The 62,619-nt window shown below is 42.7% G+C and overlaps 1 protein-coding gene across 1 annotated transcript; it reads left to right on the plus strand.

The window, feature by feature from the left end:
* The first annotated feature begins 2,119 nt into the window (after positions 1-2,119).
* Positions 2,120-53,348, plus strand: LOC109070154 (serine/threonine-protein kinase WNK2-like). Its single transcript, XM_042761462.1, is given in 36 exon segments — positions 2,120-2,369; positions 2,456-2,794; positions 6,423-6,603; positions 7,582-7,802; positions 8,052-8,250; positions 10,542-10,613; positions 11,077-11,296; positions 12,445-12,682; positions 13,813-13,865; positions 13,867-13,920; positions 14,650-15,285; positions 16,178-16,516; positions 16,623-16,733; positions 17,471-17,578; positions 17,745-17,880; positions 17,955-18,055; positions 19,691-20,032; positions 20,738-20,787; positions 20,878-20,968; positions 20,971-21,039; positions 21,547-21,612; positions 21,614-21,664; positions 22,213-22,316; positions 23,033-23,054; positions 27,675-28,376; positions 29,441-29,498; positions 29,638-29,711; positions 29,803-29,958; positions 31,768-32,150; positions 32,299-32,517; positions 34,948-35,174; positions 39,259-39,338; positions 39,340-39,358; positions 45,340-45,384; positions 46,117-46,415; positions 51,243-53,348. Coding segments are annotated over 36 exon segments (6,657 nt in total). The 3' UTR covers positions 51,585-53,348.
* Positions 53,349-62,619: the final 9,271 nt, after the last annotated feature.

A 62,619-nucleotide genomic window follows, 5' to 3' on the forward strand; every position in this document is an offset into this window, starting at 1 on the left:
TTTTTCGTTTGCCGTCAGTATTAAGCAAATATGCATTTGTATGATTTAAACAAATCTTTGATCAACTAATGAACATTTAATTTCACAGACCTTGTAAACTTAGTCGAATCCAGCTGTGAGATCTTGTGAAGTGTGCATTTTTTATCCAGCATGATTGTGTTCCCTATAAAAACTGCTCTTGATGCAGCACATTAAACGCTAGTGAGAACATTCTTTGTTCGACCGGGGTTGTGAAGAATTGGCTTAAATAACCTCGGCAGGTGACGTCATCTGATTATGTGCACCTGAGGGTTTTAAATAGATGTGAAATGGACACGTCTTCAGAGACCACATTGTGTGTGTGTGTGTGTTTGTGTGTCACGCTGCTGAAAGCATTATAGTTTAAAAGGAAGCATGTTGAGAGTAAAAAGTGAAAGTTTAAACGACTTACTATTCTTGTTGACTGAATCTGTAAGTGATGCATGCCTCACTCTTCATGGCCGATCTCTGAAGAGAAATTGCCTGTCTATTGTTTGGTGTGTTTGGGAGAAAAGCAAGCTGCTGTCGCAGTCTAGAGCAGCAGATGTGAGCACCACGGTTCACTTCCTATCCGCGTTAGGCTCTTTTCTCTCACGAGGAACGAGCTGCTTCCCGCTCATTAAGATTGCGCTTTGATGTGGCTGAAGATTAAGAACCGGGCATTCCCCTCTCTTGTGTTCTTGCCTGATCGGAAGGTTCTCGCGCTCACCTCCAAAGTGTGCCCGGGCACTTCTTTGGATCGGGCAGAGGTTGCTGCAGCTCTTGCTTCTGTTGAGATGGACATTGAGAGTGCTGCCTCCGAGCGCTCTTCTCGCGATTATAAGCATATGAGGAGTTACTAGGTGGTGACTCGTGTAGTGACCAGATGAAACTCTTAAAGTGATATATCTTGTAAATTATGATTTCCTAGGCGAAAGAGACGCTAGAGGTCTATCTCTCCCCAAGAGGAGCATCATCGTTTTTTTAAAAAAAAAAAAAAAAAAAAAAAAACCAACATCTACACTTGGAAAGAAAGCGTTTCACACTGTGGGTCAGAACTAGTGCTGTCCTGCACACATGGGGGTTCTGCAGGCATATCAGGCTGATCTTCTTAAAGATCTAAGTGCCAGGAGGAGGTCTTCAACAAGTTTCTCATTCACTGTGCTCAAGTGTCGGGGCTGTCGGGAAAGAGAAAGAACAAAAAAAAATGCAGTCCCGACTTAGTCCAGCTCCTCTGGGGCAAGAGGCTCAAAGAGAGAGTGTGGTGAGTCGTGCCCCCCCCCCCTCGTAAAGACTGGGGAGCAGCTTGTAGCACTTGACAGCCACAGATGAAGCTGGACCTAAGAATGGTCATTACGACCAAAGAAAGGGCCTGGAGCTGTGCCCAGGGAGGGCCACGGAAAATTCCAACAGAAGTGTAGGGCTCCTTCCTGGCACCCTTAGGGGATCACTGTATAACCTCTGCCACCACCGGTGTTTCGGGGGGCAGTGGTCTCCAGTGAAATGTTAAATGTTTGGTTGTGCCTTCCGTGTTTCAGGACACCAAACATTTACATTCCCCCCAGCAAAACCAGTGTCACGATTAGTGTGTCCCTTCAGAGAAGTTGGCAATGTGGATGTTACTGCCAAATATCTCACCGTGGGTAGAAGGGACTGTGGAGAAAGGCCTACAGGATTCAGTTTGCATATCGTCCTTCAACGTCCTCCGGTCTTCACTTCCGTGAAACTGGAACGAGACCATTTGTTAACACAGGAATTCCAAACTCTGCTGGACAAAGGGGCCATAGAACGTGTTCCACTGCCAGGCAGACAGTCAGGCTATTGCAGCCTGTATTTTCTCATTCCCAAGAAAGATTGGGGGTTGCGTCTGTTTTTGGATCTTCGTGGGTTGAACCGCTACCTCAGAACATACAAGTTCAAAATGCTGACAATCAAGATGATTGTGTCTCAGATCCAATCAGACGATTGGTTTGTGACTATCAATCTAGAGGACGCGTATTTTCACATCGAGATCTTGCCACAACACAGGAAGTTCCTGAGGTTCGCTTTCAGGGGTGGAGCTTACTAGTATTGGGTTCTTCCATTCAGCCTAGCTTTGTCACCCCACACGTACACGAAATACATGGATGCAGCTCTGGCTCCTCCACGACTCCAGGGCATCCGCATTTTAAATTGCATAGACAACTGGCTGATTCTAGCTCAGTCTCATGAGCTTGTGCTTCGACATTGGGATGTTGTCCTAGCTCATCTCGAATTTCTGGGGTTGAGTCTCAATGCCAAGAAAAACATTCTCTCATCCTCCTCCTTCTCAGAGGACAACATATTTGGGGGTTGTATGGGATTCGATCATGATGCAGGCACAACTGTTCCCTGTAAGCGTCGGATCCATTCTAAATGCCCTAAAGAACATCAAGCTAGGCCAAAGAATTACTGTTCATTACTTTCAGAACGGTTCTAGGTCTCATGGCAGCTTCATCCGCAGTGATACCTTTGGGGCCTTTTGCACATGAGATCGTTTCAGTGTTGTGGGCTCAGAGCCAGTGGATTTCATCCAAGGGCCAATCCCCAGAGGCGAATAAGGGTTACGCTCCAGGGGCTTCATACCCTATCAATGTGGTTCAGAGGTCGGTTTCTGACTTTGGGTCCAGCTCTAGCTCCGTGTTGTCATCGCAAGATGCTAACGACAGACGCTTCCCTCACGAGTTGGGGGTGTGGGCTTGGATGGCTATCCAGCCCAAGGGATCTGAAGAGGTCATCTTCTTGAATGGAAACATCAGTTTGCCTCGAAATGAAGGCTGTATTTTCTGGCCCTGAAATACTTCCTCCAGCAGTTTAAGAGGCTACCATGTCCTGGGCGGGTGGACAACACAGCGGGTATTGTCTTACATAAAATCAACAGGGCGGACTGCGTTCACACCACCTAAACATGGACACACCATGTAGACCCGGTCACTCCCAAATTGTTTTAGTGCTGGAGTTTTTTGCAAGAGAAATTGTACTCTTTTTTCGGCCTGCCATGTTTTGATAAACAGGGTTTCTGTGGGAAAGCACCCTCTAGTCACCCGCTTCATTCATGTAGCTAAGCGGTTGAGGCCGCCTACTAGAAGCTACAACTCCCTTCATGGGATTTAGCCGTAGTGCTCGAGGGGCTGGCTGGCACCCCTTTCGAACCATTAGAATCAGCGCCTGCCGGGCTTCTGACTCTAAAGATTTTTTTTCTTATGGCTGTTACTTCTCTAAAGAGAATTGGGGATTTGCAGGATCTGTCAGTCCTGCCATCCTGTTAGACTTTGCCCCTGGGCGAGTCAAAGTTACTTTGCATCCTCACCCTAATTATCTCTGAAAGTTCCTTTCTCGACCATACATCCGGTCATTCTCAAAGCCTTCTGTCATCCACGGTTTTACTACACCGGAGCAGGAAAGACTTCACTTACTGTGCCCAGTACGTGCTCTTCAGATTTACGTCCACCACACTAGCCAGTGGCGTAAGTCGGACCAGCTTTTAATATGCTGGGGAAAGAAAGAGCAAACTATGTAAACTTTGGGTGAGGGATGCTATTGCCCTAGCCTACGAGGCACGTGGTCATGGGCTACGCCTTTAGGAGTTAGGGCCATTTAACCAGGGGTTTACAACAACTATGGCTTTAGCAGTAGGTGTTTCCTTGCAGCAAGTGTGTGATGCGGCAGGCTGTCCTCTCCACACACATTTTGTCAGATTCTATAGTTTGGATATTCATGCTACTCCAGGCTCGCATGTCCTTGAGTCGACACCCCTGAGTCATGTCTGAGACCTCTTCGATGTTTGTCCAGTGCGCACACACTACACAACCTTGGGGGGTCTAGACGCTCCCAGTAAGGTGGCATTGGTGCGTCCCATTAGTGTTTGATAGGGAAGCATCATCGAGAGTAGCGTTTGATAGGGAACGTCTCAGGTTACTTGACTGTAGCCCTGTTGCCTGAAAAAGTGGGAACGAGATGCTGTGGGCTCAATGCCGCACTGTAGACGTGCCTGGACGTCTCTTCAGACAAAGGGGTAACCTTTAGACGTGTCCATTTCATGTCTATTTATAACCCTCAGGTTGCACATAATCAGATGACGTCACCTGCCAAGGTTTATTTAAGCCAATTCTTGGCATGTTTTAGTTTGACACACATGCTTCACAACCGGTCATCACTCAAATAAATTTTTTTTTTAGTTTTTGTTTCAGAATCTTGTTCCCGCTTTTCGGGGAACAGGGTTACAGTCAAGTAACTCGAGACGTTCTGTGTTACGGTCGGTCAGTGTTAATTGAATGCTTTAAACTTTAAACTCGTGATTTCAAATTATGCTGTGCTTTATGCATTTGCCCACTGTCATATTCATGTAATTTTTTCTCTGTGTGCTGTATGTAAAATGCGTGTTACCCTGGCTTTATTTGAAAAATATGGATTTCCAATGCACACAAACTTCCCAGAATACTCTGTGCCCTGTTGGTTACAGTTTTACTTCCCAGTTTACTTTTTTTTATTATATTTTTATTTATTTTTTTTTTATAAATACTTTGTCATCTAAAGTATAAGTATGTTTATTTTACACATGTATTTTAATACATTGTCAACTGATGTCAAATTTCTTAAATATGAATTAAATTTAAAAAATAAAATTCTATCTGCTTTATATCGGCTATCGGCCCCCTGCTTTCCAAGTATCAGCATCGGCTGTCAAAAAAACTACATCGATCGACCACTAGTTGGAAAGTATTTTTACAGTTAATACTACTTTTTTTTTCTGTTTTAAAATTTAATTTTAAATATGTGGATCATGTGAACTAAACTGAAGACTAGAGTAATGATGGTGAAAATTCAGCTTTGATCACAGCAGTAAATTACAAATTTAACAGATATTCACACAGAAAACTGTATCCCAATTTATATATACTGTTCTTATGCATCAGAGATAATCAGTTGTTTGGTACAGTGTACTTGTGTTCATGTTGTATTGCAAATCACATTTGCTGCTGTTAAGGTGGGATACGGGTTTGGGTTAGGTTAGGTTTTAGGGTGGATTAAGGGCTGGCTAGATACAACAGTGTAATTATACCTACAGATACAGGAAGGTATTTTTAAAATATTAGTGCAATGTAAAAACATACATCATAAGTACATAGTACCCAAATTTATTAGTTTAAATGAAAGTATATAGTAGTTAACAACACTTAACGTTAAGCGGATCCCACAGTGTTTTTAAATGATAATAATATTTGACTATTACTGTTTTACTTTGTTGTATGATCAAATAAATGTAGTGTTGGCTAACATACCTTCTTTCATAAACATGAAGTATTAGAAAGTCTTGACTAGTAGTGTGTTTTTGTTTGAGACGTTTGTTGGTGGTCATCTGCTGTAGAAATCCATGAAAATGAAATCTACAGAAATCCATGTAGGGACAGACTGAAGTGCTTCATAATGCATGAGGCTGCTGGAGCTGCAGAAGCCTCTCTTACACAAGAATCTTTCCTTGTGCACATTCATCAGGGCCTAAAAATAACACCCTACACACGTTTGATTTCTCTAATGAGATACATCTGTGACTGAAACAAGATATAAATGTGATGTGAGGAATTGAGTGAGTGGTGAAAAGTGTCACTGTATGATTATATGCTGCGGGAGGTATTGAAGAAAAGAGACACTTAATAGCTGAAGGTCTGTCTGTTCCTCACTGCAGCAACACTGAGCCTATTTATTTGCTGTGATTAATATCAATTGTATAATTGTAAAGGGGTGACAGAGAAGGGAGGCAAGCGGATCCAATTGCAAGGGTTTATTCAATGACATGGTAAATACAGGCAAGAGTCAGATAATGGCAAACAGATAAATCAAGGGTGAGACTGAAGAGTAATCGTGAAAACAGGCATGGGTCAAACGACGGTAAATATAATCCAGAGTACGAGGCAAACGTTAAATCCAATAATGGTTGATAATCCAAGCATGGCGTGAACAGAGTCCGAATGGCAAGACGAAAGGGGAATTCAAAATAAACAGGCAAGAATCAAAACACGAGTAAACAAGCAAGACAAGATTATGACTACGAACGAAAAACTAGACAGGCTCCATAGATTAGCTATTGCGTGGAGAGAGATAAACTCATACAATACTCGGCGACTAGAGCAAGATCAGAGTAAGTGTTATATAGTGTGTGTTATTGGATGCAGGTGAGTGTGTAATCAGTGCAGTGGAGCATGGGAGATGTAGTCCAGAGTGAGGTGTGACAGTCTGTGCGGAGTGAGGTTCAATATGGTGAGAGATTGACCTCTTGTGTTCACTGGATGAAAGTCCATAGACTGGATTCGTGACAATAATGATCCTGAATAAGTGGTTTTCATTTTGAGTTTTGTCCAACTCTCTACAGACACCTTGGTTGTTTTAATTGGTTGTATGTTTGTGTGTCTTTCAGGACCGTAAGCTGACGAAGGTGGAGAGGCAGCGCTTTAAAGAGGAGGCTGAGATGTTGAAGGGTCTCCAGCACCCAAACATCGTGCGCTTCTATGACTTCTGGGAGTCTCCGCTGAAGGGGAAGAAGTGCATCGTGCTGGTGACAGAACTCATGACGTCAGGCACGCTCAAAACGTGAGGAGCTCTCTGCTAAATGTCTCAGATGAACACATGATGTAAAACATTTAAAAAACATCATTTGGGTAAAGCTCAGGCAAATTAATTTAAGCATTTCTGAGACTAAACACAGGAGCGCTCTGCTAAATGTCTCAGATGAACACATAAGTGATGTCAACATTATGCCAGCTTCAGGACAGTAACAGATTAGACAATAACTTGAGGGACACACTAAAAATGTGTATTATTATTATTATTGTTAAATTAAATGTAATAATTGAAAAAATCTTTACATTAAAGAGAATATACTCAGCAGTGTGAGCAAATGACAAAAAAAAAATCTATATGAAATTGAAAAATTTTGATTTTGGTAGTTTAAAATGTTGTAAAAGGTTTGCTTTTTATCAAATTTTAACAATATGTTTAAATTGTATGATGACAGCTTCAAAATATATTGTTCAGCGTTTCAGGGCGGTCAGATCATGATCTTTTACTGGCGAAACAAAAGGCACCAAATGACCTACATAATAGTCAAAAGACACTTTAATGAAATGCTATATTTCAAGTCTTCTGAAGTTGTGTGATAGTTCTGTAGTTGTTTAGAGACATCGGGATAAATCTGATATCACTGAGACCATACGACACGGGTTCAGTTTGACAATGCGTGATGGAGGAAGGAGACTTTCACTGCGTAAGTCCTCACTCACATGATCTAGTGTGTGAACCATACTGACTATTCTTATGGTCATTTCATGCTGCCTTTGGGGTGCTTTTATGGTGCTCTGTTAAATTGTCAGTATGTGTAAGAGTTGGGATGTGTAAGTCTTTCCAAGAAAGAAAAAGTCACATGATTGTGTAATGACATGAGGCTGAGCATGTGTTTTTTGGGTAAATCACTGCTTTTCTTTGAGAGCGAGAGTTCTTGAGTCACCACTGTTACACACATATAAGTGTTGATGCAAATACAAGTAATGCTGATTGTGTTGTATCCTCCAGGTATCTGAAGCGCTTCAAGGTGATGAAACCCAAAGTGTTGCGCAGCTGGTGTCGTCAGATCCTCAAAGGCCTGCACTTCCTGCACACACGCACTCCTCCCATCATCCATCGGGACCTGAAGTGTGACAACATCTTCATCACGGGGCCCACGGGCAGCGTGAAGATCGGGGACCTGGGTCTGGCCACGCTCAAAAGAGCCTCCTTCGCCAAGAGTGTGATCGGTGAGACAGCCGTCCATTCATATCCATCTTTTGTGTTCTTTGTGTCGTACTCGTTTGACCACGTTCAAACCCATTTCACAGATCAGTGTAGATGCAAAAAACATCTTCTAGATTCCAAGACCACCTTCTGCATTTTGTCATTAATTTGAGATTAAGCTAAACTGAGCCCCATTAAAGCATAGTGTGTGTTTCTCCGTGGATCAGAACATCATTGCATGCTTTTATATGTTTTTGTGATCATATCTTCAGGTACGCCGGAGTTCATGGCTCCAGAGATGTACGAGGAGCACTACGACGAGTCCGTGGACGTCTACGCTTTTGGCATGTGCATGCTGGAGATGGCCACGTCTGAGTACCCATATTCAGAGTGCCAGAACGCCGCTCAGATCTATCGCAAGGTCACCAGCGTAAGTCACACCGCACTTGAGCCCTTTCTAGTGTTCTTACTGCAGTGATCATTTCATTTCAGGAAGAACGCTGTGATTGTGTGACTGATTTAGTCCTTGAGATCTGTTTATGAAGAGCTGCCTCAGCATGTACCTGCATGTTCATCCCAGCACAAACAAGGAAATATAAAGCATAAAAAGTCAGCATATTATTTCCTTGAATTGGAGTCTCTGCACAAACATGATTTTTTACACGGAAACCTGTGGATAAGCAACTGCATTAATACCACACTTATGTTGTAACATTTCTGGAATTGACCCTTCGCAAAGACCCACCCCCCAGTTACTGTTGCTATGTCCACTCTCATGTTCATGAAGAATACACTGTGGAGCAAAGGGGACACTGACAACATGCCAACAGACAAGACAGAACAGGTTACTTTAGGTATGAAACGAAGTCTCAGCTTTCAAATTTTGTCATTTTGTTTTAAATTAATAAATTAAATTTTGTAGCTCTTTAATGTGTGGTGACAGATCACTGTAGCTCTTTTTAAAGAAATTTCCTCTTTACTAGTTATAGCACCAAATAAACATGAATGAACATCAGAAGGAATCTTGTTTCAACCACAGAAAGACATCAATACAGGCTATTTTTCAAGTTGAGGTCTACCGTTGTTAATCTGCTCATCTGTCTGGATTGGTTGTCGGACAAAATGGAAGATTCTGCTTTTTTTTATGTACCCTTTCTTTAATATTAAAGGAATTGTTAACCCAAAAATGAATATCTGCTGAAAATGTGTTAACCTCAGTTCATCAGAGATCAGGATGAGTGTGTTTCTTCATCAGGTTTGTAGAAATGTAGCACTGCATCAGTGTCTCAGCAATGGATGCTTTGCAGTGAATGGGTGCCGTCAGAATGAGAGTCCAAACAGCTGATAAAAACATCACAATAATCCACAAGTAATCCATCTTCATCAGGTTTGTACGTGAACATCTGGAGAAGACAAAAGCTGTGTGTTTGTAAGAAACAAGTCCATCAATGGGAAGGACTTTTTCACTGGAGAAGTGTTATTATGGATTATGGACTCGTATTTTAGTTCAAAAAATCTTGATGGATTTGTTTCTTTTTTTGGGGGTGAACTATTTCTTTAAATGACAAATTATGAAGGTGAAATGTATTTCAAATGCTGCTTTGACTATAGCAGTGGTTCTCACCCCACTCTCCACAACATATATTCAAAGACCCTTTTTTACAGAAATTTGGAGTGTCTGTATATTAAAGTGCATATCTAAAATAATTACATATTGAAAAAAATAATAACTAAAATAATTAAAATAATGAAATTGTAGCATTCCAAAAGTTTGGGAGTGAAATGAATTCTTGCGGGTGAAATCAATATATTTTTCTTCTTACGTTTTTTTTTTTTTTTTTTTTTTTTTTTTAATTTAAAGCTTGTTTTTTCTTATTTTAATGCATGTATTCTTGGTGTTCTGTAGTTGAGAATCATTGATCTGGACTCTTCAGATTGTCAGTCATATGTTCTGTGTGTGATTTATCTTAAAGTATTAAAAGTGTTGGGTAATAGGTCTAATGAAATAGTGTGTGTTGTGTAGAGGGGGCTGATGGGTGTTGATTTCAGCAGCTAACTCGATCAGTGTTTCTCTGGGACTGAAGATCATTCATGTGTGTTGGCCTTCTCCAGCTCTCTGTGGGGTTTCCCTGCTGACTTCAGCACATAGGAATATGCTTCATGGAATTCAGATGAACATCACCTTGACGCATTTCATCTTTTTTTAATTAGAAAAAGTAGTATCAATGATTTCTTTCAGTGCTGCTGCTGCACAGAAGGCCAAGAAAGGAAAGATGGATAAGTCAGCGCTTTTATTGTTTTTGTTGGGTTGTTCTTTCTCAAGAACACATCCAGGCTATATTTCACCCCAAATTCACAATATTTAGATCTCCAGTTTTGCTTTTGACATTGACGATTAAAGACGATTATTAAAGAGATGGTTCAACCTAAAATTAAATTTAGGTCATTTACTAGTTTCTGTTTTTATGCAGAGCGCAAAAAAATATTTTGTCCATCCCAGTAAACTGAACAATTTGTGTATGAATGAGAGTTCAGCTCACTGACACGCCACTGCAGCAATTTTTTGAGCTCACTGGAGGGAAAGATTACCAGTGAACAAAACAACATCAGTTTTCGTCTGTTCCTCACTAACAAATATGAATGACCTAAATGTGCTGGTCCTCTTGAGTGACTGCTGCTTAATCTCTCTTCTCTCTCTGTCTCTCTCTCTCTCTCTCTCTCTCTCTCTCTTTTTTTTTTTCTCTTGAGTGACTGCTGCTTAGTTATAATAAGGTGATGGATCCTGAGGTGAAAGAGATCATTGGCGAGTGTATTTGTCAGAATAAGGAGGAGCGGTGAGTACTGAGAGCTGCTGAACGTCCATGAGAACAGTACAGACAGAGACGGACCTGAGCTGCCCTGCTCTCGTCTGAAACACACACTCATGAGTGCAGTCAATATCAGGGGTCCCAATCCAGACCACGAAGCCTTTTGACATGAAATACATTAAAGCCAAAAAATATTTTCTAATAAAATCTAATTTATATCAAGCACATCGCGGTCAGCTCAGCAGAGCTTGGGTTATGATTATGATTTCAGGAGGTCTTAAATTTGGGGAGGGAAAGACCATAACTGTGATGCGGCTGAATGTGACGATTAAACTTCTAAACGCTGTGATTTCATTGAATAAACACAAGCACTGCTGCTTCCTGAAAGTTACACGCCTATAACCTTTTGCTGAAGAAGAAAGAAAATGATTTTAATTGTACTTTGTGCCCTCTTACGTCCATTGACCGCTCCGCCAACCCTCTTCCACAGTTACTCCATCAAGGAGCTGCTGAATCACGCCTTCTTCGCGGAGGTCACCGGCGTGAGGGTGGAGCTGGCGGAGGAGGACGACGGCTTGAAGACGTGCATCGCGCTGAAGCTGTGGGTGGAGGACCCTCGCCGGCTGAAGGGCAAGTACAGGGACGCAGGAGCCATCGAGTTCAGCTTCGACCTGGAGAAGGAGGTCCCTGAAGCCGTGGCGCAGGAGATGGTGCGTGCTCCAGCCGTCTGATCACCGTAATGACGTTTCGGTCAGGTAGCACATGTGTGGACAACTTAAATCTGAATCCAGCTTCCAGTTTAAAAATAACCATGTAAATGTAGTAAACAAGATTCATCTGTGGTATTTGAACACCACAAAAACATGCGGTGTGTTTCATGGCCCGTGAAATCTGATGTTGGCTTCCTGTTTCAGTGGTATCTTATCTATCCACACTGATCTAGAGGTGTTTCCAGTCTCTGCTGTGAAACACTGAATTATTCTGATAGAGCGGTGGATGTAATGTTCATTAATGAACTCCTCACTGTCCTCTCATAACCTTTCAGACTTTATTTGGCCGCTTGTGTCCTGTGTTTGGTCACACTTGTTGAGACTTCATGAAAACCACCCTCGTTTCCCGGGAGCTCTGGATTGCCTGCTTCAGTTCGATCCGGTTTTGAGATTTGAATACAGGAAACACTACTTATGTTGAGCAGTCCAAGCTTGAACATTATATATGTGCAAACATGCACTTAAGGAGAGTATGTGACCTCCCGGACCCGTCTGGATTTGAAAATCTTGTTGCTGTAATCACGTTATGTAATCTGAGCACTTTAATGTGTGGGAGCATTTGCTAAAGGGAAAATGAGTCAACAGCTGCTATTTATACTGATCGCTGCAAACATGACAAAGGTTTTCTTGTTTCCCGTGTCAGCCGTTTGTTCACTAGACAGATATTGATCTTTCCGTTTTGCCATTCTACACAAAAACCTTCAGGGAAGAATCTCACAAAAGCACAAAATTAATGTTAGCACTGTTGACAGTTATCCTCTGTAATGTGAGAAGATCTGCAAAGTGTTGTGCATCCATAGTTTTAAAATCATAGTTTTTTTGCAGTGAAAATCAAATATTTTATATATATATATATATTATAAATTAGAGACAGCGCATCAAAAGCAACCACGATTTTTTCTTTTTTTGTTCTTTTTTTTTAATTGTTCTTGTTGTCATTGTGCGTCTAGTTTAAGCTTTCCTACAAAGACAGTTTTCCTTTTAATTCTGTGATCTACATTGCTCTGTTCCTTAAATAGAGCCCTGGCTTCTTTCTCTCTGCTCTAAAAATGTGTGTTCACACCAGCCTCCTCTTCTCCTTCCATCAGGTTGAGTCTGGTTTCTTCCATGAGAGCGATGCAAAGATAGTGGGTAAGTCTCTGCGTGACCGAGTGGCTCTGATCAAGTGGCGCAGGGAGAGGACGGTGCCGAGGGCCTCACAGGCCGTGCCCGGCGGGACGGTACCCATCCTCTGTGAACCGCCCGGTCTGCTGGAGCCTGAAGAGCCGGAGGTGGATCAGCATGTGCACGTGTGTCCACTCAGTGCCAGGACCGCCTCCACCACATGTAAGTGTGTGTGTGTGTGTGTGTGTGTGTGTGTGTGTGTGTGTGTGGTGTGTGTGTGTGTGTGTGTGTGTGTGTGTGTTAAATACAGCTTCAGCTCTATGGAGAGAGTCTTCCATGTGATGCTGTTTACCGAAGAATACAACACAAAGTGCTTAATTATGAACACTGAATCGTTGTTTATAAAGCGGATAGTTCCAGTCCTTGATTCTGATTGGTTGAGCCTCGTTCGAAGCTGTTGTAAATTACTCTACAAACACACACCTTTGTTTACTTCTGTGTGTTCCTCGGCAACCACTTTGTTGCAACCACAGCTGTTTCTGAGGAACTACATTGTTTGGTGGAAGAATACTGTTTATATTAATATCATTACACTTTATTTGCTCTGTTTATTCTGTGAAATCTTACTACGCATATGAAAGATAACCGTTTTATAAAAGAAATAAGCCACGTGAAGCCGAGGTTTACAGTAAATTTATAACAGCTAAGGGGGTTTTAGGCACTTTATTCCACATCGTACATTACAAACGCCCCTTAGCTGTTATAAATTCACTGTAAACCATGGCTTCTTGGGGCTTATTGCTTTTTTTGAATTGTTATTCCATATACGTAGTAAGATTTAGTTGAATTAGGAAGAGAAGATATAGTTTTATGTTATTTATTGAATATGTTTTTCTTCTTGGGGCTTATTGCTTTATTAATACCCAAATAATCACAGAAGTACACTAATGCATTTGTTCAAATATGAACCATTATTAATAATTAAGCAGCAAATCATCATATTAGAATGATTTCTGAAGATCATGTGACACTAAAGACCGGAATAATGATGCTGAAAATACAGCTGTGCATTTCGTCAAATAAATGCACCCTTGGTTAGAAAGAAACTTATTTTAAAAAACAGTAAACAAAATCAAACCTACCTTTGAAAAAACAAAAGGTTAAAAATATTCAAATATCAGACTGTTGTTAAAATATAAACATGAGTCACAGACTCCCTTACAAACCGTTTGTATAACAATCTCCATTCATTTTACTCATTCTGTTACCTTGTAAACTAAGGCACGGGTGATTCTGTCATATTGCTTGTGTTTGGTGCAGAATATTCCTAGTACATGTTTGTGTCTCTCTAGCTGACAGTGGCATCGGTTCAACTGTGTACTCGGACTCCCACGGCAGTGGTTCTGCACAGTGTCATATACCAGTCTTTACAGGAATCTGTCTCCACCGCAACCCAGGAGGTCTGTATCACTCCCCATCACTGTTGCACGTCAGAAACCATAGTGATCTGTGAAGTGTGCGTACACATCCATGCTTGTACTTGAATAGCTTTTAAATGTAGACCATTGTTTTATCATAATGACACAATGTTTGCAGCTTTACAGCAGGACCGTGTTTTCGCCTCGTCATCAACCACTTCATTTTTGCCTGATGGTTTCAATATTTTGCTTGTGTAGCATGCATGATGACATGGTCTGTGTTTGATTCCCTGCTGTTCGTTTGTCTGTTTTGTTAGTGGTGCTCACACTCATCTGTGCCCCAGACATGAATGATTCCTTAAAGTTATGCAGCTTGTTGAGGAGAGATGTGCTGTTACTTTTATAAGCTATCATCAGGATGATGACAAAATTACAACAAAATAATAATAAAATAAATCTAGATCTGCAGAATATCATAGAGATTCTTTTGAACAGCTGTCATTTTAAAAGTGGGATTTCTACACCTGGAAAAAGCCATGGCAATTAAAATCCTAAACACTTATGGATATTTTTGTAATAAATATAAATATTGTACACACACACACACACATATTTTAGCCTGTTCAAACATCATTAAATTTTTCTCTAAATAATGTACAAATATCTAGTTTGTTGTGTCCTTTTATTTGTTGTGTTTTTAGCTCTGTGCTACAGGTCCTTGTTTGCCATTTCATTTCATTCAGTAGTTCAGAGAAGTGGCTTTTCTTCCAGGGTGCACGTCATGAAAGCTCTTCTGTAAATGAGTTAATCAGAAGTCACGAGTGTCTCCGTTTCCTGCTCCGACCCACGAGTCCTTCCTCCTCTCCAATACCACGAGACCAAGCAGAGATGACAGAAGATGCACTCGGAAGTTCTTGCTCTGGAAATTTGCTGCACGTTCCTTGTCCTGTTACGACTCGTCGCTATAGCGACACATCAGTGGGGCCGTCCTCTGAGACGAAAGGGGAGGAGTCTGTCTCCATTGCAAAGCAGGGGCGTCGGCTTTCTTTAAGCCCCACCCCTCACCAGCCGCCGTCCCCGTGTCAGGCCTGCCGATCGTTATTCCTGCTTGGGACATGTGCAGATAGAAGACATTCACCCTTTTCTTCATTTATACTTCCTCACATCCCTGATGTCCACAGGGGCTCCTTCAGTGAGACCTCTGACCTCTCCCAGCTTAACAAATCTCTGGAGAGCATCACAGGCCACAAACATCAGCCAGCTCCTGCCTTTCTGAGAGCCCCGCCGATGAAGTCCGAAAGAGGGCAGTACCGGCCTGCCCGCAGCCACAGTGATGAGGGCCACGCCGTGGAGTCGCCTCGTGATGATCTGACATCCCGTCGCAGAGCCAGTTTTTGTGCTGGCATGGTAGGTTTGCTCCACCGGAGGACATGGTGTCCCCCTGCCACTTGTAGAGGAAATGCTCTGGATTCCTCCAGCCTTTGCAGTGGTTCTGCTGTCGCTGTAGGACTCTTCTCCTCTACGCTTCCTCTCAGCGGCTGTAGCCATACTTACCTGTCCCTACTGCTATTCTCTAACAGAGGAGATGCCAACAATCCACTTTCCCCCTGAAACCTACCCATTAACCACGCTAACGATATGCCTGATGTCATGCTGCTAAAAATCTTTATTAATCGTTTGGCTGTGTGTGGTCTGCATGGCTCTGAGTTACTCACTGTAGCAGCTGTCAGCATGTGCTGTTTTATTCATACACAACAATCCAGCATACTAGTCTTTGGGCCAGATTTACCAACAGCTTGCGGAAACACAAACCCACTTTTGGCTTTAAAAAACTTCTGTCAGGCTTTACTAAAGACATGCAGTGAAAAATAAGTGGTGAAAAGGTATGGACAAAGTTATTTTTGGATATGCATTTAAGAGTTTCCCTTTCAGACGCAAAGGGAGTAGAGTATTCATGGAAGGCCATTTAGTAAGGTTTCCAGTAGTCAGTTTTTGCACTATTAATGCCCCCAAAAAGCATGTCTTAACCCATTTTGTGCCAATGTTGAAAGTAGATTACCTGCAGCTGATTATCATCGGCTTTATTTGTTTGCGATCTTATGCTAGATTGCGTGGACTGCATTGGACATTACGAAGATGAGCTGTGTTCTTAAATCAAGCACAGAACCTTCCACTCCCATCAGTGCTTTTATGGGATTGTGGGAAGCGAGTTTGCCCCATTTAGTAAATCTGGCCTATAGTTTGTGTTATGGAATGGAAGTGTATGTGTGTTCTCATTAGTTTGTTTCCTCTTCTGCAGTCTTCTGTTCTGAGAGCCCAAAGCCTGGCTGCAACGGCCGCAGCTCAGCACATGCAGATGTTCCCTCCTGCCCCCTCAGAGACCCCTTTGCTGGCCGCCGAACAGATTCTGTCCACTCCCCAGCCACTGGGACTTCTGCAGGGCGTCTCGACTGCACCACAAACCGTGAATCCACAGCAGCTTGCATCTACAAGTCTGACTGCAGAGTCGAACGCGCAGGCCCATGTTCACCGACCTGCAGCGTTGCATCAGCCTGCCTCAGTGCAACAGAGTTCCACGCATCCAAGTTACCATCCTGCCACAGCAGAGCTAGCCAATGCACAGACACTTCCAACCCATGCAGCACACTGAACTCAGTCTCCCTTCTAAAACAGAAGCAGCACTGCCTGCAGATCAGAGTTTTCAGAGCGGAGCATCTCAAACACCCGTGTTGCAACATTTGCAGCAACCAACTGTGAATGCCACAACTGATGGGCAACACCGTGACTTCTCAAAAGTGCAGCAAACTGCTCCTGTGCAGCTTAGCCAGACAGGCCCTGCACCATCTGTACCACAGGTATGCTTGTTGTATGCTTCTCAACTTTAATGTGAACCCTGCATGCAATTCTCAGAATGTTTGAATACCACCTTCAGATGTGAAACCTATCATTATATGTTATGACTTGAGCAAGTAGCAAACTGAACGGGGTCCATGTATAACATTTAAACTACTACACACAAAATCAGTTTTCAATGTTTGAGAACAGAAATTTTTTTTTTTTTTTTTTTACTATTCTGTAATTGTAAGGCCAGATCATTTGTACCCAAAGGCCACTCACAATTCACAATCTCTGAAGCCTATTTTATTGGCTGTGGAAATGATTTCAGTTTTCAGAGTTTAGGATATTGTGACGTGTACATTCCCGGAAGAAAACTCAGGACTATAATTAAGGCATCTGAGAGAGTTCAGAAACTGCTTTTACAGATATAGAGAATATTTGAAGACTTTTTGGAACTGGCCACAGGGCTGCCCAGTCCCAGTTCCTGGAGATCTACCTTCCTACAGAATCCATCTGTGATCAAGTTTTCCTGAAGATCTTAATGCACTGGTTCATGTGTGTTTAGATTGTTTAGAGTTGGAGCTGAACTTTGCAGGAAGGTAGATCTCCAGGAGCAGGGCTGGACACCCTACTGTAGACTAACAGTGACCAGACAAGAACGCGACAGAGGAGGGACCTACATCGGCAAACCTTCTGTGTTTTCTTGCATCATCTTGTTTTTCTCATTTGTATTTCTCTTATTCTATCCTGTTAGCTCTCCATTCAGACACAGCTAATGGACAGCTGGCAGCAAGTAGGTCAGTCCACCTCCAGTCTGACCCAAACCATTCCCCCTCCACAGGCGCCAGCTTATCTCACACAGGTACACCCTACTGCCGGCTCTTCTGCTTGATTTGTGTAATCTTGTGTAAATAGTGCACTGCATAAAGGACATTTGACTGGCCAAAGCTAGCATGCATTTAGTTCTTCTGATCATGATGGTGGTTAATTCTTCCCATGGTACAATGCACTTTTGTCTCCTCCTCCAGTGTCCTTCTCTAAACACAGCTCAATCATTTGGGAGCCCTCTACCTGGATGTGACTCGCACCCCGCCAGCTTTCCCTCTGTGCAGTCGTCCCTCAGTCTGCCCGTCCCGACACACCCCCACATCTCACCAGTGTCATGTTCGCAGATTGAGAGCTCTGTGCTAACCCAGTACCCACCCACCTGTCCTCCACCTCCCCTATACCCGCTCCAGTTCCCACAGTGCACCAGTACCAGCAGGCCTACTCTGTTGCTCAGCAGCCTGCCTCTATGTGTGTAGGAGTCCCTCCCAGTAAACAAGCTCCGCCCACTCAGGTAAGGTATATCAGTGCCTTAAAGGGATAGTTCACACAAAAATTACAATTCTGTAATAATTTACTCGCTAAACAATATGACGTTATTTGTATTTCTTTCCAAACACATTCATGAAACGTACTCCTACTGACACACTGCATTGAGTCTACTGAACATAATATGCACTGAATGGTTAACACAATGGTTTTCAGAGGAAATATTTACCCCCATACTAATTCAGTATTAATATTCAAATATTGTTAGTGTTTACCCAAAGGTCATAGTTTCCAATTTTTTTGACTACAGATTTGAAATTTCATTGAAATAGTTTGAAATTGACTGTAACAATAAAAACTCCATAATCACGGGAAGAAGGAGGCGGGAACCGGCGGACATTCAAATAAAACTTTAATACCCAAATAAACATTAAAATAGCATGACAGCCCCTCACGGACGACTGCCACGCACAAACAAAAACCAAACACAAAATAAAACCCAGGCCTGGTCCTCTCTCGTCCTTCACTGTCGTCGCTCCTCTTTTGTATCCTTCCGATGTCCTCCGAGGGTCTCGAGACCGGTGAGTGGAGCAGGTGTCGCTCATTTCCCAATCACTAAACCGGCCTCGCTTCGTTCCCACGGCTCTCGGCCCCGCCCCACTCATCACATACTCCCATCGCCCCTCGCAGGCCGGGGGGTACCCACGAGACTGCACTCTGCTCCCCCCCCTCCCTCCGGGGGGGCCACTCACGGTGGCTGCGGGAACCTGGGGGTAGGACAGACAGACGAGGCGAGAGAAAAGGAGATGGAAGGATGTGGAGTGACAGAGACAAGAGAGGGGAGAGAGGAAAAAAAAATAAAAATTCTGGTTCCCAGACACACTGTCGCTCGGCCCTCCACCAGCTGTGCGAAGTCTTCCGCGGTGCCTGGCGGCAGCACTGGACGGCCCTCAGTGGACGGCATGACACTCCTCCTCTGCCCGGTGGACAGCAATGGCAGCCGGCAGGAGTCCCCCGTTCCCTGCTCCTCCTTATTCCATGGGATGGCAGCAGGCTCCGGCCCCCTGGCGAACTGCGCAGACTCCTCCGCTCCCTTACGGACGGCAGCCGCCCCCCCACATCGCGGGCGGCCGGCAGCGAGTTCGTCCGTCCCCGGCAACTCACTCCAGCCCACCGCCTCGAGCGTCCAAGGCGCCAGACTGCTACGCCCTGCTCGACGGCACCGCGGATTCACCCCAGCGGCGAGGGATCTTCGGCAGCGCGTCCCTCCTTCCCCCCGGGTTTCGGCACCAGTGTAACAATAAAAAACTCCATATTCACGGGAAGGAGGAGGCGGGAACCGGCAGACATTCAAATAAAACTTTAATACCCAAATAAACATTAAAATAGCGCGACAGGCCCTCACGGATGACTGCCACGCACAAACAAAAACCAAACACAAAATAAAACCCAGACCTGGTCCTCTCTCGTCCTTCACTGTCGTCGCTCCTCTTTTGTATCCTTCCGATCTCCTCCGTGGGACTCGAGACCGGTGAGTGGAGCAGATGTCGCTCATTTCCCAATCACTCCACCGGCCTCGCTCCGTTCCCACAGCTCTTGGCCCCGCCCTACTCGTCACATAGACCTATTCATGTATTTTGAAAAATCTTTATTTTTTCAGGGAACCTTGACCAGCCAGCACCAGACTGTTCATGTGGACCAGAACTGTTCCGGTAGCTCTGATTACACCCGTGTCTCTCAGAAAATAACACACTTGACTCCTGCCCAGAGCTCCCACAGCAGTCATAATGCCCCTCAGCCTCCCACAGTACCACAGCTCTCACCCTTCAGACCCGTCCTCGACACATCCGGCTCTGCTGTGGAACAAAACCAGCCTCATCAGCATGTCAGCCAAGCATCTTTACCCACCGTCCCTCATGCTGGAGCCGGTGCCAGCCTGAGTCAGCAGAAGCAGCTGGGCAGCGGCGGATGTGGAGGAACCTCCAGTGAAATATTCACAGAGGTGAAACTCTTCAGTATCTATACACTGACAACATCAATAGGAGTATAGGCTCTGAATTATAGAGATATCTCATTTTGGATGAACTCAAAGGCAGCATCTCATTCCGCATCTTGGTGGAAAAGGCAATCTCATAATACAGCAACACGCTCCAAACACTGTTAGTGATGTGTACAGTACAAGCAGTGGCCACTTCAAGGAAGTATTATTGTCGATTACGATCATGCGATCTTGAGTGTCATTTTGTAACCAGAGGATCTTTTCTTACCTCTGATGCTCTCATGCACCCAAGACTGGTTGCAGAAATGCTTACACATTTACTTATTTTCATGTTGGCTTGTTTTTACCAAAGTCCACATGGACAGACAGACTGTATTTACATTGTAATAAATTTGAATTACAGGCATACATTTGATTTGCATCATCAATCTATACAGCTATAAACAATTTTGATACTGTGTTGTCTAGGTAATGTTCTGTTCTACATTAAGTTGCTGTAATACATAGATTTGCATGGGGCGTGCTAGGAGATAAATGGAATTCATTTATTGGGTTAGTCTAATTAATGGACTGTTTTACTATTTTTTTTTTTTTTTTTATTTTGCGTGTGCTGTGTATTTTTGTGTTTATATTTAGCCTAGCAACATGCAATGTCTATTGGCGTCATGTGCCATTGCCACTGAATTCATTGCCTTCTGTGCACTTTAGGAGCATGTTCCTGATAAACAGGCAGCACCAGCTGGGTCCACTTATGACAGGTGTGTTTCTCTGTTCATAGATCAGTGTCATTCTCTTTTTCATCTTGCCTCATGCTTGCAGATGTGATTGGGTCTTTGCTTTTTCTGCAGTATAAACTCAGATGGCACATGCGGTAAAGAGCTGAGCGATGGGAATGAGGCTTCCAGCAGGGCTCGCAGTGAATCACGAGTGCGAAAAAACTCAATCGCAAATTGTCCCGCACGCGCTCCCGCCAAGACAAGATCAACAGAACCAAACTCACCATGATCAAAGTGAGTCTGGATCTCACGGTCAAACAGATGCAGAATGTCCAAACATGATCTTAGAGGGATAGTTCATCCAAAAATGAAAGTACCCCATGATTTGCTCACCCTCAAGCCATCCTAGCTGTATATGACAAAATCTCGACCTCCATCCACTGCCATTATAATGCTTGGAAGAGCCAGGACATTTTTTAATAAAACTCCGATTGGATTCGTCTATAAGAAGAAAGTCATACACACCTAGGATGCCTTGATGGTGAGTGAATCATGGGCTTATTTTCATTTTTGGGTGAACTGTCCATTTAAGATGCTAACTGTCAAATATATAGTGATTTGTGAAGTTTATAATTGTTTGAGTGTTTCATGAGTTAAGGCTCAGACCTGAGTTCTGGTATTGTTGACACAGTTCTTTCTGAGGCATTGCGATTGTAAATAGTTAGATTGTAATAAATAAATAAATAAATTAATTATTTTTTTTAAGTTCCTGTTGTTATGTTCTCTGTGACTGTGTTACAGGTGTGTGACACAGGAGACAAGATGGTGGAGTGTCAGCTGGAGACTCATAACCATAAGATGGTGACGTTTTAAATTTGACCTTGACGGAGATGCTCCAGAGGAGATTGCCACATATATGGTGAGATCTTCACCTCTACTTTCTCTCTCCCTCCCCATATGCCCTTCTCTTCTTCTGACAAACTCCTAGAGGTGATGTGTTTCAAACTCCTGTGCTAAAGTTTGTGGAGGCCATGTTTCTTAAGTAAACATGGTGGGATTTGGAGTAGGAATTGGCCAAAACACTAGAGTAATGGAATAACCAGGTGTTATTGCATGTTTAATCACATAAATTAAGTTACATTTTCCTTTCATTAAAAACAAAAAACAACTTAAACAGTGAAACTGAAATGATTGACTCCAAATTCTCATCAAAATTCTGTGGTTAGTGGCATTACGTCCATTGTATTTAGCAAACAACACATCTGAGTCTATCAGAACACAGCTGAGACATTTTTTGGAGCAAACCCACTAGTTCAGAAACATTGCATTAGTGAAATGTTGTTCATGTTCAGTGTTCCTTATACAGTATATAACTCACTGAATCTTATTTGGGCGTACTGTATCTGCTTGAGCTGGTTTCCTTAATAAGAGAAACAGATGACTGAGCTCTTGTTTCTGTTCCTCCAGGTTGAGAATGAGTTTATTCTGTTGCTGGAGAGGGCGGTGTTCATCGAGCAGCTGAAGGAGATCATGGATAAAGCAGAGGACATTCTGAATGAGGACGCTGAGGGGTGAGAAGGCATCTGTCCAGACCTCACTGCTCCGTCAGACGCCTGTCGCAGCAGACTCCGGCCCGCAGGTCAGGCCCTAGATGGCAGATGATAGTACTTACTTAATACAAACATGATTTAGACATTTTATTAGGTTGGCTTGAAAAAGCCAACCTACTGATCTGCTACTTAAGCTTTCTATTCTTCTTCTTCTTAGACTAAATTTCTGAACGCTACTCCTCCTAGAGCTTTCAAGCTAGAACCACCAAACTCAGCCCAGATCTTCAGACTGATCTGACTTAGTTTTCATTAAAAATCATAAAAATCCCATAGACTTACATTGACGGAATGTTCAGATGAGCCAAGACTATTCAAACTCCAGCTGTCAAAATTCAAATCTAAACACACTGAAGCCCATTAGACTCCATCAAGCTTCCCTTCTATAGCCTTGTTCAGACTGTCAGCCCAAATCTATTTTTTGTGCAAATCCGATTGAGATCCGATCATATTTAGATGGTCTGAACGGCAATAAACTACATGAAATCTGATTTGTACAAATCCGTTTCAAGCTACATTTGTATATGGTTTGGAATCCTATTCAAATCGCATTCCTGGAAATCCGTTTCAGTCTGATCGCTCAGATTGGATTTAGCGTAGCTTTTTTTACGTTCTCACGGCATGTAAAACATAAACACGTCAGATGTTTTTGTAGTAAACATAATAAATGTCTTTTGCAGAAACAAGCTCGTGTTGCAAACTGCAAGTCAAGCGGAAATGGACAATATATTGTTAGTATACGCACCTCTTTGCGGAGACGGCAGCACGGAATAATGCTGCACATACAAAGTTGATTTATTTCACTAATTCCATTCAAAAAGTGAAACTTCAAGTCAAGTCAAGTCTGCTTTATTGTCAATTCTTCCACATGTACAGTACATACATACAGAGAATCGAAATTGCGTTACTCTCAGACCCCCGGTGCATACAGATAACACTAACAGTAGAGCCTAAAAATCTAGATCAAATATAAAATATAAGATAAAAAACTATACAATAAGGGAATGTAAAAAAGACATAATAGAAAAAATAAAATAAAAATATGGTTAAATAAAAGCAGTGCAAGGCACATGGCAGATAGAGTGCAAACCAGTGAACAAACAGGTGCAGATAAAAAGAGATTTTTTAGTGTGCATAAAAAAAGCTTATTCAGTCTGATTAAAGTGACAAAGGGCTCAAGAGCAGTTATTTTACTTAAACTGACTGATGAGGAGGGTAGAATGACGTCAGTTCAATGGTGAATGAGGGTAGTGAGCAGACCAATGCTGCACAAAGTGACTGTTGCATGTCATCGTATGTTAGTGGGGCGGGGGGGGGTGGAAGGACCTGGAGATGTGGGATCGGGGGGGGGTTCATAGTTCAGTGGTGCCTGGGGCAGAAGAGGGATGGGGGGGGCAAGTTCGGGGAGCGAGTTCAGCTTCCTGACAGCCTGATGGATGAAGCTGTCCTTCAGTCTGCTGGTCCTGGCCTGGAGACTCCGCAGTCTCCTCCCTGATGGCAGCAGACGGAAGAAGCAGTGTGATGGGTGGGTGGGATCACCTGCAATGCAGAGGGCTTTGCGAGTGAGACGGGTTCCATAAATGTCCTGGAGGGAGGGGAGAGAGACACCAATGATCTTTTCAGCTGCTCTCACTATGTGTTGCAGGGTCTTCCGGCAGGACGCGTTGCAGGCGCCATATCACACAGTGATGCAGCTGGTCAGAATGCTCTCGATGGTGCCTCTGTAGAAGGTGTACATGATGGGGGGTGGGGCTCTGCCTCTCCTCAGTTTGTGGAGGAAGTAGAGATGTTGCTGTGATTTCTTGGCCAGTGCTGCAGTGTTGTCGGTCCAGGAGAGGTCCTCTGTGATGTGCACACCCAGGAACTGCTCACTCTCTCCACAGTTGCACCGTTGATGGTCAGAGGAACATGCTGAGTGTGCGCTCTCCTGAAGTCAACAACAATCTCCTTCGTCTTCTCCACGTTCAGAGAGAGATTGTTGTCACTGCACCACCCGGCCAGGCGGCTCACCTCGCTCCTGTAGTTTGTCTCATCTCTGTTGCTAATGAGACCCACCACAGGTGTGCCATCCGCAAACTTAATGAAGAGGTTGGAGTTGTGTGACGGTGTGCAGTCGTGGGTCAGCAGAGCGAAGAGGAGGGGGCTCAGCACACATCCTTGGGGGGCCCAAGTGTTCAGTGTGATGGTGCTGGATGTTTTGCTGCCGACCCGTACTGCCTGAGGTCTTCCAGTCAGAAAGTCTAACAGCCAGTTGCACAGTGAAGTGTTGAGCCTCAGCTTGACCTGTTTGTGAATGAGCTGTTGAGGGATGATTGTGTTGAATGCTGAACTGAAGTCTATGAACAGCATTCTGACGTATGAGTCTTTTTTCTCTAGATGTGTGATCACTGAGTGGAGGGTAGTTGACACCCAGGGATGTTGTCAGGACCCGGAGCTTTGCGTGCATTGATCCTGCTGAAGGATCTCCTCACGCTGTCCGGGGTCAGCGTCATCACCTGGTCACTGGGACGAGGTGGAGTCTTCTGTGCAGTGGTGCTGTTTTTTGCCTCAAAGAGAGCGAAGAAGGTGTTCAGCTCATTCAGCAGAGAGATGTTGCTGTCACAGGTCTGCTGTGGGGGCTTGTAGTCCGTAATGGTCTGTATCCCCTGCCACAGGCTCCGAGTGTCTCTGCTGTCACTGAATTGATGGGCTATCCTCCTGGAGTACTGTCTCTTAGCCTCTCTGATGCCACGGTATAGGTTGGCCCTGGCTGTTCTCAGGCCCACCTGATCTCCAGCTCTGAAGGCAGCGTTCTGCGTCTCCAGGAGTCTGTAGACCTCCCCTGTCATCCATGGCTTCTGGTTGGCCCGGACAGTGATGGTTTTTGTGACTGTTTCATCCTCAATACACTTGGTGATGTAGGCAGTGACAGTCTCTGAGTACTCCTGGAGGTCAGTGGTGTTATTGTAAGTGGCAGCCTGCTTAAACATATTCCAGTCAGTTGTATCAAAGCAGTCTTGAAGAGCGTCAGACGACCCTTCTTGGCCACACTTGAATCTGTTTCTGAACTGGTTTGGCGACTTTAATGAGCGGTCTGTATGCAGGCATTAGCATGACAGTGATGTGGTCTGAGGCACCGAGGTGGGGGAGGGGGAGGGCTTTGTAAGCTCCTCTCTGTGTGGTGTAAACAAAGTCTAAAATGTTTTTACCTCTTGTTGGAAAGTTAATGTGTTGGTGTATTTTTGGAAACACACTCTTTAAGTCAGGATGGTTGAAATCCCCAGCTATGATGAGAAAAGCATCAGGGTGTGCTGTCTGCTGCTCACTGATTTGCTGGTACAGTTCACTTAGTGCATCGTTCCTGTTGCTGTTGTTGTTGTTCGGGGGAATGTAAACCGAAACGAGCAGTATGGCAGTATATTTCCCTCGGCAGATAGAACGGCCGGCACTTAATAATCATAAACTCCACCAAGGGTGAGCAGTGTTTGCAGATCACAACAGCATCGCGGCACCACGCGTCATTGATGTAAACACAAAGCCCGCCGCCGCGGGTTTTTCCTCCCGGGACGAGCGCTATGTCTGCTCGATAGCACGTCAGCTGGTCGAGCTGAATGGCGCAGTCTGGAACTCTGTCGCTGAGCCATGTTTCCGTGAACACAAAAACACAACAGTCTCTTACAGTCCTTTGAGTTGAACATAGTAATTGGATGTAGTCCAGTTTATTGCCAAAGAGCGTACGTTAGCCAGTACGATGGTGGGGATAGACGGCTTGTGTGGGTTAGCCGTTAGTCTAGCCAGCCTCTTTTGCAATGACCTTTTGTGTCTTGTCCTCCTTGTGCAAGGTGTCAGTGGTCGTCTTTTGGACAACTGTCAAGTCAGCAGTCTTCTTCATGATTGTGTAGCCTACAGAACTAGACTGAGAGACCATTTTAAGGCTTTACAGGTGTTTTGAGTTGATTAGCTGATTAGAGTGTGGCACCAGGTGTCTTCAATATTGAACCTTTTCACAATTTTCTAATTTTCTAATTTGGGATTTTCCTTAGTTGTCAGTTATAATCATCAAAATTAAAAGAAATAAACATTTGAAATATATCAGTCTGTGTGTAATGAATGAATATAATATACAAGTTTCACATTTTGATTGAAATTAGTGAAATAAATCAATCAACTTTTTGATGATATTCTAATTATATGACCAGCACCTGTACCAGCTTCCTGCGTTTCTGCCACTGCCTCATAAGATGAAATCCATAATAATAATACCATAATAATAATAATCCGGCTTGACGCCAACATGTTGTCATGTCATAAGACAACATCTGTATTGCAAACTGTATAGCTGTTAATGTTGTTTTTAGCGTTGGCTTAACAATGCAACAGCATTGCCATAGAAACCAATTCAGTAAAACGAAAGAGTGCATATGGACACACAAATCAGATATGAACAGTTGCAATACACTGCATGGACAGTCAGTTACTCAGATCAGATTCCATCCGGATATGCACAAAATTGGATTTGGGCTGACAGTCTGAATGAGGCTTGTGTACTATTTCTAATCCATTCATTAATTCATTCATTCTTTCTTTCTTTCTTTTTCTTTCTTTTTCTTTCTTTCTTTCTTTCGTTTTCTGTCTTTCTTTCTTTCATCTATCTATCTATCTATCTATCCTAGCGACATGCTAATCATGCTAGAAACATACTAACAACATTCAAGTAGCATGCTAATAACAAATTTAATCATGCTAGAAACAAGCTAGCGACATCCATCTGAATCTAACCATGTCAACAAATGGAAGTCAGCCAGCAGTTTATTGTTTGTGTTGCCGGCAGTGATCGTGTCAAGAATGAGCCACATTTCCATGCGTGTAGTGAAATGTGGATGTTTAGGAAAGTGCTGCTGTGAGTTTTTTTTCTAGTGGTTAAGAGGAAAATAAAATCAAACGCACCGTTTACCCTGCTGTGTCTTTAGGTTGTACCCTGCTGTGTAAATGTAAATGTGTGCCATTTCTCTGCCACTAGCATCACCAAACAGAACTGAACTTGTCCTATTTTGTATTCAGGGGTCAAAACCTGAGCACGCACAGTCTGACCAGCTAGTCTACAAACAGAATGGTAAGACCACGACAGATATCAATGTAACTACTGTAGAATGAGTGTGTAACCCACAGTCTGCCTTGACTTGCAGTGCTTCACACCGGAAAGCGCTGGTTCATCATCTGTCCTGTGGCTGAGACGGCCACGCCTGACAGAGAAGAGGCCGCCTCCAGTAATTCAGAAATTTTTAGCATTAACTAATATGCACTTGTAAATGATTATCTCACACTATTACTTGTGTTTTCCAGACCCAGAGAGCTCCTCTATATCTCAAACACAGGATGTCAACACAACTGGTGCCAAACCTCTGCAGAAGTGGCCATCAGTGCCACAAGGCGTCCCTCTCTGAGGTGGCTCCATTGGCCGAGGGCCCTCAGGCTGCCTGTACGGTGGGTGTTTCTGTGGTTTCTGACATCCAGTGCTGCCCCCTTGTGCCTCCTGTTTCGCTTGATGTGGCTGCTCAGAAAGCCATAGAGGGCCCTCAGCAGCCCGTGGCCCACACCAGCAGCCCCAGCGCAGAGCCGCCCGTGAGCCAGACCCAGCCTGTGGTGCTGCAGCAGCCCACTCCAAAGGCTTCTGTCACCAGCGGCCAATCGCCTCAGAGCCCCACCCATCAGCCTCAGAGCCCCACCCATCTGCCCCAGAGCCCCGCCCATCAGCCTCAGAGCCCCGCCCATCAGCCTCAGAGCCCCACCCATCCGCCCCAGAGCCCCACCCATGAGCTCCAGAATGCCCCGCAGGTGCAGCCGGGCGAATCAGATGGGGAAGGGCCGCCAAGGCTGGATTTTGCAGACAGAACCATAAAGACTCTGGATGAGAAACTGCGAAACCTTTTGTACCAAGAGTACCACCCATCGCAAACCCCAAGCTCAGCCTCTGAGCCACCCGGATCACCTCCGCTGTCCGACAGCCAAGGCAGTGATGGAGCCGTGAGGAACGCAGAAACACTGGTACAGTCAATCCTCCTCACATTTGCTCTGAAGTCTCACATACATTATTATATACTTCTTTTGAGTTATGCATGAGTGGTACAGTAAGTCTGAATCAAGTTATTAGTGCTGATTCATGAGTCTTTTTGAAAGATTTAACAACAGAATAGGCTCATAAGAGCAGTATATTCATAAGTCAAGGTTCATTCGTTTATGAATCTGGCCACACTGGTCACATGTTTGGTGTGTTTGTTATAACTAGCAGGAAAAGCGCAAAGATGTCTCGTTGTCTTGTTGTCTTTATCCTACGCTTTTGTTACATCATCTCATTCAAGTCAGACTGCAAACTCACAGCTCTGGTGTGGTAGACTCAGTAGTGGCATAGCACCGTTAAATAGTGGAATCCACTTTGCGGGAGATTTCAGATTAAATTATTTTTAATGGAACCAGTTCTGAATAATATCCAGTTCTTGGCCCTCATCCCCAGACCTTTATAGAGTTTAAACATCAACCTGTAACCATCATTAAAATCCTATTCCATGAATAAAAGTAAATCTTTTTTCCTTGTTTTTTTTTAGTAACATTATCGTATGTTTTGTGTGTCAAAACATGTTACACATGATTTTCTGAAGTGAACAGTCGATTGTTGAAAACTGGATATTTGTAGAAATATAGTTATGTTTATTAGCACCAGAGGAGTAGAAATGGCCAAATAGACTGTACAACTGTTAACCGGTTATTCTCTGAAGAAATAGTTATATCCCAACTCATACATTTTCATTAATTTTGCTGGATGGCACAGTGCAGTTTAGAAGCACCTAAAAATATTTCATAATGGCAGAACAAAATCACCCTCAATCGCTTGTGTTTGTATATTTCTCAGTTTCTATTTGCTTTAGACAACATTATTTGCTAAATGAATACAGTTGATGTTATCTAAATAAATAAGGTGCCTTTAAATAGCTATTTGTGAGTTGTGCGGGTTTCTTGGATGCTGTTTTTTATTAGTTTGTTGATGTTAGTTCTGTGGGGAAAAAGATTTATATGTTGTACCATAATTCTCAGGTTTTCTTTGTTTTTTGTAGCCTCAGATCCCAGAGAGGTCTGATAGTCTCGGGACCTTGAGTGATTCTGCTGTTGCTCGTAAGTGTGTGTGTATAAGCATGCTCATCTAGATTCTGGATACATAGATATACTCAAGACTACAAGGAATTGTCACAATTGTGTTATTGTCACAATAACACAGCTTCTCTTTCTTTTCATTTATCCAAATGGTGATCAGCCTTCAAAAGACATCTGACCAGAAAAGACTCCGAGGCCGCTTCTACTACACACACATCTAAGAGCCACTTCCAGGTTACCAGTGAATTTTTCTTTTTTACAAATTATGTTAAGGTGCTTTTCTGAAATGAAAGGTCACAGTTTGATAGCGTTCTGTGTCCTGTAGATTGTGCCGACAGATTCAGATGTGTCTTCTCATGATGGTGGAGGAGATCATGTGATTGATTTTGAGTCTGCTTCTGTTCCTACAACTGAGAACGGACACAGATCCACATCAAAGTCACAAAGCAACCGTTACTCAGCACCTCCTGACTTATATCAGGTTTGTCTGAAGCGCAGTGTATGTCTGAAATGGCATACCGGCATACTGTTCGTCCTGTTTGTGCAAAATCTACATTATATTGTGCACAGTAACACCAATGTAACCCACATGTTTTTGTGTACACATGACCTTTTATTTCCAGTGTGACATGAGTAATGACAGTCAGGATCTAGCATCTCTTTCCTGACTCATTATTTGATCAGACTGTCAGAAGTTAAGACATGTTTGCCCAAAAGTGGATAGTAAATGCAAATTAAGTATTTATAGGATGCCACCCACTGAATTAAACATGTTACACGATGAAGTCATGTGACAGCAATGTTGCACAATGTTACTGTTTCACATACTGTACAGTATTCCATTCAAAACACAAAATCCATCAATTAGAATGTTTTATTTATATATTTATTTACTTGATTAAGTTTTTTTTTTGTATTTGTATTTGTATTTGCATATATTTTGTTCTTTTGTTTGGGGGTCTGACATGGTCATTCATTTACATTATTGCCCGACCGATATGGGTTTTTGAGGGTCGATACCGATATTAGGGAGTAAAAAAGGCCAATATCGATGTTTCGGCCGATGTTCTTTGTGTATATTATAGTACAGTACCAGTAAAAAGTTTGGACACTTTCCTATTCATTTGTCCAAACTTTTGACTGGTACTATATATAGAATACTGTATATACATAAACAGAATATATATATATATATATATATATATATATATATATATATATATTTACATAAACATTTTTTGCAATGATCACTCAAATGTGGTGATCAAACGCTTATAATGACGTGACACAGATATGTAATGGAGGCAGGGTATTTGACAATTTAACAATTAACTTTATTATCCAAATTGAGTCTGATTTCACTGAACGGTTGCGCCCCGGGGATAACTCGGGGCTAGTCTCGCATAGCCAGACCTTCAGACTGATGACTGATGGCAGTTTTCATTGGCCGAGGCCCCCCCATGAGACCATTTGACCGACATGTCAAACAACAAATCACAGTTTGTTTTGTTCAGCATCACGTTTCAGGGTGTGGAAATGTCGCCACAATAAGAGACCGGTGTGTAAAACTCTCAGACGTATTTGAAAGATTCTATTCCGCAAACTTTAAATATTTCACATACTTCTGAAACTCCAGTGTTTAGCTGATCCTGATAAGTGCTCGTCATCACACTTGTTTATGATACTGCTTTGTTTAGCTGACGTGGCGGGGTTTGGCATCACGGCATCTTTGTTTCCGGACAGAATGTTAAAGAATGCGACACCCACGTCTCCCGTAAATCCTGTATAATTCAACCAATCCAATGATGACTTCAACACACTCCTGAAGTGCTTCCACTTTTGTGTCCCATATGCATCAGAAGTTTAGGCAGCGGTCCGTGAGCATGACATCTGAGGCTGAGACTAACTCAGGGGTGGTCTCATTCAAAAGGGGACCTCGAGACATACACTCAATTCGGCATTTGAGAGGGTTCCTTGAGCTGAAGGGATTCCCTGAATTTGGTGCGGATCCGGCCGTTCAAAATTTCAATAGTTTTCCATACACTTAAGCTTTAAAGTGTTTTATCCAGGTCACCAGTAGCAAACAATGGAGAGCACTCTGCTGGACAAACTACGTAATGAGACCAGTTACAAGCCTTTTATCTGTGTTTCGTGTTCTAAAAAAAAATGATATCGGTGGCATATCTGCGCCATATCGATGCCGATATATAATTGTGAAAGGCTCATATCTGCTGATAAAATCGGCAGACTGATAAATCTGTCGGGCACTAATTTACGTTAATTTTTTCAGGACACAACTACTTCCTTTCCAGAGGCCAGACCCACAATGGCGTGCGCTCAGAGCTCACTGTCAGCGGACGGGACAGTGCAGTGCCTGTCCTCTGACACAGGAGAGGAGGATCAGAGCGAGACTACATCTGTTAAACCCACATCTCCAGCTCCTGCCCTGTCAGAGTGCAGCGGCGGGGACTTCATGAAGCGGGCGGTGGCGTTCCTCCGGCACTCGGGTCACAGCAGCAGTGTCCAAAGCTCCGACTCGCCCCCTTGCCCTCTGGTGAACGGACACGCCCCATCCGTTACTGGCCACGCCCACTCTGCTTACATCAGCAGTGATAATGACTCTGAATTTGAGGACGCTGATATGAAACGAGAGCTGCAGAAGCTGAGAGAGAAGTGAGTAAAGCTCAAAGAGTTTCAGTAAAAACTGCCTCACAAAGGCCTAATTTACCACCACTCACCCGCTTTAATTTCTTAATACAGGTAATACACTTTTCCCTAAATAAGAGAATGAAAACCATAACAAAAAGTTTGATGTCTGCAGGCACATGAAGGAGATCTCTGAGCTTCAGGCTCATCAGAGAGGAGAGATCGAGCAGTTGTACTCTCGGTTAGGTCGACCTGTTCCACCCAGCGTGGGCTTCTTGCATGCAGTGCCACCTACAGGCCGCCGCCGCAGAGCCTCCAAACACAAGCTGAAGGGAAGCCGACTGCTCAATCCCATGGTGCAACAGCTTAGGAACAACCGAAGCAACAAACTCTAGTATGTATGCAAAAGTCTGCGTGGGTCTGAGTACCTGCTTTTAAAATGACAGAAGGGCTGGTCTCGCTATATTTTGGACCCCTGAGGAACATGGTCGACAGAATGCTATCTGGCTTCTGCTCTGAACAGAGAATAATTTACATGTAATGTAAATTAAGTGCATTTTAAATGTTACTAATATCTAAAAAAAAGTACAGGTTTGATCTGCAAAACTTGGCACTACCGTGCATATTTTATTGTCTGTTTGATTGCTTAAAGTTATAGTACACCTTCCCCAATGAGATGTGTATAATAATATTTTATAAAAGTTATTGTACGAAGGTTTTTACTTTCTCATTGGAGGTTTGGACCTGGTTGTAAGTCTTTTATGGGAATTCTCTAAGTTAGATCAGTTAGAAAAGATATGGCATTCTGAGTCAGAGCAACCTGAAGGTCTGTGCCAAGTTCTAGGATGAGATACTGTTAGAAATTTGGTCTCCGAAGAAGCTTAAAGGGGACATTGGATGCAAAATTCACTTTTACATGGTGTTTGCATATAAACGTGTGTTAGCAGTGTGTGAACACAACCACCCTACAATGATAAAATCTATCCACTACTTTTTTTTTTTTTAATATCCAAAAAACCTAAAGAGTCTCAATTATCAAGCTGTTTTGATTTTCTGAGCAGTATGATGTTATATTGCTCAAGCCCCTCCCACACCCGCCCTCAGCCTGTTGTACGCTGTCCACTATTTTCTTGATGCTCAAGCAGCTGCAGCGACAACAATGACTCGTAAGCAATGTAGATTTTGTGTTGTTGGAAGTAAAAGTGAACATAAGATTCTTCATTTTCTCCTGACATCAGAGCTGATTATTATTATTATTATTATTATTATTATTATTATTATTATTATTACAATTATTATATTATTGTTGCTTTTGTTAAAATAATCAAAAGATGGTCACAAGATAAATATTCTGATTTTTTTCCCCCATTGGTCTGTTTTATTCAAACATTTTTGCATTTAGATACAGAAGAACATTGCCTGTTGAATATTAAAAACAAATGAACACACAAAAACTCTGGATCTCCATGTCTTCCATACAAATCAGCTGTTCCTGCTCATCTCCAGACTGGATCTCTTCTCTACACTTTCCCTAATTGCAGATTCAATTGTTAGATCTGTCAGCATTAATATTTTTATACTTAGATTTTGTTGGGGGGATCAAACTGTAACACCCAACCAGACGTGACACGATGTGATAAAAAGTATCTTTTGTGTGTAGTTTTTTTTTTTACATGTAGTTTTTGTGATAAGTGATAATAAGCAACATGAAATTCTATTTTAGAAATGTTTTTTTATTTTCTGCGATGTCGTGGCAGGAACAACATACAAAATTTGACAGTGATAATCTCAGGTAATGATTATGTGCTTTATTCAGTTAAAAGTGTCTAATGTGAGTTTGAATATTATTTTGCGTTATCTTTATAGCCATAGTGAAAGCAACAATGGATATTTTACCTCAGATCTTGAAGTAAATTAGGCTAAAGCAAACTTGCGTTAAAACTGTGAACTCACTGCGAACCAACATCCATGACAAAGATGGTAACTTATCACTCACTCAAAACTGTTAATCACACAAAAAGAAAAAAACTGTTCAGTCTATTCACATTTGAATCATCTATTTTCAGTGTCCCCTTTTCTTTATGTCACACTTTTCATGTTTTTGCTGTCACATCATATATCTACACTGGATGCGACAAAGCATTGCAAATCATTTGAACTTTGTGTCAGCACGTCATAAATAGGAGTCAACAGTTTTCTGTCAGGGATTTGTTGCACCACGCTGCGCGGCATTCACTGTAAACAGCATCACTGATTATAATAAGTTCTTTTGTATTTTGTTGCGTCGCGCCTTGCCGCTCACATCCGGTGTAGACACAATGTAAGTTAATGTTGCTTTCTGATGCAGCATTTGAATTTTCATGGCACATTATTTGAAATTAGTGCGGGCCAAACATTTTTCTCTTGCGAGGCGCCTATTGAGAAAACCTGATTTAAAGAAACATGCACTGAAATGGCTCACTGTGAACAGAGACGTTTTTGACAAAGTAAAAAGGGTTTGGTTTTACACGACCACTGAGGAATTTTAACCAAAGTATGTTGCACACATTTCATGAAGAACCTAAAGAATCACACCAACTTGTGGAAAATGGGCATCCCATGTCCCCTTTAAATAGTAGATCAGTGTGTTGGCTCGGCAAAGTAATTATATGAATAATTGTACAAATAATTATATTTTAAATAATAACGTTTTCAGATATACAGTCTACTCCAGTTACGTGCAACCTGTGCAGCTTTGTATTTTGTTTTGTCTAAATTCTTTTCAACTTTAATCCACCAAAATGATTTTCTGAGCAAATCACACTATAAAAACCCAGATCATCAGTGTCAACCATCTGTGTTCTCCTGTAGCTGAGACGTGCTCCAGTGTGTCGGGGTCTCCGGTCAAGAGCTCGGTTCTGGGTAACAGCTCTGTGGGTTCCAGCACAGCCACGCTGAGCCCCGTGTCAGAACCGCTGGAGCCGGTCCAGACTCAGCAGCCCTGCTCATTTAAGGGCTCTCTGTCCTCTGACAACATCTACGGGCCCACCACACACACAGCACCCCGACAAGGTGAACACACTCACACAAAAGCATGCTGCTGTTATCTACAATAGCCTGTCAAGCATATGCTGCTGTACATATTTGCTGTAAATGCATCTGCCGCTGCCTAACCAGCCACGGTGTCTTACAAATATCTTAACATCCACTGTCCTCGTGGAAAACAAACTGCATCATGTTGTAACACAATCACGGCTAATCACATCATATTTGATAACTGATGCAGTCATGTGAAGCAAGACTTAGTGTTTGGAGCTGCCCTAATCAACACACATAGAAACCAAACCATATGATGTATTGCTTGCTCGGATGCAGTGCATTTATAGTTGATATGCAGAAGACGAAGGTGTCAGTTGCTTCTCTGATCAGTGTATCGTGTTCTAGATTATCATGTCTTTCTCCTTCTGTCTTTTTTTGTCACACATTTCTCACTCACATGCATGAGATTATTGCCAACTTTCAGGGTCTCTCATGTGCGCTCCACTCATTTACTTCGTTTAAATGGAGTCAGGCATAATGTGACATTTAAACGGCTGCCTAATGGCTCAGTCACACGACATGATCTCATGGACAGCTAAGAAAGATAAAAGGATTGCATGATGCTCATGCTACGTCTGAAACATCATTATTTTGGATCAGTAGACATTTTCACACATTCAGTTATTGCCAGAAATATCTCTATGTGTGAGCAGAAAAGCAATTAATCTTCTGTATTTTAAGGAGTTGGGTCATTGCCACAAAAGTTCTGTATTTATGTCATGTGTAAACAAATCTGTAACATGAATGCTTTGTGCCAGAAATGTGGCACAAACGGCACATACTCTGTTGCAGTGGTGCTTATGCAGCAACCTAAGGTTGAATCCAGCTCATGTCATTTCATGATTTCCAATCACCTCTATGCAAGGAGGATACTGAAGAAAACCCATGGTAATTTATGTAGGAAACTACATGTTACAGACCCCCACATGACAGCTTTGATTGTCCAGAAGGAAATGGCTCTTAAGTAGGAATAGCATCGTCATCTCCATTTATGTACCGCATGAGATGATAGCCCTTTCAGACTCGATACGCCTTCTTAAACTGTGGACCAAACTAGTGACAAGGCTTTTGTCATAATTCTTGTGTCGACAGAATCCACCCCAAAGGTACCACTAGAGTCAACAACCGAGGATGTTTCGGAGTTAACAGGGTCCAATAGCATTTGTGTGTAACCCCTTTTGTGCAGTGAGGATGCCAACAGGGACAAACTCCTCAGCTGTTGACCCACCACTGAAACAGCCTCATGTGGGATAGACCCAGTGCTACCATCGGTGAGGCCACTGCCAGGAGACCCAGAAGTCTGCAAAACAGACTTACAGGAATTCAGGAATTGATGTGGACAAAGGCGAAATGAATGGACATGAGCAGAAGACAGTCTCATTTGCACATTGTGTATGAATTCAGATCTACCCCCAGAAAAGCAGTCTGTTTCCCCGACAACAAATCGCTCTTCTGAAGGTTTCTTTTCAGACCCAGATTCTGTTGGTGATCGAGAACAGCCTTGTCTAAATCAGCCAATCGTCAAGCTAATTTAAAGCATATATGCCCAGGAATTGCTTTCCTGTGTTTCAGTGCCTGAAACTGCACTTTCTAATAGAAAAGTTCAGAAGATGAAGATCTAGGATTGGAATCAAACAGCACTAGGAAGAACTGCTGTAGAAACTGGATTCCCTCTGCGATGGACATACTTCATCTATGGCTCCTGCAAAAAAAATCAGAGCCACCAGGCAGGATGGTATACCCCCTTTCTATGGAAGAGTTCTACAGATGGTTTTCTGTGGTTCTACAGATGAAGCTTTGAAAGAAGACTTGCAAATGTAATGGCCCATATGAGCCAAAGTTTTTGTCTGTGCTCAGAACAGTGAAAGCCATGAGATAGGAGGGGTATAGGATGCCTCTCTATCTGTTGCAGGCCTTCCCAAAAACCTGTCAAGAAACAGGAGGATCGTTGTAAACGTGTGACTCGAGGCGAGAGTCCTTGCTCTGAAGGCGTTGTTGCACAGAACATGATTGAGGAGCTGTTGATCTGCTGTTCGCCAAGATGGAAAACGCAGAGAAACAAGCAGAACAGAATCTCCAGGGCAGTGAGGAGAAAAGCAATTCAGCTTTAATGGTTTGACGCAATTCTTCAAAGAGGAGCCCTTTGGCACAGTAGGATAAGGAAGCCTTAGTCGTCAGCCTCAGATGTGCTTACATGGCACAAATTCAGTGTTGAGCAAGACCACTGACCACAGTCCTTTTTAGTGACGTCTAGACTACCTGTCTGCTTCTCGGCTTCTCTTGAGGAAACTGCAGAGAGCTGGAACAGTATCGTCTCACAGGCGCCACAGGCTCATGAACCCACGGGGGAATCGTTTGCTGAAAAGCAGTAGATTGCTTCTTTGCAGTGTGAAACTTAACAACAGAAGAGAAATGTCTGCGCGAAATGCCTCAACTAAGCAACAGGAGCATCCAACCGACCTCTGTTTCTCATGGATATCTGTGAAGTTGAACCACAGTTGTCTCTCGGTCGCTGGTCATAGAACGACGAACCGTGCAAAACCAAATGCTTCTTGACTTAAAACACTAAATCAGTTGGTTGGCTGAGCTCTTTGACTGTCTCGGGAGTCAAGCAAGAAATTTCATCCATATCCTTAAGGTCATCAGCTTGGTACGCACGCAATACCACCACTGTATGCAATGCCGCACACCACTTGACCGGCAGCCATATTATTGTTCAGGGCTGGTGTAGTCCTGCAGGCCTTAGACAACACAGAAGGCCACCACTTCAAAGATGCAACTTTGCATCATCTTAACCGAAAGACATTTTATCGTAAGATTCTGGGCTTGGGCACAGTTCTACAAATGTAAACTCCACTGGAGAAAAACACTGCACAGAATAGGCCAGCCAAATTCAATATGCACTTCAGCAGTGTGACACTATATATCGTTACTGTGGAATAAAGTGTCTATCGTTGGAGATTTATCTATATTGTGTATTCCACGGTATGCGAATATATCTGCGTAATACAGTACTGCTTAAAAGTTATATACACCTTGGAGTGACAAGGAAACATTCATGAATGAGCAAATACAGAGTGGGACGCACTTGATAGAGTTAATAAGTGCAATAAGCGGTGAAAAAGAACTCAATGCCGGTGCTCTTGCTGACTGACACACAAAGCACACACTGAGAAAGCACGTGTATTGGAAGGGATGTGATTATGTAAGTAGGTATTTTTTATGTTAGAATGGTCAAATACGCACACAATTATGTCAAAATGCCCATCGTGTGGAGTATTCGAGTAAACACAGTCGGTTATGTGTTAAATAAATGTAAACCGTTGGGTGAAAACTGGATGTGTTTCAGTATATTGGATCCGTGCAGTCGGTCTTAAAGTGACAGCAGTCTAATTTACCTGCTGCTGTCTGTCATTATTAATGATAATCACTCACTGCACTCGACTGAATCACTTTTGGATCTTTAACAAGATTCAGTTCATGTTTTATTGATACAGTGAAGACTACAAAGTGTTCTATTTACACACTTCACTCAATTTCTGTAAAATTTCTTACTACATGTTAAATAAACTTACTGTAGCCTACTGAAGCTGAATAAATTAAAAGTTTATTTCATATTTATTTGTTGCTGTTGTTTGTAATTTGCTTATTTTCTTATTTTTAATAACAGAAATAAAATAGCTGCATCGAGACATATATTGTTATATACAAATAAAGCCAGCTAATCTTCTTGGAGTGAATGGTTAATACTGTATGGCAATTTTACAGTAAATGGATTTCATGTGTGAAAATGTCTAATGATGTGTAAGAGGACAGAGACCTGTTATATAGACTCCAGAGAAGCATTCACATTGTTAGAAACACACAGGCACATGTACAACACTTCCACATCTACATTAAGCACTGTTTTCTTAGGCGCTTAACCAGTGATGTGGTGTGTTGCTGATATGATGCTTGTTGATGGGGTACTGATCTGACCGCTGCCTGTGTGTCGGCTGTTACACCTGTCTCTCTCTCTCTCTCTCTCTCTCTCCCTCTTATATTCATTTCTCCACAGGCTGGACTGTATACCACCAAACATCTGAGCGAGTCACCTATAAATCTAGTAGCAAACCACGCACTAGATTCCTCAGTGTGACCCGTGTCTATGTCCATCTGTTTGTATTTGTTCTACTTTTCTTCTATCACCCATAATTCCCTTTCCCCTGTTTCTTTCTGCTCTTCTTTCGTGATTTTGCTTTGGTTATTCTGTACTGCATTTCTGTCATGTTCACATACATTACTCACCCACATACTCAGGCATTCTCAGCCATTACATTTCCAACTTCATGTCAGATGGCACTTTCCATGAATATGCTACAAAACGGTCTGAAACTTAAAGTAGTAAATATTCAGTGAAACGAGGTGCGTAATATTAACCTCATGAGCTCAAAGTGAATGTGAACAGTCTACAGTTAACATGCAGCTTAAAAAACATAAATATAAAATAAAATACATCAAATTAAATAATAGGAAGCAAGGTTGCAGACTTCCTAAATCCTAAAAGAAGCTGTCACTTAAATTTAAAGAAAGTATTTGTTTGATCATTTATTCTTTCAAAGTTGAATGGTTAAGCTTGACAAATGTAGTCAAAACTGCAAAAGAAAATGGATTTTTTACCTCTTTGCCCTCCGTACTGTATGTAGAAAAGTCTAAATGATTACAAAATGGTTAGATAATAGTTCATCCTATATATCCAGAAGTTCTCATGAAAAACATTTTAAGATTTGCGCCAAAGTGTATCCTATTTGTGGAAAGAGTTGGATGTCTGCTCTTCTGGCCTTTCAGTTTCTGTACAAACGCTTTGTGCTGTAGCTTTGACCGATAACATGAGCTGTCTTTCCTCAAACATGGCCATTCTTAACATTTAACTGAAAGCAGAGAGTGTGTATGGATGTCTGCCAAAGCTTTTGTATCGTCTGTATATCTGTGCCTTCTTTCCTTTTCCTTCCACGTAAAATCCCGATGAGACGATGATTGGCGTGCCGTTTCAGAAGACGAGCATGCCCAGGGCACCAGCAGGTTGCTGTGGAGAACATCAGGGCTGTATTTTACTTTTTATTTATCTCACTTCTTGTTCCCTGGCTGCCACCTGCATGATTATGATATGATGCTGTTCAAGAAGCATATTAAATTTACCTTGTGTTTCTGTTACAGCTTGTAGTATTTAGTTAATTTTGAGGGTTCATTGAGGGTTAATTTTGGACAAAAACATGCGCATCATAACTATGATCAGGAAGCCCATTTCTTTTTATACTTGGTCTCCCTCCTTGTCAAAAGTATACGATTTGGTCATTATTCTAACCTTCATTGTGTAAACCCCTCCAATCCCCCCCACCCCTTTGTAATTTTAAAATGTAGACGCACCACTTTAAAGGGATACTCCACCCCAAAATGAAATTTTTTTCATTAATCACTTACCCCCATGTTGTTCCAAACCCGTTAAAGCTTAATTCGTCTTCCGAACACAATTTAAGATAATTTGGATGAATACCGGGAGGCTTGTGACTGTCCCATAGACCCCCAAATAAATAACAGTGTCAAGGTCCATAAAAGGTATGAAAGTCGTCGTCAGAATACTTCATCTGCCATCAGACGTGCAATCTGGGTTATATGAAGCGACGGGAACAATTTTTGTAAGTGAAGAAGACAAAAATAACGACTTTATTCAACAATTCCTTTGTCAAGTGTCTCCTCTGTGTCTCTCCATATCACCGTATGCTCTTCAAGTTCAAGATGAGCTTTATTGTCATTCTGCTACATGTGTGGACATACAGTGGAACGAAATGTCGTGCCTCACAGGACCACAGTGCTACATAAATACAGACATACAACAAAGTAAAACAGTAAAAACCTATACACAACTAACCTACTGACAGATTTTGACTTTAAATATACTATATATAAATGTTTACCTATACATAAACAAAACAAAAAAAAATACAAAATACAAACTATACAAATGCTACACATAAACATGGTACATTTGCAAAGAGAAACATTGTTAGTCAAGCAGCTGGCTGGGGAACAGTGCAAGATGATTTGTAGTGCATGAGCATGTAAACACTTATTACTGAGTCTTTTGTGGCATTACGTACACACAGCTATGTGAAAAGTGTGTGTGAAAGTGTTTAGTGCGCATAAAGGAGAATTAAACAAAATAGATTTGAATTGCACAGTTTTTCTGTGATGTGGTAAGGTTGGGGGGTGTTTGGGGGGTTGGAGGAGGTGAGATGGTCCATGTTTCAGGAGGTAGAAGGTTTGTGTGGGGGTTTCAGAGGAGAGTGGGGTGATTTGAGTTCAGGGCCGGGGGAAAAAGCTGTTGAGCAGTCTGGCGGAGCGGGCTCTGATGCTCCGGTGGAAGGAGCTGGAAGAGACTGTGGGAGCGATGGGTGGGGTCCTTCACGATAATGTTGGCTTTGCTGGAGCATCGTGTAAGGAAAATGTCCAGGATGGAGGGGAGACGGGCACCGATGATCTTTGCAGCTGTGTTCACTGTCCGCTGGAGGGTCTTGCGGTCTGCTGCACTACAGTTCCCATACCAGACAGTGATGCAGCTGGTTAGCACGCTCTCTATGGTTCCTCTGTAGAATGTGGTGAGGATGGGTGGAGGGAGACTTGCTCTTTTCAGCCGTTGGAGAAAGTGTAGAAGCTGTTGTGCCTTCTTGGAGAGTGACATGGTGTTGGTGGTCCAGATGAGATCCTCTGTGATGTGCATCCCCAGGAATTTAGTGCTGCTGACTCTCTCCACAGTCGAGCTGTCGATGGTCAGTAGGGGGTGGTCAACGGAGTTTCTCCTGAAGTCCATCACAACCTCCTTTGTCTTCTCCACATTGAGGGACAGGTGGTTAGTGCCACACCATTCAGCCAGCTATGCCACTTCCTCCATGTAGTGCGTTTCATCACTGTTGCTGATGAAACCTATCACCGTTGTGTCACCCGCAAACTTGATGATGTGGTTGGAGCTGAACTTGTCAGTGCAGTCGTGGGTCAGCAGCGTGAAGAGCAGAGGGCTGAGCACACAGCCTTGTGGGGCACCTGTGCTCACTGTGGTAGTGCTCGAGGTGTTGTGGCTGACACTGACTGACTGAGGTCTTCCAATTAGAAAGTCCAGGATCCAATTACAGAGGGAATTGTTAAGGCCCAGCAGGTTTAGTTTCTTAATGAGCTGTTGTGGTATTATTGTGTTGAATGCTGAGCTGAAGTGAAAAAATGTGAAAAAGTGGCGTGACATGGTGACCGATACTCAGAATTCGTGCTCTGCATTTAACCCATCCAAAGTGCACACACACAGCAGTGAACACACACCATGAACACACACCCGGAGCAGTGGGTTTCATTTATGCTGCGGCGTCCAGGGAGCAGTTGGGGGTTCAGTGCCTTGCTCAAGGGCACGTCAGTCGTGGTATTGGCGGCCCGAGACTCAAACCCACAACCTTAGGGGTTAGGAGTCAAACTCTCTAACCACTAGGCCACGACTTCCCACAAGTCAATGAACAGCATTCTAACAAAGGAGTCTTTATTTTCTAGGTGGGTAAGAGCCAGGTGGAGAGTGGAGGAGATTGCATTGTCTGTAGAGCGGTTTGGACGGTATGCAAACTGGAGCGGATCGAGTGTGTTGGGGAGGCTGGTTTTGATGTTGTGATTGAATAACCTCACAAAGCACTTCATTATGATTGGAGTCAGCACTATGGGACAGTAGTCATTTAGACAGGACACAGGTGATTTTTTTTGTACCGGTATGATGGTTGTGGATTTGAGATGATTGTCTGGCTCAACGAGGTGTTGAAGGTATCTTGTTAGGACATCTGTCAGCTGTGCAGCACAGTCTCTCAATACACGGCCAGGTATGTTGTCAGGACCTGCAGTGATGCATTGGTAAATCCTAGATAGGGTCTTCCTTACGTCGGCTGGAGACAGACAGAGCGCCTGGTCGTTGGGAGGTATGTACAGTTTTTTGTGCAGGTGTGTCATTCTGCATTTCAAACCGTGAATAAAAGTGGTTGAGTGCATCCAAGAGGGATGTGTCATTATCATAGACCTGTGGCGGGGGCTTGTAGTCTGTGATTGTCTGAATGGCTTGCCACAGGCTCCATGTGTCTCTGACCGTTTTGCATTTTTGATGCCACAGGACAGATTGGCTCTTGCTGTTTTGAGGGCTGATTATCTCCTGATCTGAATGCTTCATCTCTGGTCTTTAGCAGCCCACAAACATCTGCTGTCATCCACAGCTTTTCGTCTGCACGTGTGGTGATGGTCTTGGTGACTGTCACAACATCAATTCACTTTTTGATATAAGCGCTCACAGTATCAGTGTACTCCTGCAGGTCTGTGAGGTTGTTCCATTCTGTGCACTGAAAGCAGTCCTGTAGTTTTGAGGTAGCATCTTCTGGCCAAACTGTGATGAGTTTTTGAACCGATTTGGCAAGTTTCAGAAGTGGTCTATATGCTAGAATTAGCATAACAGAGATGTGATTAGAGTACCAGAGGTGGGGGCGGGGTACAGCCTTGTACAGGTTCTTTTCTGTTGTGTAAACAAAGTCCAGTGTTTTTTTCCCCCTTGTTGCAAAGTTTCCATTTTGGTAGAACTTTGGCAAAACTGTCTTTAAGTTTGCGTGGTTGAAGTCACCGGCTATTATGAAAAAGTATCATCATGATATTCTGTATTCAGCCACAAGGATGCGCTGTTTTCTTTCAAATCAAAGCTAAATACACGTATAAACAGCATCCTTGTGGCGCAGATGACACAGAAGAGCATACGCAGCATACGGTGATATGGAGAGACACAGAGGAGACTGTTGACAAAGGAATTGTTGAATAAAGTTGTTATTTTTTTTCGTTGCTTACAAAAAGTTCCCGTCGCTTCTTATAACCCAGATTGCACGTCTGATGGCAGATGGAGTATTCTGATGACGACTTTCATACCTTTTATGAACCATGGCATTGTTATTTACTTGGCAGTCTATGGGACAGTCACAGGCCTCCCGGTTTTAATCCAAAATATCTTAAATCGTGTTCCAAAGACGAACGGAGCTTTAACAGGTTTGGAACGACATGGGGGTAAGTGATTAATGACAAAATTTTCATTTTGGGGTGGAGTATCCCTTTAATTGTATTCAAATTTCAATAGTTTCAATAGTAATGCTTCCATTTTTTTTTTGTTATACTATTCCTGTGTTTAAATGTTAATGTTATTTGCACAATATGACATTTTTAAAGATCAATGGAAATCCTGTTTACAATAGTCTCTTGTAAATAACTCATGCTGTGCTTACTGAAATGGATAATTTGTTTTTAATGCATCCAAGATGTTTGTTGTTGGTTTTAAATGGTGATGCTTTTAAAAGTGGAGGTTTAGGAGAAGATCAGTTTTAGTCTTACATGCTCAGTATTTTCACTCACTGCCGTGGACATGTACCAAATATGATTACAAAGGATTGTCGCAATGATTCAGTTATGTAGTCCTGACTTTTACCAGACCCCATGAAATCAAAATTACAGTGTTGTGGATTTTAGTCCATGTCTGTTAGCTCTGAGGTCATCTGCCCTGTATGGTTTATTGTCCAATAAACTGCTCAATACAATAAGAATGTCCCTTATTATAAATAATACTTGTCCCCATCTAATGTGACAACAGAAGCAAATGAATTGACTGCTGGCTTAATGGTGATAACCATGAGCTTTACCCTAAATAGCAAAGGTGAAGATGGTGGTGAGAGGTCCTCCGGAGCTGAATGTGAAGAGTCTACTTTGCTTTCATTCATGGTACAAGCAGTCATGTGAATTCAGCCGTCTTCATTTAGTCCCAATCTAACTCCCTGTTTCAACAGGAAATAAGCCAGGAAAGAACAAACGATCAGACCATTTCATGGGGTTTTTAAAGTAGGACATTTAGTTTATTTAGAGTCCAAGCTTGAAGGCCTTTTTAGCAGGTCACTCACCAACACAACACCTCATGATATCACAGATGAAGCCTCCCTGCACCTGATTCTATATCTGTTCACTGATTGGTCGCTGTGTTTTCTTGTGCAGCAGCTTGTCCAATGGTGTGCTTTCCCCGCACCCTAACGCCTCTGTCTGTGCTGTTTTGCTCTTGTAGGGTCCACTCTGAAACGGCTATGTCTAGGGAAAGAGCGCAGCAGTAGTAACTATCCCACTCCTTTCTTCTTCGGTCCTAGTCCCTATGTCTACCTTTTGTTCTTTTTTCTTCGCTGTTTTCAGTTCTTTTGTTGGCATGAGCGATCACCTGTGTGATAAGTGCTTAATGTTTGCAACAGCAGGTTGTGATATGTGCATCACCGTTTTGCTTCTTTATATTCATTTTATTTTTTTCTAGTGCATGGTGATATCTGTGCGATACAGTCAAGTGCTTATTGAAACCTTTATGATTTCTGTATTCCCGGTCATTTAAGTGCATATGTGTATGGGATGTATTTATTTCTTTGGTTCTGTAATCATCCAGCTGCTTGATTTTAGGCTAGAAACAAGTACTCAACAAGAAGTTCACAAGTACACAAACATGTATGTTGGCATGAGCATGTTCAGTTGCCTCTTCAGTCACAATTATGTTTTTTGCGTATTGTTGAAAATAATTAGAAATCGTGTCAAATAATCAAATCTAATTCTAACGCCAAGTATGAATAGTGCATCGTTTATTAAAAATCTTTATTAAATCATTGTCAAAGCAAATGTTTACACACATAATATTGCATCTATTCAATAGGGCTGGATTTGTGTTAACCGTGATATGAATCACACTTCACTGCGTAACGTGATCAATGACATCAGCAGTTAGCGAGCAGCAGATTGGTTACAGAGGACTTCAGGGTATATTCTCTGAGTTGTTGCTTGAGGTCTTTCTCAATCTCTTTCTCAGGGTCTCACAGTACTGGTGCTGCCCATGTGACTTCAGCATCCAATCAGAACCTGCCTCCCGCAGCCATGCCTGCTTCATCCTCTCGGCCAATCACGGCGCTGGTTCAGGCTCAAGCAAACAACAGCAACAACAAAAGCGGGACCTTCACCGATGACCTACACAAGCTGGTTGATGATTGGGCAAAAGAAACTCTTGCCTCCGCCCCTCAGCTCCGCCCCTCTGTGTGTCAGATCAGACCACAGAGATCTCATCAGACCTTCCAGATCCACCCCACTCCAATGGCCAGGGTCCCCAATCAGGTACTTTATACTGTTTTGGATTAAAAATTAAGAGAGTACATACAAATCTGGTTTGCATCATTTGTTCTTGCATGTTTCCATGTTTGTAAACAGAAAAGACTGTCTGACTGATATATTGTCTTTGTGGGTGCTGATGCGTGTTTGGGCATTGTTGCTGCAGTGTTGTTGTGTAGAGTTTGAACTTTTCAGTTAACTAAAATCCAACAGACGATTCTAAAGGCAACACTTTTTGACCCATCAATCACTCTCATCTGCGCTGAAGAGCAAATGACCTACAGTAAAAGAACATCTCAGGTTACCCATGTAAACATGGTTCCCTGAGAAGATTGCTATGGGGAATGTATAATAGGGCACTTGTAGAACACATTTCATTATCATTTGTCATCTTTGTCATTAGTTTGTTTGTGTATGTGCAAAGAATGTGACTACTATGAAACACCCAGCCAAGAATTTCAGAGAGCACGTGCCTCCTTGTCAGAGATTTTTTGACACTTGAGGACAAACACAACTTGTGTGTTATGCGTTTGGGTGAGGAAGCGGAGCAAGCTCAATGCACTCTGTGATAATTTGCACTGTGAAAATACTCTTTCCTTTGGATGCATTCATGGGACTGATTAAAAGAGATGGTAAGAAGTTCTGTTCTTCTTTGATTCTCACCCAAGGAATAGTTTTCATAGGTGTTTGCGTGTTCTGCTCTTGAGGGAGCTTGAACAAACTAATACCGATGCTTTTGTTCTCACCTGATGTTCAAGAGAATCTAGCATTTGAACAGAGCATGTTTGGCTCTCAAAGGATTTGAATGCATGCTGTGTTATGTGGTCACCATGAGAAGCTCCACCGACATTTATGAAATGAGACAAACATTTGTGACAAACCTCACAAATGTAAGCTCGTCTGTCCATGTAATTTTCAACTGATTTACGAATAAGAACTTCACATTATTGTCCAATGAAATTTGATCTTGTGCCAGATCATGATTGGTTGGTGTATTATTCATGACAAACTGGCATTGATGAATTACGTACTATTTAAAAATAATTAAATCGACACACTAGCTTTGATGATTGATCTTCCGGCAAACCATAGGCACTCACTGAAAGAAGGTTCCGAACAGACTGTGGAATATCAGTCAGTCAAGCGAAGTGCACGCAAACCATAGCAACAGCTCAGATTGACAGATATGTAAAAATAAACAGGAATTTTCTGACTTTTGTGCGATTAATTACTGTTTTGAACACTCATGTTAATTATAATTCAAATGCATCTTGTTTTACTGACCACAATATCATTGCTATTTGTCTGAGAGGGGCACTTCTGAATAATTTTGGGCAGGGGCTTGAGCCCCCAAAGCCTGGTCTCCTTGGTACTCCTGGGTTGGGAGCATTTGTTAGGCCTCCTTTCACTATAGAAAGTCATCCTGTTTAGGCCTCTGCTCCCCTGTGCTCCTCCTGGTTGCTAGGCCCTCTCTTAGGCCTCCTTCAGAGCCGCAGAATGTAGCTAGGCCGCCTCTCGCTTGAGAGTTGTTCTGCTAAGCCTCTGTCCTGTGAGCTCAGCTAGGGGCTATAAGTTGCTACACTCTCTGAGAGCCTCCTTATCTACTGCCTTTTAAGAGGAACGTCCTGCTGAGGCCTCCGTGTCCTAGATCTTAGCTGGGATAACTGTTCAGAGTGGTTAGGCTCTCTGTGAGCCTCCTTGGAAAGTTGTCGTAGGGCCTAGTTAGTCCTCTCGCTTTAGAGAGTTGTTATGCAGAGCCTTCGTCCTTACAGCTCATCCAGGCAGTAGTGCTGAGTTGTTAGCCTCCTTGGCTACTGCTTTTACAGTAGGGCTGTGCAATTAATCGCATTCGAAGCCGGTCCCATGATTAGTAGTAAATCACCATCACCTGCTTTCAGATGGAGCGGCTTTCACTACACAGAGCCGTATTTCACTGACAGTTAGGCAAAATCACCCTCATAATCGCAGATGAATCGCATTTGATTTCGAACGCGATATCGCCTAGTTTGTCAGTGAACTATGGCTTTGTTTAGTGAAAGCAGCTCCATCTGAAAGCAGGTGATGCTGATTTAGTTCTAATCACGGGACCGTCTTTACTGACGAGATGTGCATCGAATTCGATTAATTGCACAGCCCTACTTTACAGAGGAGTGTTGTTAGGCTTCCTTTCACTGTAGTCAAGTCAAGTAACCTTTGTTTATAAAACGCTTTATATAATACGGAGTGTGTCAAAGCAGCTTTACAGTGCTAAACAGGAAAAATGTGTGCTAATAATGCAAGAGGACAATAGCCTGTCTAAAGCGCTTTGAGTGCCCAGAAAAGCACTATATAAATGTAAGGAATTATTATTATTAATAGAAAACAGACAGTTTATCAGTTAAAGTCAGTTCATTGTTGATTCAGTGACGTCATCATCCAGCTCAGTTCAGTTCTCTTCCAACAGTGTCTGTGCAGTCAAGGCAGCAATGTTGCCAGAAATTTTGTCCAAAACTCCATCAGTGACAGAAATGGAGAAAATACCATGAGAGAAACCAGGCTCAGTCGGGGGGCCAGCTCTCCTCTGACCAGACGAAACCAGCATGGTGTGGTTTATTTCCAGGCTGCAACACAGGGGCAGAGGAATCGTCTGGTTCCCGTCGTCTTGTTCTGATGGTTATCGAGGTGATGAGGTTTTCACAGGGGCCCTATCTCTAAGGCTCATCTAGTTGTCCTGGTCTCTGCTGACATTCAGGGCTATAGAGGTCATCTCTAGGTGCTGATCCACCATCTGGTCTGGATACAGACTGGATCTGGTGGCTACGGTGACCTCGGAATAAGAGAGAAACAGACTAATATTAGCGTAGATGCCATTCTTCTAACGATGTAGCAAGTACATCGGGTGTTATGGGAAGTGTTCCCGGTTCCGGTTTACCTAATTAATGCAACCTAAAAATCCTTTAACGGATTTGGATATTAGAAATGTGTTAGTGTGTTATGTGTAAGCCAGGTTAAAGAGATGGGTCTTTAATCTAGATTTAAACTGTAAGAGTGTGTCTGCCTCCCGAACAATGTTAGGTAGGTTATTCCAGAGTTTAGGCGCTAAATAGGAAAAGGATCTGCTGCCCGCAGTTGACTTTGATATTGTAGGTATTAACAAATTGCCAGCATTTTGAGAACGGAGCGGACGTGGAGGACTATAATGTTACAAGAGCTCGTTCAAATATTAAATCAGGAGAAGATGCCACAAAACGCATATCTGCGTAGTTGACCCCAAAGGGTTAAGCGTGCAGAACAACCACCCAATAAAGCATTACAATAATCTAACCTTGAGGTCATAAACGCATGGATTAACATTTCTGCATTTGACATTGAAAGCATAGGCTGTAATTTAGATATATTTTTGAGATGGAAAAATGCAGTTTTACAAATGCTAGAAACGTGGCTTTCTAAGGAAAGGTTGCTATCAAAAAGCACACCTAGGTTCCTAACTGATGACGAAGAATTGACAGAGCAGCCATCAAGTCTTAGACATTGTTTCAGGTTATTACATGCAGAGTTTTTAGGTCCTATAATTAACACCTCTGTTTTTTTTTTTTCAGAACTTAGCAGTAAGAAATTACTCACCATCCAGTTTTTTATATACGCTGTGAATTCTGTTAGTTTTGAACTAACAGAATTGGTATGATTCTTTGGGCCGTGAAAAATTATAGAGCTGAGTGTCATGAGCATAACACCATGTTAGCTTTCACTGCCATGCTGATGACACTCAGCTCTATATTTCCAATTCGCAAAACTTAACAGAATGCATAGCTGAAATAAAAACTGGATGACTAATAATTTCCTATTGCTAAATTCTGCACTCCTCGGAGCTCCACCTGAACAGCAGTATCAAGTTGTTTGGCTTTCTGTGAGCCTCTTTGATAGCTATTCTTAGTGTAGGGCACTGGTAGTGACGTCACCGGCCAGTGTCAAGTTCATTGTTGTGTTTTGACACATGCTTCATGCCAGAGGCATTCCCCATATGATCCTCTAAAGGGACGTAGTGTGAGTTCCCATTCAAAAAGGAGCTGCTTTTCATTTGACACTCAATTTCATGTTTTAAGCACAGATTGTGATAGTGGCCAAAGTTTTGTGGTGCAGCTTTAAATCGATCATCATAAACAGCAGTGTTGTCACAGCACCAACATTTCAGTAATTGGTACCAATACAAGTAGAATTCCACAGTTCTTGGTACCCATTTTGGTACCATAGCAGAAACTTTTCAGAAATTTTACTTTTTGATAATAAAATATAATAAAATATTTAATAAATGTGATTAGTTATAATTATTAATGCCATGAATAAGTAAATACGTTAAAACATTAGCCTTGTAGCCTTATGTAGCACACATACAGGAATGTTTGAAAGCTGCCGGCTATCACTGGGTACCGGATCTGTTCTGTGGAAAGGCTGGTTTAGTTACATTTTTAAAATTGAAGTATCAACTTGGTACCAAACTACTGCTACTTTTTTGACAACACTAATAACCAGTGTCTTAAGACAACTGTTCGCTGTTTTTGATGTCTTTGGGATTGTTGTGTCCAACTGATACAAGATGAGTGAGATCTTACGGGTAAAGCCCAGGTGTGCGTAATCAATGGCCTATTAAATATGCCAGACTAAAGAGAGTAGTTTGCCCCACCGTCAGCATCAGGTCGCTGCCCTTGTGGGAGCGCTGAGAGTAGAATGCATACTCCATGTTATTAATTTGTGTTCAGACACATTTGGTAACACAACATTGTGCTTGTGCTGCTAGAAGCCTTTGCCTTCACACCTCATTCACCTTTCCTACCATGTCTGTCTCTTTTTTCCTAGATAAGGGGATCAATCCCTCAGGCAGCTGTGAAGTTCCATCTACCACTGTCCTGTCCGCTGTCAGCAGCTCTGGGTCCCATCATGCCTCGTGGCATCACCAGCACCCCATCACCCGTCCTCCAGCAGGGCGGATACTTGATGCCCACCGCCCCCTTTGCTGGGATGATGCCAGCACCTGTGTATCCAAACCAGTGGTCCGGTTTGCCCAGTCCAGTGGGCATGTTTGTCACGGCCGGTATGGTCCCGTACCCAGCCATGGCCAGCCCAGCACTGCAGACTTTTCCTCTGGTGGTGAAAAGCCCAGACACCCCTTTGTGCCCCAGCAAAGCCAGGACCGCATAAGAGTGCCACCCTGTGTTCCAAACACAGCAACATACACTGTTTTTTGCGTAAAGCTAATCAGTGCACACTTGCAGAAGGGTAATCATGCAAACTCAACACAACTGATTACAAGTCAAGTCACCTTTATTTGTATAGCACTTTATACAATACTTGTTGTGTCAAAGCAGCTTTACAGAGACAAACTACAGGAAAATAGTTTGTCAATGATGCAAGAAGACAGTAACAGAGTCACTGTTCAGCTAAAGTCAGATTACAGACACATACAGGACATTTTCTCCTTCACAGCGGGAGCTCCTGCAACACTATAAAACGTTTTTAATTTGGCTTCAGGATCAAACCACAATCTCTGTGTGTTTTAAATCACTGTTGGAGTATAGAAGCATCTGTACAAAGCCTTTGAGCCTGTAAATATGTGGGTATGTGTGGAATTGTGCATGAGGAGTGTGTTTATGTGCCTGTGGGCACTCAAGGGGAATTTTATTTGTTTAAGACTTTAGCTCTTAAATTTGAATCTGTATTGAGGTGTGTTAGTGAAGGGTTTGCCTGAGAGTACTGCAGGACCATGGCCTTCAATTCTACTGCCATGAAGTATAATTTTATAATAATTTTCCCCATAAATCAACATATTGTGAGTGACCAACCTGCGGAAACACGGGCAAGCAGCTCTTAGAGCTATAGACATTATATAAAACACAAGCAGACAAAATGTAGTCATTCTTATGGCAATGTAAGAATAGAATTGAAATTCATGCTGCTTGTGTTTTATAAAAGAGGCCAATACTCAGTTTAAAGTTTTTTTTTTGAGTGGCTTTCATTGGCTGTTTACAGAATTATCCAGCATTTTAAAAATATTTCAGACCACAGGACAACATCCCTAGATGAAAATGAATAATTCAGGATGATGTAGTGCCTTGACCAGTCATCAGTTTTCCCTCGAAAGGTCTGAATCACTTCTGAGGAAAAGCCATTCCTCTGTGGATTAGCAAGATTTTCCTTCTGTTCCTAATGCAATAGTATTTTTTTTTAATAATCCTTTTTTTTTCAGTCACGTGGTGGTTTACATATTTACAGTCCCATTTGCTGAAGCGAGTTTTCAATCAATAAATTTGACGTAATAATTTTAAGTTTAAATTGGATCAAGTCTGTGCAGATTGATAAATGAATGCAGTTCCAGCTGTTGATGCTTGGGTTTCTGATCGTTGTACTGCATTCATAAGCAATACTGCACAGCCATACTGTACTACAGCTGTACCAAGCACAGAGGAAATGAATAACTCGTTTACATTGCGATGATGTGATGTACAATGCATGCCATCAAAGCATCGCACATACCAAAATACACAATTAAGAATTGCAATCTAAATGTATTGAGGTGCATTTTTATTTGTGCTTGTGGTCAGAAGCCCTCCCTCTTTAGAGTGTAACACAGGGACTGAATGCAGGCTTGACTTTGTGTACACAAGTTCACTTACTATTTTATCAAATCTATGATCTTTATTTGCTTTGAATAGAGGCTGAGGTTGTTGCTGTTTTTTTTCTCCATTGGCTCTATTCTGAGCTCTTGCATAGTGTCAGTGATGTTGAGTTATTTTTTTTATTTCTTTTAGGAGGGCAGTGCAATTGTTAGTTGTGATTCATATTTATTGTTTTGTTGTTGTTTCATAAAAGTGATCCAATATGGAAGAAAATACAAGTAATTAAATATAAGCTCGCACAAATACACATGTACAAAACGTATCTGTTTCCAGAACCCACATCCCAATACTCTACACTACAGTTTTTGTTGGTAAGATTTCATCTCGTTTTGTCATGTAATTTAGTCAGGTGTCTGATAGAGCCAGCATACTGTTTTCTTCATGAATTAATCCATATTCTTCATTCGATATATTTTCAACAGTATCTTTGTAAAAGGCTGTGACCAACACAACTGCCTAACTGTGAATTGTACAGTCCTCTTGTATTTAATTTATCAGTGCTTTTTGATGCATCTTCTGTCCTTTTTGTACAGGATGTTCAATCAGTCAGAATGATCTGCTTCAGATGAAATGCTTCCAGGAGGAAGGGGTTTGTTATTCTGTTCTTGCTGTTTAATGCTAAAATCTTTGGCAATAATTACTTTGCCATGTTAGTGACTTAATGTGGCATGTCATAGGTTATGGACTTTTTTCCGGTTCTTTTTTTCTGCATTGGCACTCTGTGAACGATTGCTTATGATGCGCACCCTTCAGTGAATTACTTTACTCCACTCAGATCCAAAATGCACTCACAACACAAAGACTGTGTACAAGTTTAATTAAAGAATAAATAAATATTTTGTGCTTAACTACTGTGATCTTATCATTTTCTATAGGTATAGCCAGTTATATTCTGAGCAGGGTTTTTTTTTTTTTAAATAACAGTGCAGTTCCATTCCAAAGGTTGTGAACACTGTTATATCATGCGACACATATAACAACCATTACAGTAAATAAATCATTAGGATTATTCATCGTTCTGTTGTCTTGCAAAGTCTGTTAGAGAATTTTAATGTGATTTGTTTCACCCCTGTAGTTGGACTGCACTGATATATTTTGGCTGATGCTAATATTCCTGCATGCCAGGATATCAAGCTTTCTGTAAAGCTCAAACTGAATCAGCCAACACCACAGCACCAGATCCCATCACGCCAGTCAAACAATCTTAAAAGACGGTGTTCTAATCACACACACCTGCAGTTATTAATCATGGCCTTCCATATAAACCAACACTTCACAAGCACTCACTGTCTGGTCCCGTCAATGTCACTGTAACGACTGGACAGAGCAGACACACAATTATTTGTTATATTTAACAAATAATCTTTAAAACCCACTCTGTGAGTTCCAAGCAACTATCACTCCAAGAGGGCTGTTACCCGGGTTACCGTCTGATAAGAAGTATGTGGTGTATGTTGAAAGATGTTATGTGCAAAGGAACAGACCCTGTGAAAGACAGACACAGGCCTATAGAACAGACTTTTCCACACATAAATTCATTGACAAACCATTCTCTGAAATAACATACATATTTCAGGACATTGTGTCTACTATTCACTTGAGACATGTACAATCATGTATCTGTCAGACTCTGTTCCGTGTCTGTGTGTGTTTCACGCAGGGCTCCTGTTCCCGAGTTTTAGCCCAGTGATGGCTCCTGTTCCCGAGTTTAGTCCACGTAGGGCTCCTATTCCCGAGTTTTAGTCCCGATTTTCCCGAGTGTCCACGGAGGTCTCCTGTTTCCCGAGTTTAAACCACGGAGGGCTCCTGTTCCCTAAGTTAGCCCACGGAGGGCTCCTGTTCCCGAGTTTAGTCCACGGAGGGCTCCTGTTCCCGAGTTTAAACCACGGAGGGTTCCTGTTCCCGAGTTTAAACAACGGAGGGCTCCTGTTCCCTAAGTTAGCCCACGGAGGGCTCCTGTTCCCGAGTTTAGTCCACGGAGGGCTCCTGTTCCCGAGTTTAGTCCACGGAGGGCTCATGTTCCCGAGTTTAGTCCACGGAGGGCTCATGTTCCCTTGCCCCAGTGGAGGGCTCCCTGTTCCACAGTTTAGCCCGCCGGAGGCTCCTGTTCCCGAGTTTAGTCCACGTAGGGCTCCTGTTCCCCGAGTTTAGTCCACGGAGGGCTCTCCTGTTCCCGAGTTTAGTCCACGGAGGGCTCATTTGTTCCCGAGTTTAGTCCACGGAGGGCTCATGTTCCTATGTCTGCCCCCATGGAGGGCCTCGGAGCCCATAGTCTTCCCCAAGTATTTTTTTTGGGGGGGGGGGGCGGTAGTTGGGCTCCAGCCGTAGAGGCCAGGGCAGGGGCTGGTGTCATGGCCTTGAAGGAGGCTCCGCCATGGCGCCCTGCACAGGTACCGTTCTGGAGGCGCGCCATCCCTTGTCTGTCCTGAGGGACCTACAGAGCGCCCACCCCCATCCCCTTTGGATGTTGTGTGGCACGAGGTTGTGCCTTCCGACGGGGGAGTAATATCACACTCTGTTCTGTGTGTGTTTCCTTCCCCCATGCTCCATGTTTTGTTTATTTCCTTATTTCGTCTTCCTGTTCCTGTCCTGATTGTCTCATTTGTTCCAGGTGTTCCCCGTTCTGTTCCATTGTTCCCAGGTGTGTTCCATTAGTTTCAGTGTATTTAAATGGGTTCTGCCCCTCATTTCCCCTCCGGTATTGTTCGTGTCACCCCAGTGCTATGTGTGCTTCCCCTGGTGTGCAGTTCAATAAAGGTTCTTATGTTTATTGGAATCTCCTACGTCTTCGTGTCTTCTCACTCCAGCACAGGAGCCAGACATGACAGAATCCTATGTAATCATGTTTTTTTTATAGTGTTTTGCCCATATATATTGAATGTTTTATCATTCCTTAATTAACACAGATTGCACATATGCTGTGCTTGGTATCTATGAGCTCCAAATTACACTCTGTGACACATTATTATTATAAGAATCTTGAGGATTCTCCTCTTGACCGTCCAATCCGGTGTCATATGCAAAACACCATGCTAGAGACAAAGGATCGTAAAAGTTTCCTCCAAAGGTACCATTCCTCACTGGCTCACTCAGATCCTGACGGTGTGACGTCGTCACCCTTTAAAGATCACTGATCACCAGATTAGGGCGGTTCTTTTAGATTCAGGAATTCCAGGAGAAGATGCTGAGCTAAGAAAGTTATTTTCCTTAACCAGTCAGACTGGCCTTGGGTGAGTGGCGTCACTAGTTGGAGGGGTCAGTACAGCCCTTCTTGGTTTGGACGGACCATAAGATTTGGGAATACGTCCATTCGGCCCAGGAGGGTGAGTTTCACGCCAAGCCCGATGGGCACTCTTCTTTGGCCGGTTTCAACTTCTCTCTCTCTCATATCAAGTTAGGGCTTCAAAATGTGAAGCATGATGCCCTCTCCCGTCTTTTTCAGGGATACAAAGAAAGACGGTGCATCAATAGAAAACCATTATCCCTAAAGAAATTGTGGTGAGCTTCCCCCATCTCCTTGGATGTGGTTGAGGAGAGTACTGGAGGCCATACGAGAGAGAGAGGTGCCAAGGGGGTGCCCAGAGGGTAGACTTTTCCTGCCGGCTGTGCTGACCTGAAGTCCTCCAGTGGGGGCATTCATCCAAGTTAGTCTGTCATCCTGGGGTTTGGAGATCACTGGCTGCCATCCGCCAGCGATTCTGGTGGCTATCCATGGCCCAGGACGTCAGGCACGCCATCCCCTCCCGCCCCTGGTCACACATAGCCCTTGACTTTGTCACTGGGTCTTCCACCATCGAGGGATAACACCATAGTATTGACAGTGGTGGAATGCTTCTCTTAATGCAGCCCATTTTCAGATCCCCTTCCCAAATTGCCTCAGTTTAGGAGACTACTCAAGTGGTGGTTGACCACCATCTTCCGATTCATGGCCTTCCGGTGGACGTGGTTTTGGAGATAGGGGTGGCCCAAAGTTTGTCTCCCGTTCTGGAAGCGGAGTTTCTGTCGACAGATCGGGGCCTCTACAAGTCTGTCGTCAGGTTTTCACCCTCGACCACATGGGGCAACTTCCGCTTTACATTGAGGCAAACCTGGTTCTGGAACAAGCTCTCCGCTGCCTGACGGTCCCTAATCCGATTCTTGGAGCCAATAGTTATCCTGGACTGAATATGCCCATAACTCTTTGCCAGTGATCCTACTGAGGTATAGTCCCCACCTCAAAGTGCTCCACTGGTTTTTCAACCATTTCCTATGTTCCCCTGCACAGGAGCCCGATGCTGCTGTTCCATCGTGCCTTATAGCCTTCATCCGCAGGTGTCACCGCACCTGGAGAAAGGCTGAGAAAACCTTGGCTCGGGTTTCCAACGAACCAAAGCAGCGGCTGACCGTCACCAAATTCCTGCTCCCCGCTATGTATGTGGTCAGAGAGTATGGCTGTTCTACCAAGGACCTTCCTCTCCGGGTGGCTTCTCACAAGTTAGCCCCCAGTTCATGGGCGCCATATCAGATCACCAAGGGTATTGTCTTTGTCCGGTGGCGGTTTTACACTCAAAGTTACCTCCCACACTTTGTCGGGTACACCCAGTCTCTTCATAGTTTTCTCGGGTCAAGCCTGTGTTTCATTCTCAACCTTAACTTCATCTGCTACTAACCCTCCCCCTCCCCGTCTAGTGGATGTTTCCCCAGTCTTCACTGTCAGAAGGTTGCTGGATGTCAGACGTCCGAGGTTGGGGATTTCAGTATCTGGTGGACTGGGAGGGATATGGTCCCGGATGAGAGGAGTTGGGTTCCCGGCTGCGGGATATTCTGGATCGGTCACTGATCGAGGACTTCTAACCGGCAGCGTGGAGGTTCCTTCCCTGTACATCGCCAGGGGACGCTCCTGGGGAGGGGGGTAATGTCACGTCCCGGGCAAATATCTGTCTGTTTTTTTTCTCTTATTGTGTGTGGCTGTGTGTGCTTGTGGTTGTTTACACTTACCATGTGCTTGTGTGCCATCGTGGTGCCCGTCTCCGCCCTCTTGTTTTTCACTATTATTTTATTATTGGCCACAATCACCTGCTCTGCATTATGTTAATCACTCCTTCTCTATTTAGTCTCCTCACGTGTGCTGTCTGTTGTCAGATCGTCGTGTTGTGCTCGTTTATGTCTTAGCTCCATCCACATCTCATGTTTTGCCTGCACAGAGATCGTGCTAGTTTTGTTTTCATCATTTAGTTTTGTTTTTTTTCCTCTTCCTCCCTGCTTTCAGGCAGCGCTAATTCTCCAACCCTTCCCTTTCTCGCGATCACCGATCGCTGTCAGTGCTCTTCTTCGTCTCGTCGCCGGTGCGCCACCAATTGCCCGCCTCAACAGCGCCCCTGCCTCTCTGTCAGTTTATCTCGGCCTTGCTTTGGTGGATTTTCCTAGTGGAATTCGTCCAGGAGGCACTTCTTGATCTGCTCCGGGCTGCCCTGTAACCTGGATAGTTTTTTGTTTATTTTTTTTCCCCCTTTTTTGAAATTCAAGCCTGTTAAATAAACTGACCTTTTTGGGCACCTGCAACTGAGTCCAAGTCTCGTACTGACATGTTGAGCTTAAAACCAAAGGTTTCTCAACTAAGATTTTGAAAACCAACAGTTCAAGGTAGCACAAAGAAACATGCGTTCCCTCTACCCAAACAGAACTACTTCTTCTTCTTCTTCTTCTCTTAGTTAATGGCGGATTGCAAACAACCTTAGGTGGATACCGCCACTTACTGTAACAGTGTGTAACATCATGTCATTTTTAAGTGTAAATCATATCAAGTGTAATCATTAAGGAATTTAAATAATGCTTTCCTGGTTATCCTCATCCCCCTCCTTCTCCTTCTGTTCCTAGTATCCCTATCAGACTCCACTCCCGCCCTGCCTCCTGAACCACCCGTCTTTCCACCTCATATATTTATACAGTCTAATAAGACATGCTCAGCATTTTCTTTAACTCCACAGGTTATTAAAATTCTCATTATTCCTTTTCCTCATTAAAAACAAGGTGCTATTCAGGTCCTGTGTGATCCAACTCTTCTCTATAATTTTAAATGCTAACAGACTTTTGTATTTTATAGTATAACCCTTCCTTTCTTGTCTTTCCTCCCACTGATTTCTGCCATATTTCAATACCTTTCTTCATAACTACTGCTTTTCCCTCACATTTTACACGTGGTATTGGAACTGATATTTCTTTTTGCAATGCATCTTTGATAATTTATCTGCACTTTCTTCCCATTCCCTCCCCCAAGAAAACTGAACATCTATACCACCCCTATGTAATCTTAAAAAAACTGTGATAGAGTTCTATCATTAAATCTTCTCTGACAGATGTCATTGACTGAATGCTTTCATGACAGCTAAGGAGTCTGTGCATAATATCACTCTATCAGGTCGGATCTCTTCAGCCCACTGTAATGCAGTGATGACTGACACATATCTGCTGTATATACAGATAACTGATCAGGGAATCTTTTGGAAATATTAATTATAAATTCTGGGATATCTATTTCAATTCCCACATGTTCCTGTTTGTTCTTGGATCCATCTGTATAAATTTTGAGATAATTATAATAACTGTTTCTTAAATAAATGCTTGTTTGAACTCCTTACTAACTGGGGTGAGTGTAGTGTAGTCCTTAGCTTCAGGGGTTACTCACCTGTGAGTATAGCATTAATGGGAGTTGATTTAAAGGGTTACTCCATCACAAAATGAATATTTTGTCATTAATCATTTACCCCCATGTCGTTCCAAACCCGTAAAAGCTTTGTTTGTCTTCAGAACACGATTTAAGATATTTTGGATGAAAACTGGGAGGCTTGAGACTGTCCCATAGACTGCCAAATAAATAACAGTGTCAAGCTCCAGGAAAGTATGAAAAGCATCGTCAGAATACTGCATCTGTCATCAGTGATTCAACCGTAACGTTATGAAGAGAGGAGAATACTTTTTGTACAAGAAGAAAACAAAAATAACGACTTTATTCAACAATTGCTCTCCTCTGTGTGTCTCCAAATCAGCGTAGCACCATTTTGGCAATTCTGAGCAGTACGCAGGTGGTGTATGCTCTTCTGTATCAGCTGCGCTGCGCCGATGCGCTGTTTGGTTTCCAATCAAAGTGTAAATACATGTAAAAAAACATATCATTGTGGCACGGCTGACACAGAAGAGCGTACGCCTCTACAGTCAAAAATCTGGGTGTTATATTAGACAGTAACTTGTCTTTTGAAAATCATATTTCCCATGTTACAAAAACAGCATTCTTCCATCTTAGAAACATTGCCAAGCTACAAAACATGTTAGCAGTTTCTGATGCAGAAAAGCTAGTTCATGCATTCATGACCTCTAGACTGGACTATTGTAATGCACTGCTAGCTGGTTGTCCTGCATCCTCAATAAACAAGCTACAGGTAGTCCAAAATGCAGCAGCTAGAGTCCTTACCAGGTCAAGAAAATATGATCATATTACCCCAATTTTACAGTCTCTGCACTGGCTACCTAATAAGATCTGTATCAGTTACAAAATATTATTACTTACTTATAAGGCCCTTAATGGCTGAGCTCCTGCGTACCTAACTAGTCTTCTACCACGCTACAACCCATCACACTCCCTAAGGTCACAAAACGCTGGACTTTTGATAGTACCTAGGATAGCAAAGACCACTAAAGTCGGTAGAGCTTTTTCGCATTTGGCTCCCAAACTCTGGAATAGCCTTCCTGATAATGTTCGGGGCTCAGACACACTCTCTCTGTTTAAATCTAGATTAAAAACACACCTCTTTGGCCAAGCATTCAAAATAATGCATCTCATAATTTTGGACTGCAGTTATATCTGATCAAATGTGCATTATTATACTTTAGCTTGGGTTAAACTAATTAATTTTACTTAGCTGCTGTTCCAACCATGCTAATTATGTCTCTATTTGTTTCTCTGTTTCTTCTGGATTTACATCCCTGTGGTAACTAGGATTTACACAAGCTCCAGTCTGGATCCAGAACACCTGAGAAGAGATGATGCCAACCCCTCAGAGGACCTCAGATGATGCTAACCCAGAGATAACATACAGAACTACCACATTTTAATATAAGTTTGATTGCATCATATAATAATTGATGTTAATAGTGTCCATTGTCTGTTTGATTACGTCTTGAATTGATTTTTCCGTACATTTCTGCCGTATATCAGTTTGACACAGTCACCACTGACAAGCTACTACTAAATATATCCTAGACACTTAATTTCCTGTAAAGCTGCTTTGCAACGATTTGAAAAGCACTATACAAATAAACTTGAATTAAATTGAACTGAATAATTAAACTAATAAGCTCAGTCTTCACAAGTTCAGCGCTTCTAAGTGAATTTTGAATTCAAACACAACCCTTACTGGCAAAAACAACAAAACAATATGAATCTTCATGTAGGCTACCGACACTGCTTTTCATATATATGCGTGCCCCAGTTCAGTAGTGACAGCAACAACAAAACCGTGTTTACTCTGTTTTACACTGTTTAATACTCCCTAAGCTAAATCTGACCACATACAGTCCACTGTGGAGAAAACATTACATTTGTAAATCTGCAATGCACACCTGTTTAAAAGACATTAAGAGAAAATATTCCATTTAATTAATAAATAAATATACATTATTAGATAAATTAGATATACATTGTCAAATCATCTGGAGAGGTTTGCACTTTAGGATAAGCTAGTTTCTGGGATGGTGGGAGCATGATTTGGTTTGTTTAAAGGTATAAACCAATGGATAAATTATGTTTTTATAAATACTATGTTGAAGAGGGATGTGTGTTATTCTGGTGTTGAGCGGCGCCCTCTACAGGTCTGCGCGGATCCCTGCAGCCTCGACACACGCTCACACACCCTACCGCTCACATTACCCTGCAAGGCACACCACATCGAGGCCAAGGTGCTTTACTCTGTATAAACATTACAAATATTGCTGCCAAAACTCCTCTAATCCAATACTACGTGCAGCAGAATTAGTTTTTCTACTTGCATACTAAGCAGACAGACGCAGCGGGCACCCGCGTGACAATCGACGGCTGATTCGTCAGTACATCCATCATAAAGCGAAACACAACAAAAACTTCAAGGACGCATGGAGATGTGCGACTGGATTCTATCAAGTATCTACGTTTAGCTGACTGCAAGTGACAATGATAAATACTGTTGTGTTGAATTTTTTTTTGTTTTTAACCCGCGCGCTCTATAGCTACGGGTGTGGCGGCTCGGTGAATGTGCAGACGCGGATGCGCGCGCGCTTAGCCTCTTTGGTGTTCGCTCAGTCCTCAGTTCCTGGTGTGATGGTCCCGAGTCCATAAACGATCCGGTTACCGACTCAGACCTTCTACATCTGAATTGAAGAACTCTGCGTCATCAGTGTGAAAATTCTAGTATGGTCTCGGAGTCAGAGGGCAGAGACAAATCCAACGTGGACTCCTGAGGAGTAAGTGTTTTGCTATAAACACGTTCACTCTGTTATAGGATCTGTCTGTGTAGAATATTAACCCACAAAATCACATATAAACTCTTATG

This window comes from Cyprinus carpio, chromosome A8 (genome assembly GCF_018340385.1).
Source record: "Cyprinus carpio isolate SPL01 chromosome A8, ASM1834038v1, whole genome shotgun sequence".
NCBI lineage: Eukaryota > Metazoa > Chordata > Actinopteri > Cypriniformes > Cyprinidae > Cyprinus > Cyprinus carpio.